Genomic DNA, 72,089 nt, shown 5'->3' with positions numbered 1-72,089 from the left:
TTAGGTATTCCAATAACACAGAGCCCAGAAAGCTGGAGAGTTAGGGATCACTCTGGTATTTATGTTTGTATCAGACATTTACCTTATGTCACTGACACCTCCTTCACACCTTCATTGTCCTATATCAGATGTGAGGTCAGCCCATTTCCCAGATGACACCAGGGGGTAAAAACTGGAGAAAAGCCAAAGGGCTTTGTGTTTGCTTGTATATCTAAATGCTAATCTACTTCACTGATAATCTTTTACCTTTCCTGGGTCTCAAAAAATAAAATAAAATAAGGCAGCAAGAGGAGCTCGTTCTGCCAATGGAATTATTCTTGATTTATTTCTTTGTCCCTTATCCTTTAGGAAATGCATCTTGCTGTAATTCTATCAAAAGCGACACTCTGATGTAGACCCTGATAAATAAATAGAAATCAAGGAAATAATTTATGCAGAGAACTTTGGTCAAGTTATGTAATTTCCATTTTCTTTTTTTGGTAAAACTAAGTAGTGTAGGGAACAAATTATCAATTTCAATCCTATTAATTGATATTAATAATATTACTTTAAAGATGTTTTCAATTTATTAGAATTTTTACCATTAAATATTGACTATTTTAAAAGTACATTTAAATGTGTTTACACTAATGGACAACATTTTTTCTAAGAAAATAAATGCTGATGATAGTTGACAACATCTGGAGGAACTTCTAGGGTAAAGTGAGTACCTTCCACCCTTGTTGCTTTTAGAAAGTGATGGGGGTAGAATGGGCAACATGATCCAAATCTGGGGACCCCTTCTTGTCTTTCTAGAACAATCTATCGACTCAGTTCTGCCCATCTAAGAAAGCATAATTGAAGCTATGTCGCAGGGGAACAACAATCTCAGGAATATGTAATTCAGCTTCCATGTGAAATTATACTTCTGAGGGATTTTTCCTTTTCCTTCCACATTATTCTAACTCTGTAAATTCTATTCTCAGGCAAAGCATGGGTAGTTCACATGCCACGAATATTTGATCTGTCAGATTTAGAAGAAAATGATCAACATTTTTTGTAGCCTACTGTCAACCCTATTTCTTTTTTTTTTTTTTGCTTTTTTTACTTTATTCCACATTTTATTTTAGAAAAATTAGATAGCAGTAGTCATTCCTTACTCCATTTCACCATAAAGAATTTACGATAATAATTATTAAAGTTTTTGCTCAATTTTTCCTATTGTTATACCATTAAGTAACATTCACTTATTTCTTTTTTACACTATTTTGAATATTGAGTTGGTAACCTGTCTTGCAGGGGGGTAAAGAGGCTTTGGAATAGCACAGTATAATAGCAGTCTGTCATTTTGATTTCCTCTTGTACATGAGTTTTTAGACAACATAGTTGTTTTTTTTAAAATAAATCACTCATTTCATGACTTAAAAAAAAAACAGTTATGGACACAGAGGCACAGAATTACCCCCTAGATAATACTAGGTAAACATAGAAAATTCAAAGAAGCAGAATTTTTAATAATCTTTTATGAAAAGTTATTACTTGATCATTTTAGAATCTACTAATTATTACTGTTTCTGAGGGGAAAATATTAAGGTAATTTTTCCTCCTAGATTCAGAGACCAAGAAATTATAAAAATAATAATGCTAGGCATAATAAGAAAAGAGAAAATATCCAGATTCATAGTAGTAGTTGCTCCTCTGTAGTTGCTAAAACTAAATTTCTAGAATATAAAAGCAACTACAATTCTTATCACTCCTTGATTTCCTTTATAGAAAGTGGACTCAGGTATGAATGAATCTCCATTGGGAAGAACATAGCTCTCCTTTTAGTAACCATTATCATGAAAATGAAGCTTAGAACATCTAAACAATAAACAAGGCATATCTTTTACATGAGACATGAAGTTCTGAGCTATACTATCATTTTGGTATTAAACTAGAGGCAGATTCCAAACAGCAGCTCTTTATCATTTTGATAACTTCAAATGACAGGTAGATATAAGTAGGTACTGCTATTACTGTACCTAGGAAATCATGAGCATTGATGTGCAAGACCCCAGGATAATGAGTTTTTCAAAGAGATGTCCCCAGTCTGGATAGCACTGCTATTATTAACTAGCAAATTTCTCAAATACATTTTATAAAAGTTGATCACACTCCAGTATCTTTCTGAAGGTAGTCAGTAGTACCCCTTCTTTGTGCTTTAACCACAGGTGTTTTTATTCCTCTCCTTTTTTCAGGGGCCTAATATGAGTAAAACTATTGTGTTGAACCTCAAAATTTTCAAATCCTTTGACTCAGGTCTGTGAAACTAAACCCCAGCTTACTAAAGTTGCGGGTGGGTGGGCCTGTCAACATTTCCCAAAGTCTAGGAATTGAGAACAGTCAGTATTATAATTCTCCTAAGTAGCTCAATAGACAACCTGTGTCACTATGCATTTGCTTTCTATAGTCCACAAGATAAACCCTTCCAAGTCAAGGGCAACAATCATAGCAGATGGTAAATGAACACTTGAGAAACCAACTTTGGGATTTCATTTATCTTTTCAACTAAGAAACAGCAATAGTGTATGAGAAGGCCAAGAAAGTTGGGGAATCATATCTTATTTAGACTTTGAGGATGAATTTCTAAATAGGACCAAGCGACTCCCCTGATATTTGGGAAGCTTGGAACAATATGAGCTGTCTCTCATATTCTATACACCTTTATGTCCCTTACAATATGTATGGTGTACATGGTGGAAATACACTATCTGTTCATTTAAAAATAGACTTAAACAAAGCAGAATGGACAACTTGGAACCCCTTTCTTCCTACTGGTGACATTGTGATGAAGATGGTGATAAACCAGTTCCTCTAATTAGCTCACAGTAATAACAACTCACTGCACCTTCTAGTTACAAAGTATTTTCATAATCCCGAGCTCAACTGCCTGTGAGGTCATTGCCATTATTATCATTTCCATTTTTAAAATAATGAAACTGAGACACAACAAAGATTTTGAGAAACATCTTCCAAAGTCACAAAGGTAAGTAGGAAACATAATAGGAACTTAAAAATGAGTTTTCTGACTATACACTCAAGCTTCTGAGGAATCTAAATTCCTTAAAAATTCAAGGAGTATGTAAATAGAGAGTAGTGTCTTATTAATCCTGGTCAATGAATATACATTTCTTATTTGGAAACTGGCAGAGAATTATGACTCTTATTTACCACAATTGCTTTGAAGCATTCACAGAAATTTAAACTGTTAATAATTGAGCTTGGTAATTGAGCTTGGTAGGCTGAAGCACTTGGAAAATGTGTCACGAGTGAGACAGAGAGCAGGCTGAAAAGCTCATTAATCATTGCTTTCCTTTCACTGATTACAGAAAAGTAAGAAGCTCAGTGCTGCTAAAATAAGGCTACAGAATTTCTTTCACAACAACACATGGTCCCTGAATTTCCAGACAGAACATCTTTGAGTCATGATTGAAGTCAAATATGATTCTTTCAAAGCGTTTTCTTGTAAGTAATTTTATTAGTAAAACAATGGTAAACAATATGTTAACAAAGAGATTGTACTCTGATTTTCACAAGTGATGTTTCTATGTATGCATCATTTTGGCTTAGATGAAAGCAAACAAATAAAAAGATGTATCACTTCCATCTCCCCACACCAAAAATTATTTTAAATAACATCATTTAAAATACCAGTCAATGCTTCTTTCATAAATCCATACACAAAACCAAAAAAAAAAGGAAGAATAATATATTGAAACAATTTTTGCATTTGTGTTCATGTAGAGTGGTAAAAATCTTATACTATAGGTATGATAATAGTGTAATAAGGTTATGTGACTGTCTTTTTAAAAATATCAGAACTTGTATTTCCAAATAAGTGTTAGACTTACTCAAACCTTTTGGAAATAAAGTGGAATATAAATACACAAATGAAAAGTGAATGATGTTGTCAGCTCACCATACATAATATTATAACACTTCCATTGCTCAAGTTGCTTCTATTCCCCTTTTAGAATAACTTTCAAAGTCTGTGGCACCTCATTTAAATGAATGTAATGACAATGAACGCTCATCCTTTTGGCAGTCTTTTATTTTTGGAATAATATAAAAGTCATTTGTTTCCAATTCTGGTAAGTTTGGGGAGTCTATGGAGTTGTATTTAGAAGTCTATTTCTCACAATCAAAGAAATATTAACTTGAGCATTAACAAAAGAAAGACTTAAACAGAATGCCAGTCCAGACCCGACAGGTATGGGTTTTCAACTTTCAAGGGTTTTTATTGTTGTTGTTGTTGTTTCTCTCTCTCTCTCTTTTTTGGTCAGGAGAGAGTGGTGTAATGTAGAGGAGTGGGTGTATTTTCAGTATAATTTTTCCATGGTCTTCTGTCCAAAGAGCAAAAGCTATTCAAACATATATCATATTTGGATTTCTATTGTCAGGAATGAAGGTTAAAACACAAGTATCATTCCCATTCACAGTAATAAACTGAAAGAGAAGCACTAGGTGGATTTTCTAGGACCATTCAAGGAGCTTCTCAATTAACATTTCCTAAATTCTTGCACCTAAAAACAATACCACAATTTTCTGGTGAATCTTCCTAAGACAAGACCTGTAATATTTTTGAGTAATTATGAAGAATGGGAGAGTCTAAGCTAAGAAGAAATAACTTCTCTGTTTAAAATTTAATTTCATTTGTAATTAAATCACCTATTCATTAAAATTGTAGTATTTAGATTATACTGGATATTAGGTCCATAATACAATATACACACTGTCCATGTGAAATAGCCCTAATGAACATAGCCTTTTCTTTTTTCTAAAAAGTAATATTACTTTCTATCTACATGGAAAGTTCTGGGACCCAATATTAGATTCTTTGTTAATGTGAAGAATCTTTATCTCTTTAAAACAGTAGATTGTACCACTGACTCTCAACCCAGAGTACACATGCTCAACCTCCCTGTGATGGGTCATGATACAATAGCTCTAGAAAAGGTTCTTTTCATTCCACAGCATCAACCAATGGACCAGAAGTTTGAATAATTTGAGATATGATTTCACAGAAAGTTGAGAAAAAGAAAAATTGCAATGACAATTGATAAAAATGAATGAAATATATGAAAAAAACAAGATTTTAATATAATAATTTCTCTGCTTTTGATATACTTCCCCCTGCTGAACAAATTCTTCCTGCTTGATATTGCTCTAATTGAATTGCTTTGGTACACCTAGATTGAATATTTAGTTCATCCAGGAGTCCTCGTGGAACACAGAGGGGAAAAATATCACCAAATTGTTATCTGTGTCAACAAAATGACTACTCATTACTACAGATTCTGCAGGGGAAAAATTCGGGCATACTGATTATTTGCCATTATGTCAAAACAATGTTATTTTGTGATAGTGCTTTCTCTAGCCACCACAACTAACAGTACTAACAACCACATTTTTTCACTATGTGCCAGGCTCATCCCCTGAGGAAGGGACCACTGTTATTCTCATTTTACAGGTGAAGAAACTGAGGTCCATAGTGGTTAAATTATATTATCAAAAAACAGAAATTTTCATAAGAAAAACAGTCTGTCAAGAACAAAAAGAGGGATTAGGAACCAAGATGGCAGAGAAGAAGGACATGCTCTCACTACCTCTTGTGAGAACACCAGAATCACAACTAGCTGCTGGACAATCATCGACAAGAAGACACTGGAATTCACCATAACAAGTACCCCACATCCAAAGACAAAGGAGAAGCCACAATGAGAAGGTAAGAGGGGTACAATCACAGTAAAATCAAATCCCATAACTGCTGGGTGGGTGACTCACAGACTGGAGAACACTTATCCCACATTAGTCAAACGACTGGAGTGAAAGTTCTGAGCCCCACATCAGGTTCCCAACCTGGGGGTGTGGCAATGGGAGGAGGAATTTTTAGAGAAAGAGACTTTGAAGCCTAGTGGGATTTGACTGCAGGAATTTGACAGGACTGGGGAAACAGACACTCCACTCTTGGAGGACACACACAAAGTAGTGTGCACACTGGGACACAGGGGAAGGAGCAGTGACACCAGGGGACACTGAACCAGACCTACCTGCTAGTGTTGGAGCATCTTCTGAAGAGGTGGGCAGTGACTGTGGCTCAGCGTGGGGACAAGGACACTGGCAGCAGAAGTACTGGGAAGTACTCCTTGATGTGAGCCCTCCCAGAGTCTGCCATTAGCCCCACCAATGAGTCAAGGTAGGCTCCATTGTTGGGTTGCATCAGGCGAAACAACCAACAGGGAGGGAACCCAGCCCCACTCATCAGCAGTCAAGTGGATTAAAGTTTTACTGAGCTCTGCCCACCAGGGCAACAGTCAGCTCTACCCACCACCAGTCCCTCCCATCAGGAAACTTGAACAAGCCTCTTAGATAGCCTCATCCACCAGAGGACAGACAGCAGAAGCAAGAAGAACTACAATACTGCAGCCTGTGGAACAAAAACCACATTCACAGAAAGACAGACAAGATGAAAAGGCAGAGAGCTATGTACCAGATGAAGGAAAAAGATAAAACCCCAGAAAAACAACCAAATGAAGTGGAGCTAGGCAACCTTCCAGAAAAAGAATTCAGAATAATGATGGTGAAGATGAGCCAGGACCTTGGAAAAAAATGAAGGCAAAGATCGAGAAGATACAAGAAATGTTTAACAAAGACTAGAAAAATTAAAGAACAAACAAACAGAGATGAACAATACAATAACTGAAATGAAAACTACACTAGAAGGAATCAATAGCAGAATAACTGAGGCAGAAGAACAGATAAGTGACCTGGTAAACAGAATAGTAGAATTCACTGCTGCGGAACAGAATAAAGAAAAAAGAATGAAAAGAAATGAAGACAGCATAAGAGACCTCTGGGACAACATTAAATGCAACAACATTTGCATTATAAGGGTCCCAGAAAGAGAAGAGAGAGAGAAAGGACGTGAGAAAATATTTGAAGAGATTAGAGTCGTAAACTTCCCTAACATGGGAAAGGAAATGGCCACCCAAGTCCAGGAGGTGCAGAAAGTCCCATACAGGATAAACCCAAGGAGAAACACACCGAGACACATATTAATCAAATTGGCAAAAATTAAAGACAATAAAAAATTATTGAAAGCAGCAAGGGAAAAATGACAAATAACATACTAGGGAACTCCTATAAGGTTAACAGCTGATTTCTCAGCAGAAACTTTACAAACCAGAAGGGAGTGGCATGATATACTTAAACTGATGAAAGGGAAGAACCTACAACCAAGATTACTCTACAGGGCAAGGATGTCATTCAGATTCAATGGAGAAATCAAAAGTTTTACAGCAAGCAAAAGCTAAGAGAATTCAGCACCACAAAACCAGCTCTACAACAAATGCTAAAGGAACTTCTCTAAGTGGGAAACAAAAGAGAAGAAAAGGACCAAGAAAAACAAACCCAAAAAAATTTAAGAAAATGGTCGCAGGAACATACATATTGATAATTACCTTAAATGTAAATGGATTAAATGCTCCAACCAAAAGACACAGTCTCACTGAATGGATACAAAAACAAGACGCATCTATATGCTGTCTACAAGAGACCCACTTCAGACCTAGGGACACATACAGACTGAAAGTGAGGAGATGGAAAATGATATTCCATGCAAATGGAAATCAAAAGAAAGCTGGAGTAGCAATACTCATATCAGATAAAATAGACTATAAAATAAAGAATGTTACAAGAGACAAGGAAGGACACTACATAATGATCAAGGGATCAATCCAAGAAGAAGATATAACAATTATAAATATATATGCACCCAACATAGGAGCACCTCAATACATAAGGCAACTACTAACAGCTATAAAAGAGGAAATTGACAGTAACACAATAGTGGGGGACTTTAACACCTCACTTACACCAATGGACAGATCATCCAAAATGAAAATAAATGAGGAAACAGAAGCTTTAAATGACACAATAGGCCAGATAGATTTAAGTGATACATAGGACATTCCATCCAAAAACAGCTGATTACACTTTCTTCTCAAGTGTGCACAGAACATTCTCCCGGATAGGTCACATCTTGGGTCACAAATCAAGCCTCAGTAAATTTAAGAAAACTGAAATCATATCAAGCATATTTTCTGACCACAACGTTATGAGATTAGAAGTGAATTACAGGGAAAAAAACGTAAAAAACACAAACACATGGAGGCTAAACAATACGTTACTAAATAACCCAGAGATCACTGAAGAAATCAAAAAATACCTAGAGACAAATTACAATGTAAACACGATGATCCAAAAACTATGGGATGCAGCAAAAGCAGTTCTAAAAGGGAAGTTTATGGCAATACAAGCCTACCTCAAGAAACAAGAAAAATCTCAAATAAACAATCTAACCATATACCTAAAGGAACAAGAGAAAGAAGAACAAACAAAACCCATGGTTAGCAGAGGGAAAGAAATCATAATGATCAGAGCAGAAATAAATGAAATAGAAACAAAGAAAACAATAGCAAAGATCAATAAATGTAAAAGCTGGTTCTTTGAGAAGATAAACAAAACTGATAAACCATTAACCAGACTCATCAAGAAAAAGAGGGAGAGGACTCAAATCAATAAAATTAGAAGTGAAAAAGGAGAAGTTACAACAGGCACCGCAGAAATACAAAGTATCCTAAGAGACTACTACAAGCAACTCTATGCCAATAAAATGGACAACCTGGAAGAAATGGGCAAATTCTTAGAAAGGTATAACCTCCCAAGACTGAACCAGGAAGAAATAGAAAATATGAACAGACCAATCACAAGTAATGAAATTGAAACTGTGATTAAAAATCTTCCAAAAAACAGAAGTCCAGGACCAGATGGCTTCACAGGTAAATTCTAATCAAACATTTAGAGAAGAGCAAATGCCCACCCTTCTCAAACTCTTCCACAAAATTGTGGAGGAAGGAACACTTCCAAACTCATTCTATGAGGCCACCATCACCCTAATACTAAAACCAGACAAAGATACTTCAAAAAAAGAAAATTACAGACCAATATCACTGATGAATATAGATGCAAAAATCCTCAACAAAACACTAGCAAACAGAATCCAACAACACATTAAAAGGATCATACGCCATAATCAAGTGGGATTTATCCCACGGATGCAAGGATTCTTCAATATATGTAAATCAATCAATGTGATGAACCATATTAACAAATTGAAGAAGAAAAACCATATGATCATCTCAATAGATGCAGAAAAAGCTTTTGACAAAATTCAACACCCATTTATGAAAAAAACTCTCCAGAAAGTGGGCATAGAGGGGACCTGCCTCAACATAATAAAGGCCATATATGACAAAATTACAGCAAACATCATTCTCAATGGTGAAAAACTGAGATTTCCTCAGTTCCTCTAAGATGAGGAACAAGACAAGGATGTCCACTCTCACCACTAAGATCAGGAACAAGACAAGGATGTCCACTCTCACCACTAAGATCAGGAACAAGACAAGGATGTCCACTCTCACCACTATTATTCAACATAGTTTTGGAAGTCCTAGCCAAGGCAATCAGAGAAGAAAAAGAAATAAAAGGAATACAAATTGGAAAAGAAGAAGTAAAACTGTCACTGCTTGCAGGTGACATGATACTATACATAGAGAATCCTAAAGATGCCACCAGAAAACGACTAGAGCTCATCAATGAATTTGGTAAAATAGCAAGATACAAAATTAATGCACAGAAATCTCTTGCATTCCTATACACTAATGATGAAAAATCTGAAAGAGAAATTAAGGAAACACTCCCATTTACCATTGCAACAAAAAGAGTAAAATACTTAGGAATAAACCTACCTAAGGAGCAAAAGACCTTTTCAGAAAACTATAAGACACTGATGAAAGAAATCAAAGGTGACACAGACAGATGGAGAGATATACCATGTTCTTGGATTGGAAGAATGAATATTGTCAAAATGACTATACTACCCAAAGCAATCTACAGATCCAATGCAATCCCTATCAAATTACCAATGGCATTTTTTACAGAACTAGAGCAAAGAACCTTAAAGTTTGTATGGAGACAGAAACGACTCCAAATAGCAAAAGCAGTCTTGAGGGGAAAAAACGGAGCTGGAGGATTCAGACTCCCAGACTTCAGACTATACTGCAAAGCTACAGTAATCATGACAATATGGTACTGGCACAAAAACAGAAATATAGATCAATGGAACAAGATAGAAAGCCCAGAGATAAACCTACACACCTACAGTCAACTAATCTATGACAAAGGAGGCAAGGATATACAGTGGAGAAAAGACAGTCTCTTCAATAAGTGGTGCTGGGAAAACTGGATAGCTACATGTAAAAGAATGAAATTAGAACACTCCCTAACACCATACGCAAAAATAAACTCAAAATGGATTAGAGACCTAAATGTAAGACCAGACACTATAAAACTCTTAGAGGAAAACATAGGAAGAACACACTTTGACATAAATCACAGCAAGATCTTTTTTGGTCCACCTCTTAGAGTAATGGAAATAAAAACAAAAATAAACAAATGAGACCTAATGAAACTTCAAAGCTTTTGCACAGCAAAGGAAATCCTAAACAAGACAAAAGACAACCCTCAGAATGGGAGAAAATATTTGCAAATGAATCAACGGACAAAGGATTAATCTCCAAAATATATAAACAGCTCATGCAGCTCAGTATTTAAAAAACGAACAACCCAATCCAAAAATGGGCAGAAGACCTATATAAACATTTCTCCAAAGAAGACATACAGATGGCCAAGAAACACATGAAAAGCTGCTCAAAATCACTAATTATTAGAGAAATGAAAATCAAAACTACAATGAGGTATCACCTCACACCAGTTAGAAGGGGCATCATCAGATAATCTACAAACAACAAATGCTGGAGAGGGTTTGGAGAAAAGGGAACACTCTTGCATTGTTGGTGGGAATATAAACTGATACAGCCACTATGGAGAACAGTATAGAGGTTCCCTAAAAAACTAAAAATAGAATTACCATATGATCCAGCAATCCCACTACTGGGCATATACCCAGAGAAAACCACAATTCAAAAAGACACATGCAGCCCAATGTTCATTGCAGCACTATTTACAATAGCCAGGTCATGGAAGCAACCTAAATGCCCATCAAAAGACGAATGGATAAAGAAGATGTTGTACATATATACAATGGAATATTATTCAGCCATAAAAAGGAACGAAATTGGGACATTTGTATAGACGTGGATGGATCTAGATACTGTCATACAGAGTGAAGTAAGTCAGAAAGAGAAAAACAAATATCGTATATTAACACATATATGTGGAATCTAGAAATATGGTACAGATGAACCAGTTTGCAGGGCAGAAATTGAGTCACAGATGTAGAGAACAAATGTATGGACACCAAGGGGGGAAAGCGGTGGGTGTTGGGGTTGGTGGTGTGAAGAATTGGGGGATTAGGTTTGACATGTATACACTGATGTGTATAAAATTGATGACTAATAAGGACCTGCTGTATAAAAAAAATAAATTTAATTTAATTTAAAATTTTTTTTAAAAATCCACATTTATCTTTAGTGGATGTGTGGTTATAAGTCCAGTGTGAAAAATAAAAATACCTTGAAAATAAACCAAAAAATTATTTCATAAAAAAGAACAAAAATGAACTATGTATGTACAAATAAAACTGAGATACTCGAGATAAACATTCCTCCAGATTAAGTGGGCTACAAGCCTTATGCTCATCTGAAATCTTGTCATAAACAAAAATAATATATTATTTCCGATCAAACAAACTTCAGCTTACACTGAGAGACTATATAATCATACATTGCACTGAATAAAAATTTGAATGTACAAATATGCATTAAGGAAGTTTATTGTTTAGAAGTTAAAAAAGATGACTCAAATGGAATTTTAATGAGAATATTGGGGAAAGATTAATTTTTACTAGCAGGAATTGAATAAATATATTTGTTGAAATCAGTGAAGGGGTCACTGTCTGCCTTTTATTTAATTTACAACTCAAAAACAAATTCTTCTGGGCCTTGATGATGCTCACTTGTTGGAAGAATTGTTAAATGGTTCTAAGTGATTTCATGTAACTCATTACTCTATAACATTCAACAATTACTGAATTCTTAATATTAAGAATTATCTACCTATTATGGTTAAAGTTGGGTTATGTGATTAAAGCTGCATTAATCAAGAACTAAAAACTATTCCAAGTTATTGGCAATATTAAATGATAGGTTGTATTGTAAAATTACTGAAGAGTATTATGCTAAGTTTTATAGTTTTCTTAAAATGAATGTTTAGTTTTTCTTCAGAAATAGTAATATTGAGGTTATGTATAAATAATACATGTAATAAACAAAAAGCAATTAATAATTTTAAATGGTAGATTATTAACTGCGGCCTTTTTGACAAAGTTTTATCTTTCAATAAGAAAGAGGAAGACCACCCAAAGCTGAAATGCTTAGGAAAGGATTCCTAGAAGACAGGGAAGTGAGATGAATATACTGGGCAGTCATTAAATAAGCTTTGGATAAAAGAGAGGAAGCCAGTCACAAAATCATAGCAGAAAAACATGAACGTAGTTTCTATATGTAGATGCAGCTTTAAAATATTGATGTTTTTATGACTAAACATTATCTGTAATCTAAAATTAGTTCAAAATTTTGCTTTCAAACTTCACTGATAGGGAGGAGCAATTGCGTTGTATTAGTAATTGAGTTTTACATTATACTTAGTCTGAGTAGAGCATGCTTATTATTTCTATTATATGATTTGTGGTTACTATGTTTTACACTAAAGTCTCCAATTCTTTTTTTTAATTAGATAATTTTAGAGATTTGTGCAACAAAATTCAAATATGTATTGCTTTTTGAGGAGAAACAAGGGAAAAAATTTTAATATTCTTGTCATTTCTAGATTATTTATGAAACTAAACATATAATCTTTAATTAAGTAGGTATAATTAGTTTTTTATCTTGATTTGGTAGGGAAAATATCTTTGAATACAGAAGATAATTTTGCAAAAACAGAGGAGTGGGGAGAGAATGATTTGCAAAGTAAAATTTAGTATTGTTTTTTACCATTTAGAGAAAGTAGTTTCAAGTGAAACAGTTTCTTTTTCCCCCTTTAAATCCATTAATCATAGGGAAAGAAGCATAGGAGCAGAACAAGTAAAGGTGTTATAGATTAATTTCTGTATCACAAGAAGCTACAGGGAAAATCAAAGTAAGTGTGATATCACAACATAAGGCCCTTTTACACATGCTTTACTTTCAAAAATTTCTTTGGAAGATTGGAAACTACATTGTCATTGATTAATTGAATTTCAGAATTAAAGGGGCTATGTTTTATAGATTTTCTTTTATATATAATTTAAACCACAGTTCCATTCAGCACATCTTCACAAATACAAACAGCAAATAATTAAAAATCTGCTTCACTTTCTTCCAAATCTCATTGTTGCCCTTGTTCTCTAAGCCAGTGTTTGACTTTTTCCAATTTCTATACATGCTCCTTAAGCAAAGGGCCAGTCAGTGTGATTCCAGCTGGTGCATGAACTAGAACGGGCTTCTTATATCACCAGACAGAAAGCCTACAGGTGAAGGCACAGGTGCCATGGCAAGGAGAGTCAAGGTAGCACAGTGATAGAGAATGTACAGAATGAAATCAGAACTGGGAAGAAAGAAGCCTGCTGCCCAGGGGTGTTCCCAGTGCTAATTTGTTAGATTAATTTAACCGTGTAGCATATCAACAAAAGTAAAGCAAAGGTGCCTACTCATTCAATAAGGTGCTGTGTGTGTATCTTCTTAATATATACACACATATAACAGTATAAATATATATATCTTCTTGAGTTATATAATACATATACATATGTACATATATAACAGTGTGTATATATATGCAGATATATATATATTTACATATACCGTAGCCCTCCCTTATTTGTGGTTTCACTTTCCACGGTTTCAGTTACCTGTGATTAATGGTTGTCTGAAAACATTAAATGGAAAATTTCAGAAATAAGATATTCATATGTTTTAAATTGCACACCATTATGAGTAGCATGATGAAATCTCACACCATTCCACTTGGCCCAGCCCAGGATGTGAATCATCCCTTTGTCCAGTGTGTCCCATCCATTAGCCACTTGTAGCCATCTCAGTTTTATTAGATCTACTGTCACAGTAGCACAGTGTTTGTTTAATTTATAAATTAAAGTTCATCATATGTATATATGTATAGGAAAAAACAGTATATGTAGGGTTCGGTACCATCTACAGTTTCAGGCATCCACTTGGAATGTATCCTGTGTGGATAAGAGGAGACTATTGTAAATATATATATATAGTAAATATATATATATCATAAATAAATAAATGTATATATATACTTTTTTATTATTCCTAAAGTAGAACATGAACTTGTTAAAACTACAGAGTTTTTCTCCTTGGATAACTTTTTGAGATAAACTTAAGAACTATATTTGAGACACCAATTTGTCCAAAAAAAACAATAATCAAAGAAAAATACTAATAGTAGAGTTTTTAAAAATAACTTTCCTATAGAATTATCTCCTATAGAAATAAAGAATTTTGTTAATGTTTGGGAGAACTTACCATGTGAAACCCATCTAGAATTCTAAATATTGAACGCATCACAGTAGCATGGCAGTAACCTAATCTATTGTTTTTTTTTCAAAAATGTAAAATATTTGTTTCCTGCTATTAGATACTTTGGATAGTAAAAAATGCAACATCTGAATTTTTTTCAAAATGGAGTGATGCATGCAAATATTTAACAATATTTACCTAAAATATTTCTTTTTTCCCCACATTAAACTTTGTTTAAATGTTCTCAAAATTTTGAGAAATTAGCTCTCAATTAGAGATGCATTTGATGTGTATGCTTTAAAATATTCTAGAAAATAAAAACAAGGGAATAAATAAATGAAACAAGAATGGCAAAATGTTGATAATTATTGAATCTTGGTGATGAGTATATAGAGGTTTTATATGTGATTCTCTCTGATTTTGTGTGTTTGAAAATCTTCAAAGCAATTTTTAAAAATTTGCTACAGCTTTTTACTAAGTTGTTTCCATTTAGAAATACAGATTTCAGAAACTAACAACAACCACAAAACAAATGATACACAAACATTTTTCCTTCTAATTTGTACAATATACTGTTATCATCCATCTGTTTTGTACCATTAAACTTGGTCATTTGAGAGAAACATTTCTGAGGTCATTCTTCTGATTTAGATTGAATTGGCTGGAGATCTAGGAAGGTTGTCTCTTGCAGTCTCCTGCAGCCTTCCTGGCAGTGTCTTGAAGACACACACAACAATACAAACGTATATTTACGTGATAATGTCTCAACATCAGGACCATTATCTGCTTTCAAGAACTTGAGTCCTTCTTCCAGCTTCTTACCAGGATGGCCATCTTCCCATTAAGCCAAATAAACTTTTAAGCAATGTGAGGAATACAAAACCAAACATGAATACAGAGCTAGCTCTGCTCTGGCCTGGATGGTTCAGGATGATGACTTATGCAGTGAAGAAAGCTGTTGCTGTTGGTGGGCATTCTTGCTGTCACTAGCCACTTTGCAGACTCAGTCTCAGTGGTAAAGCTCATATTGTCTCCTGGTGAACTAACTATGCTTACCTGTCATGATGTTATTTAGCAGACTTCACTTCAGTTGACCTTTTGACTGGACCAAAGGTAAGCACTATGCTTCATCTTAGAACACTAGTCTCCATAAAGCCCATGGGAATGACTTATTCCAAGTTTAAAGATATTCTGGAGGAATATATAGTAGATTTTGTAAGTTAAGTTGGTGATGTGATGTAATCCAAAACTTATCTCATGAGTGAAATCATGTCAGAACTTACCTCCAGCATTTGTCACAATTTGAAAAGAAAATTGACATAAATGTTACCTGTATGCATTGTAGTTAGCTTTTTAAAAGTAATTGCTGACTCTTTTGACAATTTCCTCATATCTTGTGAGGCTCTAGGGTGGCTGGGTAGAATATATTTGCTAACAGCAACTATCATTGTTTTAAAATGTGTAAACTAGAGTAATATTCCTTGAAGTACCAGCCATAAATGCAATAAAAATGAAGTATCTGTAATCAGACTTAATAATAATTCTCTATGTCCGAGGGCTCACATAGTGTTTGCAGGTCTCCAATTTCCACAAAGAGATGTTAATGGTGATGCTATACTCATAGCCATTTTCCCAAGACTAAAGTAGGTACATGAGGAAGACCTTCTCCATCTCAGCAGCCTCCTTCTCAAATTTCTTGACAATTTACTTCTTGATTCTATTAATCTCTTTTTCCAGTTCCCAAATACATAATATGTCTATTTTAATATCCAGAGTTTTTATTAGTCCTCTGAATGTTTGCATAAAATCATCATATTCAGTCTTTGTCCGTATTATTCACATAAAACATGGTGTATGGATCAAGGAAGACAACAATACTATTTCATTTTGCAGTTTACTAACAGTTCTTTGAGCACTGTCTTTGGTTTGGAGCCACAGACTTAAGGATGAACATTTTTTAAACGAAGGATATACTGTTAAAACCCATCAGAATGACAAAATAACCCAGAATCAAGTTATATAAGAAAGAATTGAGGAAATCAGGGCCAGAAAAAAATGAAGATTTGGGTTGTCATTTGGATAAGGAAAGAAATGGGATAGAAATTACAGATATAGGTTTAGACTCGATTGAAAGAAAGAATTAGCAGGAGCTCTTAAAATGAAATGTGGTGCCCCAGGAGGCAGAGAATATTCTATCACTGGAGGTGTTTAAGGGAAAATGAGATGAGCATCTGTATGGAAAACTTTGAGCTATTTGTCTAGATAACTTCTAAGGTCTCCTTCAGTTGCAAAGTCTCTGATTCTTTCATCAATTCTGAAATTAGTAAACAGAGCACTGTCTTGCAAACAAAACCGACCACAGGCTTCTTTTACAACAGCAGTGGGGAAAAAACAATGTTCTCCAAACTCTAATGTTATCCAAACATAAAAACTCATTCTTTTCGAATTATGGTTTTCTCTGGGTATATGCCTAGGAGTGGGATCACTGGGTCATCTGGTAGTCCTATTTTTAGTTATTTTTAGGAACCTCCATACTGTTCTCCATAGTGGCTGTACCAATTTACATTCCCACCAAGAGTGCAAGAGGGTTCCCTTTTCTCCACACCCTCTCCAGCATTTATTTTTTGTAGATTTTTTGATGATGGCCATTCTGACCTGTGTGAGGTGATACCTCATTGTGGTTTTGATTTGCATTTCTCTAATGATTAGTGATGTTGAGGATGTTTTCAAGTGCTTTTTGGCTATGGGTATGTGTTCCTTGGACAACTGTCTATTTAAATATTCTGCACATTTTTTGATTGGGTGCTATGTTTTTTTGATATTGAGCTGCATAAGCTGTTTGTGTATTTTGGAGATTAATCCTTTGTCAGTTGCTTCATTTGAAAATATTTTCTCCCATTCAGAGGGTTGTCTTTTCTTTTTGTTTATGGTTTCCTTTGCTGTGCAAAAGCTTTTAAGTTTAATTAGGTCCCATTTGTTTATTTTTGTTTTTATTTTCATTACTCTAGGAGGTGGATCAAAAAAGATCTTGCTGCAGTTTAGGTCAGAGTGTTCTGCCTATGTTTCCCTCTAAGAGCTTTATAGTGGCTGGCCAACATTTAGGTCTTTAATCCATTTTGAGTTTACCTTTGTGTGTGGTGTGAAAGAACGTTCTAATTTCATTCTTTTACATGTAGATGTCCAGTTCTCCCAGCACCACTTATTGAAGAGGTTGTCTTTTCTCCATTGTATATTCTTGCCTGCTTTGTCATAGATTAGGTGACCATAGGTGCATAGGTTATCTCTGGACTTTCTATCCTGTTCCATTTCTGGTTTTGTGTCAGTAGCATACTGTCTTGGTGACTGTAGCTTTGTAGTGTAGTCTGAAGTCAGGGAGCCAGATTCCTCCAGCTCCATTTTTCTTACTCAAGATTGCCTTCAGGGCCTTTTGTGTTTCCATACGAACTGTAAAATTTTTTGTTCTAGTTCTGTGAAAAATGCCATTGGTAATTTGATAGGGATTGCATTGGATCTGTAGATTGCTTTGGGTAGTATAGTCATTTTGACAATATTCATTCTTCCAATCCAAGAACATGGTATATCTCTCCATCTGTCTGTGTCACCTTTGATTTCTTTCATCAGTGTCTTATAGTTTTCTGAAAAGGTCTTTTGCTCCTTAGGTAGGTTTATTCCTAAGTATTTTACTCTTTTTGTTGCAATGGTAAATGGGAGTGTTTCCTTAATTTCTCTTTCAGATTTTTCATCATTAGTGTATAGGAATGCAAGAGATTTCTGTGCATTAATTTTGTACCCTGCAACTTTACCAAATTCATTGATGAGCTCTAGTAGTTTTCTGGTGGCAACTTTAGGATTCTCTATGTATAGTATCATGTCATCTGCAAACAGTGACAGTTTTACTTCTTCTTTTCCAATTTGTATTCCTTTTATTTCTTTTTCTTCTCTGATTGCTGTGGCTAGAGCTTCCAAAATGAGGAATGGATAAAGATGTGGTACATATATACAATGGAATATTACTCAGCCATAAAAAGAATAAAATGATGCCATTTTCAACAACACAGACAATTATCATATGATATCACATATGTGGAATCTAAAAAAAGTACAAATGAACTTATTTACAAAACAGAAGTAGAGTCACAGATGTAGAAAACAAATGTATGTAGGGGATGGGGGGCATAAATTGGGAGATTGGGATTGACATATACACACTACTATATATGAAATAAATAACTAATAAACACCTACTATATAGCACAGGGAACTCTACTCAGTACTCAGTAATGGACTATTTTGGAATAGAGTCTAAAAAAGAGTGGATATATACATATGTATAACTGATTCACTTTGCTATACATCTGAAACTAACACAACATTGTAAATCAACTATACTCCAATAAAAATTTTAAGAAAAACAGTTATATGTACCAAAAAAATGAACAAAAAAAGTAAAAATAGATTAAAAGTTAAGAGAAATTTTAAAATAAATAAAAACTGTTTCTGTAACATCTTTAAATGTAGGTTTTGCTTAATTGTTCATTAAAATCTCAAAACATTAATTCAAACTAATGCTTTCACAGAACTAGAACAAAAAATTTCACAATTTGTATGGAATCACAAAAGACCCCGAATTGCCAAAGCAATCTTGAGAACGAAAAATGGACCTGAAGGAATCAGGCTCCCTGACTTCAGACTATACTACAAAGCTACAGTAATCAAGACAGTATGGTACTGGCACAAAAACAGAAATATAGATCAATGGAACAGTATAGAAAGCCAAGAGATAAACCCACACACATATGGTCACCTTATCTTTGATAAAGGAGGCAAGAATATACAGTGGAGAAAAGACAGCCTCTTCAATAAGTGGTGCTGGGAAAACTGGACAGGTACATGTAAAAGTATGAAATTGGAACACTCCTTAACACCATACAGAAAAATAAACTCAAAATGGATTAAAGACCTAAATGTAAGGCCAGACACTATCAAACTCTTAGAGGAAAACATAGGCAAAACACTATATGACATAAATCACAGCAAGATCCTTTTTGACCCACCTCTTACAGAAATGGAAATAAAAAACAAAAATAAATAAATGAGACCTAATGAAACTTAAAAGCTTTTGCACAGCAAAGGAAACCATAAACAAGACCAAAAGACAACCCTCTGAATGGGAGAAAATATTTGCAAATAAAGCAACTGACAAAGGATTAACCTCCAAAATTTACAAGCAGCTCATTCAGCTCAATATCAAAAACACAAACAACCCAATCCAAACATGGGCAGAAGACCTAAATAGACATTTCTTCAAAGAAGATATACAGATTGCCAACAAACACATGAAAGAATGCTCAACATCATTAATCATTAGAGAAATGCAAATCAAAACTACAATGAGATATCATCTCACACCAGTCAGAATGGCCATCATCAAAAAATCTAGAAACAATAAATGCTGGAGAGGGTGTGGAGAAAAGCGAACACTCTTGCACTGTTGGTGAGGATGTAATTGATAAAGCCACTATGGAGAACAGTATGGAGGTTCCTTAAAAAACTAAAAATAAAACTACCATACGACCCAGCAATCCCACTGCTGGGCATATACCCTGAGAAAACCATAATTCGAAAAGAGTCATGTACCAAAATGTTCATTGCAGCTCTATATACAATAGCCAGGAGATGGAAGTAACCAAAGTGTCCATCAACAGATGAATGGATAAAGAAGATGTGGCACATATACACAATGGAATATTACTCAGCCATAAAAAGAAACGAAATTGAGTTATTTGTAGTGAGATGGATGGGCCTAGAGTCTGTCATACAGAGTGACGTAAGTCAGAAAGAGAAAAACAAATACCATATGCTAACACATATATATATGTAATTTAAAAAAAAAAAAAGGTCATGAAGAACCTAGGGGCAAGATGGGAATAAAGATGCAGACCTACTAGAGAATGGACTTGAGGATATGGGGAGGGGGAAAGGTAAGCTGCGACAAGGTGAGAGAGTGGCACGGACATATATACACTATCAAACGTAAAATAAATAGCTAGTGGGAAGCAGCCACATAGCACAGGGAGATCAGCTCGGTGCTTTGTGACCACCTAGAGGGGTGGGATAGGGAGAGTGGGAGGGAGGGAGATGCAAGAGGGAAGAGGTATGGTAACATATTTATATGTATAACTGATTCACTTTGTTATAAAGCAGAAACTAGCACACCATTGTAAAGCATTTATACTCCAATAAAGATGTTGGGAAAAAAAAAAACAAAAAAAACAAAGTAATGCTTTGAATGCTGGGACTTCCCTGGTGGTCCAGTGGTAAAGAATCCACCTTCCAATGCAGGGGACGCAGGTTCAATCGCTGGTCAGGGTACTAAGATCCCACATGCTGCGGGGCAACTACTGAGCCTGTGAGTCACAACTAGAGAGCCCACATGCCACAAACTACAGAGCCCACATACTCTGGAGCCCATGCACCACAACTAGAGAGAGAAAACCTGCATGCCAGAACTAGAGAGAAACCCCTTCCCCACAACTAGAGAGAAACCTGTGTGCTGCAACAAAGATCCCCTGTGCTGCAACAGGCTCAATACAGCCAAAATAAATAAATTAAATAAATAAATTAAATAAATAAATTAAATAAATATTTTTAAAAAGCAAAGTAGTTGAATGCTTATTATTTTCACATATTAATGAGCTCTTCAATAAAATATGTTTCTAACACATCATATATAGCCCTAACGTATTTCACATGTATAAACTCCCGGGTGTATATTTAATCCCAAGAATAGAAAGGGTTATTTTAGAATATGCCAGTGTTCCTTTAGGCTACTATTAACAGCTTTGATGGTTAAGAACACCATCTTTGACTCTGAGTAGAAATGGGTTCTTGTTCAGGTTGTGCCACTGACTTAGCTATGTGAACTTCTGCCACCCAACCTTCCTAACTGAACCAGTTTCTTCACCTGTAAAACATAGATAATATCACCATTTATCTTGTATTATTATCGTAAGTTAAATACAATAATGCACAAAAAGTACCTAAAATACTCTCGATGATAGCAATTATTCAATAAATATTTTTTGCTATTATTGCTGCTGCTGTCATTGTTAAAGTTTAACCCAAGAACATGAAGTAAGTTTTTACATTTTACAAATCTTCAAAAGTGTAATCTAGGAGTTCCTTGATATTCCAGTACTCACCTGCATAGCAGTTCTCACATATTAGAACATTTTCATTTTTACTTCATTCTTATTTTCAATTCTATGACAAATATTTGGTCAATGTAATAAAGAAGCAAATTTTCAATGGGAAATTTTTCAAAATTGGTATCATAGATTTATGCTTCATATCATCCTAATAAACTTGAAGTAGCATATTATGCTTAGTCCCCAGGTGTGACCTGAAAGTTGTGCTTGACCTCATCATACACACAGTAATTCGAAGTATTTATCGAAGTATAATTGATAATAATAATAATAATATAATAATAATCAATATCAATTATATTAACAAATATTAATAAGGTTATGTTTTATTCAAAGAAAAATTATTTTATTAAGCTAAAATCATTTGCCCAAATTTTCTGCATACGACTTCTGAATAGAAGTAAGATTAATCAGTTTCTTAAAAAAGTTTTCATAGCCACAGGCTTTCATGAATGAATACATGTTCAATGGTAGAATAGAAAAAAGTTCAAAACAGATATATTTTCTCTGATTTTAGCAGAAATTATTTCCAAAGAATTGTGAAAATTTTTAGGAATTAACAATTTGTCATCAAACACATTAAAATTCTCTATTGATATGATTCATCACATTTATATATATATATATATAACATAAAATTTTACATGTTATATATGTACATATCTTCCATTACCACACCAATTTTTCCCATAACCCAAAGGCAACCTATATTAATAGTTTATTATCTACTATTTCAACCCTCTCTTTTTCCCTCTGCCATCTTGGTACAGTGTATAAAGAATTTACTTCAGCTTGATTCACTTAATCTCTCGAAGGGCTCATTTTAAGAACATACATGTAGCAACTTTATCCCCCAAATTCAACATATTTTAAGAACTAAAGCTGCTTTCTAAAAAGGTAGGATAGAGGAAACAGAGAGGGTATGTTTCACTCCATTAAGTGATAACATCCAGTTCCTACAAATTAATTAATTAATTTGCCAATCTTCATAATATTATTGTAAATAGGTAGAGTATAAAGTCATGACTAGGGATTGCATTGAATCTGTAGATTACTTTGGATAGTATAGACATTTTACAATATTAATTCTTCCAATCCATGCACATCAGCAATATATGGAATCTAAAAAAATGAACTCACAGGAAAACAGAACAGAATGGTGGCTGCCAGAGGCAAGGGGTGTGGGGTGAGCAAAATAGGTAAAGTGTGACAAAAAGTACAAACTTCTAGTATAAGATAAATAAGTTCTGGGCATATAATGTACAGCATGGTGATAGTTAATAACAGTGTATTGTATATTTGAAAGTTGCTAAGAAAGTAGATCTTAAAAATTCTCTTCACAAGAAAAAATAATTTGTAACTATATGAGTTGAGGAATGTTAACTAAACTTATTGTGGCAATCATTTTGTAATATATATGTATAAAAATCATTATGTTGTATATCTTAAATTAATACAATGTTATATCAACTATATCTCAATAAAACTGGAATAAAATAACATCACGGCAAATATTCAGACATTGAAGTGAAAGCAATAAAGAGGAGAGGTAAGAAGAGGATAAGTATGAGTAAAAGCAGAAGAAGAAAATTTTTCCTAACCCCACTTAGTAAATCAAAAGGAAAATTCAGATGATAACCCAAGGCTAATGATTTCTGAATTCACATTTTATGTAATATCCTATTCACTCTTCTTGTAATATGAATATTTTTTTACAGAAGTAGCTTAAAATTTCTAAGCTTTTGATTGAAATCAAAAAAAGATCTAAATTTACTCATTAAGTTCTATGCCATTAGTATTATTTTTCAATGTATTTTCCTGTTCAGTGAGTCGTGGACCAACATATAAGAAATATTCATGGAAGACAAAGTACTCAGGCCAAAAACACAGCGGATAAAAGCTCAAACAAAATCTTTGTAAAAACCTTAAAATTAATTTTGGTTCTAAAACCTCTTTCAGATTGTTCAGAGAGTGAGAAAGAGAGAAACTAAGGGAACACTATCGTTATTTTCAAGCACAAATTTAAGTATTACAAAAATTCTTTTTAAATTATTCTTGCGAGTCTCAGGAATATAGACTTGTGTTCAATAAATCTGTGAAGAAATACAGGAGGCTTCATGGCCCTTGAGGTGACAGCAGAGCATAGAGGTTAAGAACCTGGACCAAATTCAAGCTCCACTACTTTCTAGCTTCATGAAATCAGGCAAGTCCTCAACATCTCTGATTCTTAGATTCCTTTTCTATAAAATGAGGATAACGATAGTACCTGCCTCATGGGGTTGTGATAATGCATGATAATGCTTAACAGAGTGCCTGCCCATAGCAATTATTATTAACTAATAAGGTTATCAAAATTAAGATCTCTTACGCAAAATAGATGACCATTTTACTTGCTTATTCGTGGATAAGCAACAAACAATTGCTGCTTCAAAAGAGCTTGACTCTAGGGATTCCAAAAAAAGCTCCATGATTTGACAGTCCATCAAGCAAAGCAGAGGGAAAGGAAACCTCTAGAGAAAAATCGCCTCTAGCACAAAAATGCCCAGCTCCAGCTCTGCATTTTATTAACACATTGGGAAAATTTTAAAGTAATCTGGTAACATAGTTCTTAAAATGGGATTTTTCTCACATCTTTTCAACAGTACCTTTCAACACTCAAGTAAACATATTCATTTAGAACCTAGTCTACCACAAAAAGCAAATCAGGAAAGAAAATAGTTTTTCTGTGTTTTCAATCCAAGTCATCACACGAGAATACGTCAGTAATTCTCAAAAAGTGCCATGAATATAAAAATTACCATTTTAGAGACAGTTGTTTGAATAGTTTCATGTTGTTTGTCAGAATCAGAAATTAAGTGATTCTTCCAGAAAACTAGAGAATAAAATAGATGAGCTCCCTTCACATTTGATGATGTGGAATGGGGGAAGAGAAGTGCAGTTTGTTCATCAGGTGTATTGAAATGTTGAAACTTTGCAAAATACCTTATAAATAAATGTCTCAGAGGCATGAAGTGATTGTTATTAAAAAGTCATTCTATAGGCCAAGTATTTGACCTTTTAGTTCTATCTTTTGAATTCTATCAAAACTCTAACCTTGGCTGGAGAATGTCACCAACCTCCGGCCAGTGGGCGAGGACTTCCGGTGGTACCTGAAGATGAAATGTGGCAACTGTGGTGAGATTCCAGAGAAGTGGCAGTACATTCGGCTGATGGACAACGTGGCACTGAAGGGAGGCCGTGGCAGTGACTCCATGGTCCAGAAGTGCAAGCTGTGTTCAAGGGAAAACTCCATTGAGATTTTGAGCAGCACCATCAAACCTTACAATGCCGAAGACAACGAGAAGTTCAAGACGATAGTGGAGTTTGAGTGCCGAGGACTTGAACCAGTCGATTTCCAGCCCCAGGCCGGGTTTGCTGCTGAGGGTGTGGAATCCGGGACAGTCTTCAGTGACATTAATCTGCAGGAAAAGGACTGGACTGACTATGACGAAAAGGCTCAGTAGTCTGTGGGAATCTACGAGGTCACCCACCAGTTTGTGAAGTCCTGAACCCTCTTCCTGCACACTTACCTCTAAGAACTGAAAAGGGACAATGTGCCCCAAGCAGCACAGTGCAGAGGCTGGTCCCCTCATGTCTCGTCTCCTGGCAGCTGTTCAGGCCCTCACAGCCTGCGTGCTGGGCTGTCACAGCTTCCCGAGCCCCACCAATAAAGCCCCTGTTTGTGCTAAAAAAAATAAAATAAAATAAAAATTAAAAATTAAAAAAAAATTAAAAAAAAAAAACTCTAACCTTACAAGTTCTAGCCCACAGTAAGTACATTTCATCAAATAAACAACAATCTTATATGCAAAAATTACAATTTGTATTGTAGTCATGGTAAAAAGCACACAAAACTAATTGACTCATTCAGAGCCATGCAGACTTAACAGTGTAGGAGAAAGAGTTAGCCAAACTGGGCTTGAACACTGATGACACTTTCCATTACCTCTCAACTCTGACATCTTAATCTCTTTGAAATTCAATTTCTTCTTTGTCAAATGTGCATAACAATATCTACTTTCAAAGTTACTGTGAGAAATATGCAAGATGCACGTGAAGAGCCTGGCACTTCATAGGCTATCCACAATCAGATGTAAAAAGAAATCCCACATTTTCAACAATAATTGGCTGCTTAGAATAAGCTTTGAAATTTATTGATTGTAGAGTGCCACAGGTGTCTTCCCAGTAACCTGGTAAAGGGAATTTCCTGCTTCCAAACACATGCAGATGAACATAACTGAATTTTTAATAGCATGGACTGTCCCTGTCAGGAAACTGACTGCCCATGCAAGACTCCAGATCAGTTAGGATCCTGCAGATGCTCACTGGGTAGGTGGTACTGTGAATGAGAGCTGAAACCAAAAGGCAAGACGTAGAGTAGGCAATGTGTCAGGTCTTCAGAAAGGTCTCATGTCCACTGGTTCAGAAATAATATTAGAAAAAAATAGGCAAGGGCTTATTATGGGAGGATGGAGGAAGAGAAGTTGTTCCACCTTTATCTGAAGCAGTCCTGAAACCTTTTATTCTAAAGATCCTAGACAGATTCATGGAGATCCACATCATCTCTAGAACAGCCTTTTGTTAGCCAATAAACGTAATGCCACAAAATCTTTGTCTCTTCATCGGATGGAAGAATTCTTGCAGTACTATTGCATCTCTAACTGATTGTTTACTTGACTAAAAGTCCTAAAAGAGAACTTTGATCTTCTTTTCCAGCTACAGTTTATGTTTTTGTTATACTCTCTCTTACAGCTCAGGGTCAATTACCCAGTCACCCCTCTATCTAGAGGATATATATTACTCTTTCTTACTTTCTAAACATTCATTTCTCCATCCTACCATCTAGTAGCTACTTTCCTTTTCCTGCAGCTGGTTATAATTAATAAATTATAAATTAGACACATCTCAGCTGTTTTCTCTTAGCAACATGTTAGCAATGACTCTTTGTGGGAGTTTGGCAAAAAAGGTTTCTTCAGAAATGTTTCCAACTAAAAATTTAGTAGTTACCAAGTAATAGAATCCAAATCTTCAAACTTGTCATTTGTGGATGAAAGCTGAAGCTGTGACAATGTGTGTCTAGAGACTCCTCTCAGTTTAAAGAGCCAACACCCGGAACCAGTGTCTAGGTCTTCTGATTCTTGGTTAGTTTTTGCATTGCTTCTCCTCTTAAAAGTTCAGTATAATTTAACAAAACTCAGAACACTTTTAATAGAATTGCATAGAAATTTGGAAGATAATCGATTCCATCAGATAGGCTTAAATGAGACAAACAAAGACAGCTAGACACAAGAATCATAAAAATCAGTGAAGAGTGGGAAGAGGATGGATGATTTGAGTCAATTCATTATATCATGAGCTGCATCCTTGATATAGTCCCTCAAGAGGACACTTATAAATGTCACCTAACATCTCCAATCATCAGACCACAAATCGCTATGTTATCAGGGGAAACTATGATCCCCACACCTACCTGCAAATACTAATTTCACAATAATGACGTTTACATAATGATTCAATGAGACAATGAAACCAAAACTGTCAGTAAAGAATGGGATTAGGCAGGTGCACAGTCCTCACAGTGATAGTTTTACTCTCCTCATGGCAAACTTGTTCACACACTGTCAAAGAATAGTCATCAGGACTTTACTGAGCTGAGTTCTACACAGTGGGAGTTATGGGAGATAAAAGATTAACATTATGAGACATGGGGCTTACATACCTATTGGGGCTACAAAATTTAACATAGAATAAGAACAGCAAAAGAACTCTCTAAATTATAAAGTATGGGTTCAGCTATCAAGTACTCACATAATCTGATAATGGAAATGAAGTTATTCCATGTACAGATTTCTGTATTTTTGTTATTACTACTTCATATATATATGGGTGGGAGAGAGAGAGTTTTACAAAATGCCTCATGCAGTTGTGGAGCTGGCAAGTCTAAAATTCATAGCAGGCAGGAAATTCAAGTAAGAGTTGATATTATAGTCTTAGGTTCAAATTCAGCTTAGGAGTTTTTGCTGTCTTTGATCTTAAGACCTTCAACTGATTGGATGAGGCTCACCACATTATGAAGGGTAATCTGCTTATTAAAGTCTACTTATTTAAATGTTAACTGTATCTAAAAAGCACATTCACTGCAACATCTAGACTGGTGTTTAAACAAATGACTGGACACCATAAGTTAGCCAAGTTGACACATATATTTTACCATTACAGTTGTAGACACTTTTATAATAATCAAGGAAATACATACTTGAAGGAAAATCACACTCATCACAGTGCTTTCCACAACATGTGGCATTTTAAAAACGTAGCCCTGGAATTCTTTGACATTCCCCCTCACTGAGAGGTTGCAGGGAAGCCTCTCTCTCTCTCTGTGTACCTTGAGCTTCTCACAGCATGATGGCTTCATTCAAAGAGGTCATGTCCCAAGAGGGAGCTTCTAAGAAGCATTTCAAACTGCATCCCAGGAGGAATCTATGTGACATTTTATGACCTATGTTCAGAGGTTGTATGCTAGCACTTCTCCATATTCTATTGGTCACAAACAGTCAGTCACAAACTGTGAAGCAGTCACAAACATTCCCTAATCCAGGAGAAGAGGACATAAACCCCAACCCTCTCTGAGAGGACTGTCAAAGAATTCAGACTCCTGTTTAAAAACTGCCACAATTATTTAACATTAACTGAGCTGCTACTATGTCCCAGGCTCTGTGCTGGACTTTCATGTTTCATTTAAACCTCCAAACTTCTTGAAATGTGGTCATCACATATAAGTAAACTGAGGGCAAGATATATTAAAACACTTCCCAAATGCACACAGCTAGCACATGGTGGAGCCAAGATTCCCACCTAAGGCATTCTGCCTCTAAATACCTACATATTTTGTATAACAACACCATCCTGCCTCCAATTCAAAAATAGAGATGGAGAATTTTTTAAAAAACTAAAATCAAATTTAATGATAATTTTTTAAACTGCCATTGGAAGTAGACAGTTTTGTTTAGGTCCACCCAGTGTTAATTCATTCCTCTGATAATAAGCCAAGCTGCTACTAACTCATACAATGCCCTGAGGCAAACTAGAAAAAGTTTCTCATCTAATCAGATGCAGCTCCAATGTATCATACCTTGGCAAATGGAGCCCAGGCTAGATATCAGTTCCTAGTCACCACTGAGGTGGTGACTAGTACCCCCCTGAAATGAAAAGCTGTACATGAAAAACTATATACATTGACCTTGTCCCAAACCAACCTTGTTCCTCAGAGAGGTGAATGGAGCCCACTCCTCTCTTTGCTCCAGCTAGAACATGACTCAGGTCTGCTTAATGAGACTCAATTCCAGAGTTTTTGTTGAAACTATTAGAAAAGGAAATTAATTTCTTTGCAGACTCTTCTAGCAGTAAAGATAGCATAAAGTAAGAGTGGTTGGGGGTCACTCTTTACTGCAAAACCTGAAATAAAGCCACCAAGAGAAAAGCAGAATAAAGAGATAAAGAAGAGACTGGACCCCTGGTTCCAGCCTTGCCTGAAGCTAGATCTATCCCTGTTTCTTCAGATGCTTGAACTAATAACTCCCCTCCTTTCTTTTTAATTTTAAAAACCAACTTGTGTTTAATTTATGACACCATCAAAAGTGTTCCAATTAATACATTTCCTTGGTCATGACTTCATTGTCCTTAACTGTAAAAAAACTAAATAAACTTGAAAATCCTTTCTATCTCTATCTTCCTATCAATCTCCCTGAGACACAATTTCCTCATCTTTACAAGTAGAATGTAGGACTGAAGGAGGTTCATTTTCCTTCCAAAGCTATGATTCTGTGATTTTTATATAGTTCAGGGGAGAAAATGTCTCAGTAAATTATTTCTATCTCAATAGCCTCAGAGAATGTGTCAAGTTGGGCACAGTTCTGTAGCACTGCCACCTGGTGACTTTTTGCTTCATCTATACTTTTTTCTTTAAAATCAACAAATTCAAAGGAAATCAAGATGGTGGAGTAGGAGGACATGGAGCTCACCTACTCCCATGAACACATCAAAAGTACATCTACATGTGGAGCAATTTTCACAGAAAGCAAACTGGAGACTAGAGGAAAGACACTTATACAACCAAGGCTGTAAAGAAAGATCCACAAGAAGCTGGGTAGGAATGGAAGAGACGCAGTCAGATCAGAGCCACACTCCTAGGAAGGGACACAGGAAGCGTATATCATGGGCTCAGAGATCCTCCCTAGGAATTGAGTAGCTCAAACCACATTGGGTTCCCCAGCCCTGGGATCCAACACCCGGAAGATGAATTCCCTTGACTGGTTTGAAAACCAGTGAGACTAACAGCAGGACTGTAAGAAACACAGACTCCACTCATGAAAAACATGAGCATGCCCACTACTCCTTACTCCTAAAACAATGCAGAGGAAGCAGATTGAAACTGCCCAGGGCTCTTGCCAGTTTCCTAGACCACCCCTGCACATGCCCCAGCCCATGCCAGGTGCCCATTCCAGCCCCTCTTCCTCTGCAGCGCAGCTTCCCATTAGGGCAAAGGCTGCCTTTGCCAAGGAGAGTGCACAGCTGTGGGGAATGAAGCTGACTTGGACCTGGGATGACATCTGAACTGTGTGAGGGCAGCCATTACTGGAGTTCATGGAGGTGGTAGATCAGGAGTGGTCTAGAACTCTGACTGGTATACCAGGATTGCCCCAGTGTGTACCCTGATCCACACCTTGTGCCACCTCCAGCTCCCCTTGCTCCAGCACTACACCCCTCTGGGGCAAAGATGCCAGTGCTGGGAGAAGGGAGAGCTCAACATTAAAGAGAAGAGAACCAGCTCGGATCTGACCCTCAGGGTTTCTGCTCCAGCAACTTGGGAACTGACCCTGCCCCCATTAAGGTGCTGTTGCCACTGAGCAGAGAAGAAACTCTAGACACACCTGCCTCTGACTATATCCCCTCCATCTCCAGCCTCATTGCCAACCAAGGTGTTAGCTACCACCACACCCTGGGGGAAGACATGACTCATGCTCATGTCAGATCCAGCTTTCCCACCAAAGCTACTGGGCACATGCAGAATGTATAAAGATGCTCATAAACAAGGACACCCCTTCAAGACTGGACTAGGTAACCATTTCACCAAATTTCATCTAATATCTCAAAGAAAGTTAAGCAAAAGAGAAGATATCAGAAATTGTTTCAAATGAAAGAGCAAGAAAAAAAATCCCTGAAAAAACAATTAATGAAACACTGATAAATAATATACTAGATAAAGTGTTCAAAGCAATAGTAATAAGAATATGAAGTGAAATAGGAAAAGAATAGGTTAACACAGTAAGAATGTTAACAAAGAACTAGAAAACTAGAAACAGAACTGAAGAATATAATAACTGAAATGAAAAACACAGTATGAGGAATTTACCACAGACTAGATGATACAGAAGAACACAAAAGTGATGTGGAAGAGGGAATAATGGAAGTCACTAAATCAGAGCATCAAAAAGAAAAACAAATTTAAAAATGAAAATAGTTTAAGGGACAACAGGGAGAAATTCAAGCATACTACATTCACATTAAAGGAGTCCTAGAAGGAGAAGAGAGAGAGAAAAGGGTTGAAAATATATTTGATAAAATTATGACTGAAAACTTCCCCAAGCTGAAGAAAGAAACAGGTTTCCAGGTACAGGAAGCACAGGGAGTCCCAAACAAGATGAACACAAAGACACCCACACCAAGACATATCATAATTAAAATGACAAAAGTTAAATATAAAGAGAGAATTCTAAAGGCGGCAAGAGAAAAACAGAGTTGCATACAAGGGAGACCTCATAAGGTTATTGACTGATTTTCTTTTTGCAGAAACTTTGCAGGCCAGAAGAAAGTTGCATGATATTTTTAAAGTGCTTAAAGGGAAAAGCCTAAAACCTAGGTCACTCTACTGAACAGGATTACAATTGATACACAAAAAGTAGAGAGAAATGAACCCAGCATAGCACTTCATCAAATCACAAGGGAAGAAATCATCAAACCACAAGGGAAGAAATTAAAAGAATATGAAAAGAACAGAGAAGAACTACAAAAACAACCATAAAACAAGTAACAAAGTGGCAACAGTAACATACCTATCAATAATCATTTTAAATATCATTGGACTAAATGCTCCAATCAAAAGACATAGGGTGGCTGATTGAATAAAAAATAAGACCCATCAATATGCTGCTTACAAGAGACTCACTCAGAGCTAAAGACACACACAGACTGAAAATGAGAGGATGGAAAAAGATATTTCATGAAAATGGAAATGACAAAAATCTGAGTTAGCAACACTCAGAAAAGAGTCTTTTAAAAAAGTCTATAATAAAAAGTAAAGGAGGGCATTATATAGTGATAAAAGGATCAATACAAGAAGAGGATTAAACATTGATTAATAAATATGCAACTAATATAGGAGCACCTAAATATATAAAGCAAATATTAACAGACATAAAGAAAGTAATTGACAATAACACAATAATAGTAGGGGACGTTAACACCCCACTTACATCAATGGAAACATCATCCAGATGGAAAACCAATAAGGAAACAGTGCTCTTAAATGACATGTTAGACCAGTTGGACTTGATAATTACAGTGCATTCCATTCAAAAACAGCAGAATACACATTCTTTTCAAGAGCACATGGAATTTTCTCCAGTATAGATCACGTGCTAGGCCACAAAACAAGTCTCAACAAATTTAAGAGCATAGAAATTATATCAAGCATGTTTTTTCTGACCACAGCAGTATGCAGCTAGAAATCATTTACAGGAAGAAAATGGGAAAAATACAAACACATGGAGACTAAACAACATGTCATTAAAAAAACAACGTGAACCAACAAGGACCTATTGTATAGCACAGGGAACTCAGCTCAATATTCTATAATAACCTAAATGGGAAAATAATTTGAAAAAGAATAGATATATGTATATGTATAACTGGTTCACCTGAAACTAACACAACATTGTAAATCAACCATACTCCAAAAAAAATTTTTTTTTATATAAGAAAAAAAGAGAGCCCAATTAAGCAAAGTAAGGAATGAAAGAGGAGAAATTATAACCAATATCACAGAGATACAAAAAAAATAAATCATAAGAGAATACTACAATGAACATTTTGGTACATGACTCTTTTTGAATTAGGTTTTCTCAGGGTATATGCCTAGTAGTGGGATTGCTGGGTGGTATGGTAGTTCTATTTTTAGTTTTTTAAGGAACCTCCATACTGTTCTCCATAGTGGCTGTATCAATTTACATTCCCACCAACAGTGCAAGAGGGTTCCCTTTTCTCCACACCCTCTCCAGCATTTATTGTTTGTAGATTTTTTGATGATGGCCATTCTGACTGGTGTGAGATGGTATCTCATTGTAGCTTTGATTTGCATTTCTCTAATGATTAATGATGTTGCTCTATTTACAATAGCCAGGACATGGAAGCAACCAAAGTGTCCATCAACAGATGAATGGATAAAGAAGATGTGGCACATATATACAATGGAATATTACTCAGCCATAAAAAAGAATGAAACTGAGTTATTTGTAGTGAGGTGGATGGACCTAGAGACTGTCATACAGAGTGAAGTCAGAAAGAGAAAAACAAATACCTTATGCTAACACATATATATGGAATCAAAAAACAAAAAAAGAAAGAAAGAAAAAAATATGGTCAGAAGAATCTAGGGGCAAGATGGGAATAAAGATGCAGACCTACTAGAGAGTGGACTTGAGGATATGGGGAGGGGGAAGGGTAAGCTCGGACAAAGTGAGAGAGTGGTAGGGACATATTTACACTACCAAACGTAAAATAAATAGCTAGTGGGAAGCAGCTGCATAACACAGGGTGATCAGCTCAGTGCTTTGTGACCACTTAGAGGGGTGGGATAGGGAGGGTGGGAAGGAGGGAGATGAAAGAGGGAAGAGATATGGGGACTTATGTATACATATAACTGATTCACTTTGTTATAAAGCAGAAACTAACACACCATTGTAAAGCAATTATACTCCAGTAAAGATGTTTTAAAAAAGAGAATACTACAAACAGTTATATGCCAAAATATTGGACAATCTAAAAGAAATAGATAAATTTCTAGAAACATACAATCTTCTAAGACTGAATCAGGAAGAAATAGATAATCTGAACAGATGAATCACTATTTGTGAAACTGAATTAGTATTGAAAAAACTCCTAGCAAACAAAATTTCAGAAACAGATGGCTTCACAGGGAAATTCTACCAAACATATAAAGAAGATTTAATACCTATTCCTTTCAAACTATTCCAAAAGATTGAAGAGGAGAGAACACTTCCAAACTACAAGGCCACAATTATCTGATACCAAAACCAGACAAAGACACTACAAAAAAAAAAAAGAAAATTAAAGGCCAATATCTCTGATGAATATAGAAGCAAAAATACTTTTAAAAAGTTAAAAATACTCAAAAAATTAGCAAACTGAATTCAACAATATATGAAAAGACTCATACACCATGATCAAGTGAGATTTATTCTAGGGATACAAAGATGGTTCAATACCTGCAAATTAATCAATGTGATACACCCCATTAACAAAAAGAAGGATTAAAATCCATGATCATGTCAATAGAGGCAAAAAAAAAGCATTTGACAAAATTTAGCATTCTTTCATGATAAAAACACTTAGTAAAGTTGGTATAAGAGGGCACATATCTCCACATAATAAAGGCCATTTATGACAAACGCACAGTTAACATGCTGAATAGTGAAAAGCTGACATTTTTTCATCTAAAGTCAGGAACATGACAAGGAAGCTCACTCACGCCACTCCTATTTAACATAGTATTAGAAGCCCTAGCCACAGCATCAGACAAGAAAAAAAAATAGAAAGGCATATAAATTGCAAGGGAAGAAGGAAAACTGTCACTATTTGCAGATGACATGATACTTTATATAGAAAACCCTAAAGTCTCCAAGAAAAAACTCTTAGAACTAATAAACAAATTCAGTAAAATTATAGGAAGCAAGAATAATATACAGAAACCTGTTGCTTTTCATACACTGTAGTGAACTATCAGAAAGAGAAAGCAAGAAAACAATTCCATTTAAAATCACATTTAAAAAAATACCTAGGAATAAACTTAACCAAGGAGGTTAAACACCTATGCTCTGAAAACTATAAGACACTGATGAAGAAAATTGAAGATGGTACATGTAAATGAAAATATATCCTATGTTCATCGATTGGAATAATTAATATTGCTAAAATGTCTATACTACCCAAAGAAATCTACAGATTTAATGCAATTCCTATCAAAATACTCATGACATTTTTCATAGAACTAGAATAAATAATCCTAAAATTTATATGGAACCACAAAAGACCCTGAATAGCCAAAGCAATCTTGAGAAAGAAGAAAGCTGGAGGTACCATGCTCTCTGACTTCAGGCTATACTACAAAGCTACAGTAATCAAAACAGTATGGTTCTTGCACAAAAACAGACACATAGATCAATGGAAGAGAATGGAGAACCCAGAAATAAACCCACACACTTATGGTCAATTATTCTATGGCAAAGGGTGCAAGACTATACAGTGGAGAAAAGACAGTCTCCAGTAAGTGGTGCTGGGAAATTTTGACAGCTATATGTAATAGAATGAAATTAGAACATTTTCTCACACCATATAAAAAAATAAACTTAAAATGGATTAAAGACCTAAATGTAAGACCAGAAACCATAATACTCCTAGAAAAAAAATAGACGGAAGACTCTTTGACATAAATCGTAGCAATATTTTTTGGCACTGTCACCTAAGGCAAAGGAAACAAAAGCAAATATAAACAAATGGGACCTAATTAAACTTAAAAGCTTTTGCACAGCAAAGGAAATCACCAACGAAACGAAGACAATCTACTGAATGGGAAAAAATATTCACAAATTTTATGTCCAATAAGGGGTTAATATCCAAAATATATAAACAGCTCATACAGCTCAATATCAAAAAACCTAAACAACCTGATTTAAAAAATGGGCAGAAGACCTGAATAGACATTTTTCCAAAAAATATATACAGATGATCAACAGGCACATGAAAAGATGCTCAAACTCTCTAATCATCAGGGAAATGCAAATCAAAACCACAATGAGATATCACCTCACACCTGTACAGAATGGCTATAGTCAAAAAAAAAAAACAGAAATAACAAATGTTGGCAAGGATACGGAGAAAAGGGAACCCTTGTACACTGTTGGAGAGAATGTAAATTGGTGTAGCCACTATGGAAAACAGTATGAAGTCTCCTCAGAAAACTAAAGATAGAACTATCGTATGATCCAGCAATTTTACTCCTGGATATATATGCAAAGAAAACGAAACACTAATTGGAAAATATTCATGCACCCCAGTGTTCATTGCAGCATTATTTACTATAGTCAAGATATGGAAGCAAACTAAGAGTCCATCAACAGATGAATAGATAAAAATGATGTCGTATATAAACAATGGAATATTACTCACCCATAAAAGAATAAAATTTTGCCATTTGAACAGCATGGATACCCTAGAGGGTATTATGCTTAGCGAAATAAGTCAGAGAGACAAATACTGTATGTTATCACTTGTATGTGGAATCTAAAAAATAAAACAAATGAATGAATATAACAAAACAGAAAGAAGGTCACAGATATAGAGAACAAACTAGTGGTTACCACTGGGGAGAGGACAGGTGGCAGAGGTAACAGGGGTAGGTGATTAAGAGGTACAAACTACAATGTATAAAATAAATAAGCTACAAGGATATATTTATTGCACAGCACAAGGAATATTATATTTTATAATACTTTTAAATAGAATATAATCTATAAAACTATTGAATCACTGTGCTGTCCACCTGAAAATAATATTGTAAATCAACTACACTTCAGTTAAAAATATTTTATTTCACATTACATAAGCTTCTGAAATAATGTTTCAGGCCTGGAACATATGAAATTAAAATAAATAAATACATTGTAACAAACATTGAGGATCAGCTGGGCATAAGTCACTGTAAAGAGCATATGAAAGTATCTTAAACAGTCTCTGCCATCTCAGAATTTTAATTGCATGAGGACATTGTATGGCTTGTACCATGAAGATAACAAAATAAAGTAATAGAAGTAAGTGAGAAGACCACAGATAATGAAGAATTTAAAAGTATTAGTGGAAAAATTATCAACATGAATTTTAAAAGTCCAATGGGATAGTGTCATGCTAGATGGAGAGAACAGCATGGGCAAAGGGAAATGCACTGATTTATCAAAGGAGATATTGAGGAATAGCTAGCTTTTCTCCAAGTGGTCTTCTAGTTTCATATCTACAGATGTGTTCAGGGGACTATTAGGAGTAAGGGTTTTAAAAAGTAGTTGTAGATCATATTTTAGAGGAACTTGAAAGTTAGTCTAAGCAAGCAGAGTGCAGAATGGATTGGTGGTGGAAGAGCAGAGATGGGAATACTATCTGGGATGTGAGACCAATATGATGTCCTAAGGACCTAACCTAAAGTGGTGGTTGCAGGAGGAGTGGAATTAAAAAAATATCAAGAGGGGAGGGGCAGTATAGTTGTAGGGGCTTAAGAGGTACAAACTATTAGGGATAAATAAGCTACAAGGATATATTGTACAACATGGGGAATACAGCCAATATATTATAAGAACTATAAATGAAGTAAAACCTTTAAAATTTATGAACCACTATATTGTACATCTGTAACTTATATAATATTGTGCATCAACTATACCTCAATTTAAAAAAAACCAAAACCCAGATACAAAAGATTCCATGAAGTTTGACAATTGATTAAATCCTTAAGCTGGAGAAATGTAATCTTGAGTTTTTAAGCACAGATATCCATAAAAACAAGTGTATAGTTTAAAAAAAAAAAAAAAAAACAGGACTCAGGAAGATGAATTTTCTTCTGTGAGGGGTAGGAGGGATGGTGGAAAAAATATCCTAAACTCAGGTTTAGTTCATGCTAAGGTTAGAGTTCAGAAGGATTTCTAGTTAAAGACATCCAAGGTATATCTAGGAATAAAAGTTTCAGTCTCAAAGTCTGGGTATAAAAATGCAGGATTTGGAACCACTTTTGAAATAATTGTTAAATTCATAAAAATTGATCAAGTGGACAACTAGTAGAATATATAGAGAAAAGGTTACATGCAAAACACTGAAAAACACTAACTTTTAGACGATGGGAAGAGAAAAAGAAGTCAGTAGAGGAAACAGAAAAAAAGACTCAAAGACCTGAAAGGAGCATCAGGATGGGGCAGTGTAAAGAAGCTAAGGCAGAAAAGCATTTCAAGAAGAAAAATCAACAAGGAAAAATGCATCAGAGACTCCAAAGGAGTGAAAGGATAAAATTAACAAAGAACACTGGTTGAACCACTTGGCAGTTGTTACCTATCTTAAGAGAACTGTTTTGGTGAAATGCTGAAGACAGAAGCAAGAGAAGGGATAATGAAAGAGTTCAGTCAGAGTTCTTAACGTACTCTCAAGAAATCTGTTGTACAAGGGAAAGAGATAGAATGATAGCTTAAGAGGAAAAAGGTCAAGAGCAGTTGTGTGTTTATAGGAGAGAAGAGCCTTGGTGAAAGTGAAACATTTAAAATGACATAAAGGAGATATCGACTGACAAGGCAAGATTCCAAAGAAAAGGACCAATGTCGGGACACAGCTGTAGGCACCATATTTGGAAAGAAGGTAAAATAGTTTTTCCCCAAGTAGGAATAAATTATCAGTAGATTGGTGAAACAAAGATTAATTTTATGGCAGAGAGAAGATTGAAGTCCCGTAAGCTGTCACTTAGGTTCTTGATAAAGAAGACAAGAGTACACAGGATGACCAAATTGTCCCAGTTTACTAAGAATTTTTTCCGATTAACACTGAAAGTCCCACTTCCGGGAAAACCCCTCAGTCCGGGGCAAACAAGGATGGTTGGTAACCATAATTGTGTATCAGTTGAGTGCTGCTGGTATCAGATGGGTGTGGGTTAGTATTTTGTTAAGATTAAGGAAGAAATTTTAGAATAATTTTATGGGGAAACTTGATAGGAGTTCATTAAAGAAGGATAAATAGAAGCCTGAGTAGCAGTGATGGGCTGTCTTATGTCTCATTAGAGGACAGGAATCTGTAATGTTATTCAGTAGGCGCTCATCTGCACAGGTTTGGGCTCAGCAGCAAAAGAACACAAACTGAGAAAGCAAAAGAATGCAGTGCAGTGCAGTTTAGGGAATTTGTTTAGGCTTATTGTAGGAAATGCTCATAAATTCTTATGACTGTTTTCAAATGTAAGAAAATGTCATTTTTTTAATATATGAGCTGAAAGATTTTGAAGAATTTTTATCAGCTGATTTCTGGCTCTGACAATTTCTCACTTTTTCCTCCTCACCACCTTCCTTCCTCTGGTGTTGAGCACCAAAGGACACATTCACAGCACAGCGTGACTCTTGGCCTTATATCTTCATGACTTGATGTTCAGTGAACTAGTGCAGTAGATTGTAGCATTTCTGGAAGTCATTCAGAGATAGTTAGCAAAAGCTTAACTGTACACAGAAGTGACTGTGAACCACGTAATAAGTTTGTGGTTCAAGGAACAGCAAAGAAGCCAGTGCTGTTGGAAAAAATGAGAGAAGAGAAGAGGCAGAGAGATGACCAGGAGGGTCCTGTAGACAGTGCAAAGACCCTGACTCTTACTCTGAGTGAGCTGGGGAGCCATGAAGAGTTGTGAGCAGAAGACTGACATGAACTGACTCACAATTTTACAGTATCACACTGTTGAGAATAAACTGTGGCTATGAGAACAAGAATTATAGCTTATTTATCTCTGAGTTAAGGGTGGTGAGGGAATATTATTTTTAAAGCTGGCAACAGATTTCCTCATAAGGAGAATATGTTTGTTTAGAAAAATAAAGCCTTCAGGACAAAGGCCACAGTTGACTAAGACAAAGATACAGAGAACTGAATTGTTCTGCATAATAGACCTGGAGAAACATTGAACTCTGAGGTATGTGTGAGAAGGAGATTAATGGATAGGGAGCATTTGGAGAGAGGAGGGCAGCCCAAGGCAAGAGGACCGGAGATTCAAGAACAAAGTCATCTTCCTATAGTGGGAAGAGGGACACTTAGGAAGGAAAATATGAAATATTCAATTTTGGATCATCCAAAACATGATCCCAGGAAATAGGAAATCCTTCAGAAAATAAAAAGTCTAACACACACAAATGCCTTCTGTGACTAGTATCTTGAGGAAATAAAGTATTTTGAGGACAGTGACCATTTGGGGTTGACATGAGTGAAGAGAAAATGTCGTGAATAGAGGACAAGATGTGAATATAGTCAATAACTCAAGAAGTATATGTAGAGGCAAGAGAGGATCATAGAAAAAATTTCCTGGGAGAGATGCTGGGTAGTTCATCGTTGCAAGAAGGATTCAAAACATTACTATCTAAATAGTAAAGGAAGAATAACTCCAACGCTGAATGGATAGAGGCAGGTAATAACCAATATAACCACTGGGGTTACATTAGTTTTCACAGTGTGCTGTGCAAAATAATAAAATGTGGGGGTGAATTAATCAATCAATGTCAAGGAATAAAATTCATTTACGAAATGAATTTTGAAATAGCTAACCATGATTTTTTGCTGGGTAGTACTAATATTATATCTAATATATATATATATATATATATATATATATATATATATATATATATATGAGCTTTATAGTTCCATTAAATTTTTTTACCTCTCAAGTACCATTTATTTGAGCTTACTGTGTTCCAAATCCTATGCTAAGTGCTCTATAAGACCTCTATAACCTAGGTATCATTACTACCGCACTTTAAATACCAGACCACCAAGTCTCAGATAAAGAAACTTGCTCAAGGATGTACAACCACTAGAGAGAGGAGGGCAGGGCAGAGCCAAAATTTGAACTCAGGCTGCAGATTCCAGAGTCCATACTCTTAATGACATCCTTGTATACTTCCATTTCACATGTCACACATCCATCATCATGTTTTAACTCACACACATGTCATTAATTCAAAACATGAAAGAACAGAGTCTGTTTGGGAAAATGTCTGTAATAGATACTAAAATGTACTATTTGAGGATATTCAAATCCTGTGGAAAAAATTAACAAGTGTTTATATTAGAGGAACTCTAAATATTGTACTACAAAAGAGAAATGGCCAAAGTGAACTATTCCATGGAAATAAAAACAAGAAAAGGAAAAAAACATGTGGAATCATTACAGCTTTGAAGATGAACATTTTCTAAACTTCTTTTTGGAGCTCCATGTCTTTAATATAGCTGCTCTACCAGTCTGATCCAGTCACTGACGCTGTAGTTATGGTAGTCTGGAAACAAGGGAACTGGGGATTGTATAATTCATGGTACAAATAAGAGGAATTTTAACCAACATTTTTTGGCCAAGGTTTTTTTCTTTTTCTTCTTATAGCTGCTTCCAAGATAAATTCAAATTGATGACTCGGCCATCCTGGTCTTGTGGAAAACTCACAATCGCAATGTAACATGATTAGATAATAAGGGAAAGGACAAACTGTCAGGAAGAGATTAAGAAAGGAGAGCCCTGAGATGCTGATAAGACTTAAACCTATATTGGCATTTTTTTTATTGTAACTGGAAAATGCCACCGCTTTTAAAGTACGTTTGAAGAAGTAAGACATTTTTTGCCCTTGAAATACTTTTTTTTGATGAAAAAAGATGAAATTTAAGTAGTACAAGTTTTATGATATAATTGACTCTATAAGGAAGGAATAAAAATGATTAGAAATTAATGACTGCTCAGTATCTTAGGTATTTCTGTGACTCTTGCTCACAGGGTTGGCAGCTTTCTTCCAAAAGCAGGACTGTTTGGGCATCCTTTTCTTTCATTACAAGCTCATGCAATATGACTACAATCACTGAGCACATGAGCCTATGAAACACTAAGGACACATTGAAAATTTATCTAACAAATATAGATTGGGCACCTACTCTGAGGTAAGCATTAGGACTTGGGGTCCAAAATAAACAAGACACAGTTCTTAACCTTGACTCACTCACAGTCTAGAGGAGAGTCAGACATTCAAGCAATCAGAACTGATACTTGGCTAGCGTGAACCAGATGACCTTTCTACCTGCTTACAACTCTGTTGCTTATATTATGTTAGTGCTTACGCTAAAGTGGTTATTAAATACTTTTAATATCACCCTTGTAAGCAACTACAATGTAGTGGGGTTATTGCCTCTATTAAAAGCACGTATTTGATGCCAAAGAAACAGAGAAATTACATTCATCACATCCTAAATTGAAATGGAAATGATGAAGAGTTTCACATGCTCTGTAACACTCTCTCCAAATGTACCATCCCACAACACTATTTATGAAGACTTTTAAGGTTGGGAAGGACCTTAGAAACTAGCTAGACCAACCTCTTCACTCTACAGAGAAGGAGATGGAATGACAAAATGCTTCAGTGACTTCCCACAATCACCCACCTAGTTAAGATCAGATATGGAAAGAGAAGGCAAGTTTTTCATTTCTAGTCCCCAAACTCTCTGAACTGCTTTCCCACACTAGTCAATAACTGTGTGTTCTTAAATGATCCCTGGTTGTTTTATGCTCACTGCACTGCCTTCGATGCCTTCCACAGTTCTTACCTAATGGCTAATAACTTCTACACTGGAATGGCAGCAAAGACTAGAACAAAACACTTGGGCTTACAGGCATGAGGTCAGATCCCTGTTCTGCCACAGCAGGGGAGGCAGCGCACACAACTCTGGTCTCCCGGACACAGCAGATCCCACAGTCTGTGGGCAACAGAAGCAGACTGTGACCCTGTCCCTCCAGCCACAGAGACACCCATGAATCCAGCCCCTGATGGCTGCAGCAGAGACACCTACAAAACCAACAACCTTACATGCAGAAGAGACAGCTTCAACCTCAGCTTATTCTCCCACACTCTCCCTCCTCTCAGCCAAGGCGGTGGAGGGCATGACCCAGGCAACCTTGAATGCAGCATAGACCCCCACCATCCCAGTACCCCAGGAGGTGACACCAGTGAGAGCAAAGCAACAGGAAGTCACCAATGACCACAGAGGCACAAGCAGGGACAAGGACACCAGGCAGCACCACTGGCAGAGGCAGTGGGAAGTGAAAATATATAGCCCATATATAGCCAGAAGCAACTCAGGTAAGAGAAACCAAAGCTTGTGTTATGTGATGCCATCTACTGAAAAACAAAAGAAAGACTTCAATTACTAACCTGTTGAATTGTTAAAGTCAAGTGAAAAAATTGTTTTTCCTAAAGAAGAAAGGTATTTGCTACTTCAGATGTACTGACAGTGGAACAACTCATCAATCTCCATGAAAAAAACACCTTTTTTCCCCCTAGAAACCATACTTAATGTCATGGAATATTGTGGTCTAACTGATAAAGGATTCAAAATAGCTGTCATGAAGAAATTCAGGAGCTACAAGAAAACTCAGAAAGGAAGCTCAATGAGCTCAGGAATAAAATTAATGAATAAAAGTAATACTTTACCAAAGACATTAAAGCTCAAAAAAGGAACCAAACAGAAATTCTGGAGCTGAAGAACTCAATAATCAAGATAAATAATGCATTAGAAAGAACTGGAAATAGAGCAGAATATATGGAAGAGAGAATTAGAAAAAGAGAAGATAGAAATCTAGAAATAATACAGGTAGCAGAGGAGAGAGAATTAAGAGATTTAGAAAGTAAAGAAATTCTACAAGAAATATTTAACTCAGTTAGGAAGGGCAACATAGGACAATGGGTATCCCAGAAGGAGAAGAGAAAGAGAAGGGAGCAGAGAGATTCTGTAAAGAAATAATAGCTGAGAATTTCCCAAGCCTGGGGAAGGAACTGAATGTACAAGTCCGTGAAGCTAAAAGAACACAATTATCTCAACATAAAAAGATCTTCTGCAAGACCCATTATATTAAAACTGTCAAAAGTCAATGAAAAAGGGCTTCCCTGGTGGCGCAGTGGTTGAGAGTCCGCCTGCCACTGCAGGGGACGTGGGTTCGGGCCCTGGTCCAGGAGGATCCCACATGTGGCAGAGCAACAGAGCCCGTGTGCCATGGCTGCAGGGCCTGCACTCTGGAACCCACGAGCCACAATGAAGAGTAGCCCCCACTCACTGCAACTAGAGAAAAGACTGCATGCAGCAACTAAGACCCAATGCAGCCAAAAATAAATTTTTTAAAAAAAGTCATTGAAATACATTTAAAAGTAACCAGGAAAAATGTACAGTAACCTAAAAAGGAACCTCCATTAGGCTAAAAGCAGAGTTCTCAGGAGACTCTACAGGCCAGGAGAGAGTGGAATGGCATTCTCAAAATATTGAGAGATAAAAACTGTCAGCCAAGAATACTGTACTCAGCAGAGTTATCATTCAGATATGAAGGGAAAATAAAGGCTTTCCCAGACAAAAGCTGAAGGAGTTCATACCACTCGATCTGCCTTACAAGAAATGTTGAAAGGAGTTTTTCTACCTGAAACAAAAAGGCAACAGTGCACAAAGTTTTGAGAATGGTGACAAATAGACAGGCGAAATCATAAAATTGCAACTCGATATCAGAATTTGTTGTTAAGCAATTACAGCATAAATGTTGAAGGGAAAAAGGCAGTAACAATAACTATAGATATTTCAATTTAGTAATGAATTAATAATATCAAAAGGGATAATTTCAGACAACAAAAACATAAAAGGGGAAGAGGAAGATGTTGGAACCCATATAGCCAAGTTAAGATAAGATGCTTTCAGCAGAAAAAGTACTATTTTGTCTATGAGATGTTTGATACAAACTTCATGGTAAAAACAAAATATAAATCTAGAACAGACACAAAAATTTTAAAAAAGGAAACAGAAAAACTTCATAGAAAACTACCAAACTAAAATGGCAGACAGAAACAAGGGAAAAAAGAAACAATTGAGATATAGAGCAACCAGAAAACAAAACATAAAATGACAATACTGAGTTCTCATTTGTCAATAATCACCCTAAGTGTAAATGGATTAAATTTATCAATCAAAAGACACAGAGTGGCTGGATGGATTAAAATATAAGGACCAACTACATGCTGCCTACAAGAGACTCATCTCAGCTCTAAAGGTAAAAATAAGCTAAAAGTGAAGGGATGGAAGATAATACTCCAAGTAAATGGCATCCAAAGAAAGCTGGTATAGCCATACTTATATCAGACAATATAGACAACAAGCAAAAAAGTTACAAGAGACAAAGATAAACAGTATTAATGATAAAAGGGACAATTCATCGAAGACGTAACAGCTATTAATATAAATGAACCCAACATTGGAGCACCAAAACATATTAAGCAGTTATCAGCAGACCTAAAGGGAGAAATTGACAGCAACATTAGAATAATAGAAGACTTTAACATCTCACTTCCATCAGTGGATAAATCATCCAGACAGAAAGTCAACAAGATAACAGCAGCCTTAAAGGAAACATTATACCGATGGACTTAAGAAATTTATACTGAAAAATCAATCAAAATGCAGCAGAATAGACATTCTTCTCAAGCACACATGAAACATTCTCAAGGACAGACTGTGTGCTGGGACACAAAAAAAGTCTCAGGAAGTTTAAGAAGATTGAAATTATATCAATAATCTTTTCTGACCATGATGGTATGAAATTAGAAATCAACTACAAAATGAAAGTTGGAAATATCACAGACAAGTAAGACTAAACAACATGGTACTGAACAACTATTGGGTTAATGAATAAATCAAAGGAGAAACCAAAAAATATCTGAAGACAAATATAAATGAAAATATGACGTACCAAAACCTATGGGATGCAGCAAAAGTAGTACTAAAAGGGAAGTTAATAGCAAATACAACCTATAAGAAACAAGAAAAATCTCAAATAAACAATTTAACCTTATGCCTAAAGGAACTAGGAAAAGAAGAACAAATGAAGCCCAAAGTCAGTAGGAGGAAGGAAATAATAAACATCAGAGCAGAAATAACAGAAATAGAGACTAGAACAACAGTACAAAATATCAATGAAACTAAGAACAGATCTCTGAAAAGGTAATCAAAACTGATAAACCCAAACTTTTAGCTAGACTCCCTAAGTATAAGAGAGATAAGGCTCAGATAAATACACAGAAACACAAAGGATTAAAAGAGAATACTATGAAAAGCTATATGCCCACAAATTGGACAACCTAGGAGGAAATGTATAAAACATAGAATCATACAACCTTCCAAGACTGAATCATGAAGAAATAGAAAGCCTAAATACACCAATCACTCATGAGGAGATTAAAGCATCAATCAAAATCTCCCCCCCCCCAAAAAAAAAGAAGAGAGAAAGGGAGTGTTCAGACCATCGACACTGAATATGTGACTGAAACCCAGTTAAAGCCTCTACATAAATTTTTAAGATTCTGGCGGGAAGGTGGAGAGAACAACTTGTCTTAAAAGCTGCAGGAGACAAGTCTCTTCTGTTCACAGGCAAGGAACATGCAAGAATCAAGAGCAAATGTATTTCCACCCATGTGGCTGACAGGGTTTTTGTGCTCTGGCCTGGTGCCAGGCCTGAGCCTCTGAGGTGGGAGAGATAAGTTCAGGACATTGGACCACCAGAGACCCCTCAGCCCCATGTAATATCAATTGGCGAGAAGTCCCCCAGAGATCTCCGTCTCAATGCTAAGACCCAGCTCCACCCAACGGCCAGCAGACTCAAGCACTGGACACTCCATGCCAAAAAACTAGCAAGACAGGAACATAACCACACCCATTAGAAGGGAGGCTGCCAAAAATCATCCTAAATTCACAGACACCCAAAACACACTACTGGATGCGGCCCTGCCTAGCAGAAAGACAAGATCCAGCCCCACCCACCAGAACACAGGCACTAGTCCCCTCCACCAGGAAGCCTACAGAAGGCACTGAACCAACCTCACCCACTGGGGACAGACACCAAAAACAATGGGAACTATGAACCTGCAGCTTGAAAAAAGGAGACCCCAAACACAGTAAGTTAAACAAAATGAGAAGACAGAGAAATATGCAACAGATGAAGGAGCAAGGTAAAAACCCACCAGACCAAACAAATAAAGAGGAAATAGGCAGTCTGCCTAAAAAAGAATTCAGAGTAATCAGAGTAAAGATAATCCAAAATCTTGGAAATAGAATGGAGAAAATACAAGAAACGTTTAACAAGGACCTAAAAGAACTAAAGAGCAAGCAAACCATGATGAACAACACAATAAATGAAATTTAAAATTCTCTAGAAGGGATCAATAGCAGAATAACTGAGGCAGAAGAACGGATAAGTGACCTGGAAGATAAAATAGGGGAAATAACTACTGCAGAGCAGAATAAAGAAAAAAGAATGAAAAAAATTGAGGACAGTCTCAGAGACGTCTGAGACAACATTAAACGTACCAACATTAGAATTATCGGGGTCCCAGAAGAAGAAGAGAAAAAAAAGGGGGGGACTGAGAAAATATTTGAAGAGATTATAGTTGAAAACTTACCTAATGTGAGAAAGGAAATAGTCAATCAAGTCCAGGAAGCTCAGAGAGTCCCAAAGAGGAAAAATCCAAGGAGAACACACCAAGATACATATTAATCAAACTATTAAAAACTAAATACAAAGAAAAAATATAAAAAACAGCAAGGGACAAGCAACAAATAACATAAAAATAACAACAAATAACATAGGGAATCCCCAGAAGGTTAACAGCTGACCTTTCAGCAGAAATTCTGCAAGCCAGAAGGGAGTGGCAGGACATATTTAAAGTGATGAAAGGGGAAAACCTACAACAAAGATTACTCTAGCCAGCAAGTATCTCATTCAGATTCGATGGAGAAATTAAAACTTTTACACACAAGCAAAAGTTAAGAGAATTCAGCACCACCAAACAAGCTTTACAACAAATGTTAAAGGAAATTCTCTAGGCAGGAAACACAAGGGAACAGAAAGACCTACAAAAACAAACCTAAAACGATTAAGAAACTGGTACTAGGAACATACATATCAATAATTACCTTAAATGTAAATAGATAAAATGCTCCAACCAAAAGACATAGACTGGCTAAATGGATACAAAAACAAGACTTATATATATACTGTCTACAAGAGACCCACTTCAAACCTAGGGAAACATAAAGACTTAAAGTGAAGGGAGGGAAAAAGATATTTCATGCAAATGGAAATCAAAAGAAAGCTGGAGTAGCAATTCTCATATCAGATAAAATAGACTTTAAAATAAAGACTATGAAAAGAGACAAGGCAGGACACTATATAATGATCAAAGGATGAATCCAAGAAGAAGATATAACAATTGTAAATATATATGCACCCAAAATAGGAGCACCTCAATATGTAAGGCAAATGCTAACAGCCATAAAATGGGAAATCAACTGTAACACAATCATAGTAGGGGACTTTAACACCCCACTTTCACCAATGGACAGTTCATCCGAAATGAAAATAAATAAGGCAACACAAGCTTTAAATGACATATTAAACTAGATGGACTTAATTGATATTTATAGGACATTCCATCCAAAAACAACACAATATACTTTCTTCTCAAGTGCTCATGGAACATTCTCCAAGATAAATTATATCTTGGGTCACAAATCAAGCCTTGGTAAATTTAAGAAAATTGAAATTGTATCAAGTATCATTTCTGACCACAATGCTATGAGACTAGATATCAATTACAGGAAAATATCTGTAAAAAATACAAAAATGTTGAGGTTAAACATTATACTACTAAATAACCGAGACATCACTGAAGAAATCAAAGACGAAACCAAAAAATACCTAGAAACAAATGACAATGAAGACATGATGACCCAAAACCTATGGGATGCAGGAAAATAAGTTCTAAGAGGGAAGTTTATAGCAATACAATCCTACCTCAAGAAACAAGAAGTTTCTCAAATAAACAACCTAACATTATACCTAAACCAATTAGAGAAAAAGAACAAAAAAACACCAAAGTTAACAGAAGGAAAGAAATCATAAAGATCAGATCAGAAATAAATGAAAAAGAAATGGAGGAAACAATAGCAAAGATCAATACAACTAAAAGCTGTTTCTTTGAGAAGATAAACAAAATTGATAAACCATTAGCCAGACTCTTTAAGAAAAAAAGGGAGAAGACTCAAATCAGCAGAATTAGAAATGTAAAAGGAGAAGTAACAACTGACACTGCAGAAATACTGAGGTTCATGAGAGATTACTACAAGCAACTCTATGCCAATAAAATGGAAAACCTGGAAGAAATGCACAAATTCTTAAAAAGTGCAACCTTCTTAGACTGAACCAGGAAGAAATAGAAAATATAAACAGACCAATCACAAGTACTGTAATTGAAACTGTGATTAAAAATCTTCTAACAAACAAAAGCCCAGGACCAGATGGCTTCACAGGCAAATTCTATCAAACATTTAGAGAAGAACTAATACCTATCCTTCTCAAACTCTTCTAAAATATTGCAGAGGGAGGAACACTCACAAACTCCTTCTAGGAAGCCACCGGTACCCTGATACCAAAAGCAGACAGAGAGGTCACAAAGAAAGAAAACTGCAGGCCAATATCAGTGATGAACAAAGATGCAAACATCCTCAACAAAATACTAGCAAACAGAATCCAACAGCACAGTAAAAGGATCATACACTGTGATCAAGTGGGGTTGCTCCCAGGAATGCAAGCATTCTTCAATATATGTAAATCAGTCAATGTGATACACCATATTAAAAAATTGAAGGATAAAATCCGTATGATAACCTCAGTATATGCAGAAAAAACTTTTGACACAATTCAACACCCATTTATGATAAAAACTCTCCAGAAAGTGGGCATAGAGGGAACCTACCTCAACCTAATAAAGGCCATATATGACAAACCCACAATAAACATCATTCTCAATGGTGAAAAACTGAAAACATTTCCTCTAAGATCAGGAAAACAAGGATGTCCACTCTCACAGCTATTATTCAACATAGTTTTGGAATTCCAGCAACAGCAATCAGAGAAGGAAAAGAAATAAAAAGAATACAAATTGGAAAAGAAGAAATAAAACTGTCACTGTTTGCAGATGACATGATACTATACATAGAGAATCCTAAAAACGCCACCAGAAAACTACTAGAGCTAATCAATGAATTTGGTAAAGTAGCAGGATACAAAATTAATGCACAGAAATCTCTTGCACTCCTATACACTAATGATGAAAAATCTGAAAGAAAAATTAAGGAAACACTCCCATTTACCACTGCAACAAAAAGAATAAAATACCTAGGAATAAACCTACCTAGGGAGACAAAAGACCTGTATGCAGAAAACTATAAGACACTGATGAAAGAAATTAAAGATGATACAGACAGATGGAGTGATATACCACGTTCTTGGATTGGAAGAATCAACATTGTGAAAATTACTATACTACCTAAAGCAATCTACAGATTCAATGCAATCTCTCTCAAGCTACCAATGGCATTTTTCACAGAACTAGAACAAGAAAATTCACAATTTGTATGGAAACACAAAAGACCCCGAATAGCCAAAGCAATCTTGAGAAAGAAAAATGGAGCTGGAGGAATCAGGCTCCTTGACTTCAGACTATACTACAGAGCTACAGTAATCAAGAGAGTATGATACTGACACAAAAATAGAAATATAGATAAGTGGAACAGGATAGAAAGTCCAGAGATAAACTCACTCCCTTATGGTCACCTTATCTTTGATAAAGGAGGTAAGAATATACAATGGAGAAAAGAAAGCTTCTTCAATAAGTGGTGCTAAGGGAACTGGACAGCTACCTGTAAAAGAATGAAATTAGAAACTCCCTAACACCTTATACAAAAATAAGCTCAAAATGGATTAAAGAAATAAATGTAAAGCCAGACACTATAAAACTCTTAGAGGAAAACATAGGCAGAATATTTTTGACCTAAATCACAGCAAGATCCTTTTTGACCCACCTCCTAGAGACATGGAAATAAAAAACCAAATTAAACAAATGGAACCTAATGAAACTTAAAAGTTTTTGCACAGTAAAGGAAACTATAAACAAGATGAAAAGACAACCCTCAGATTGGGAGACAATATTTGCAAACAAAGCAAAGGACAAAGGATTAATCTACAAAATATACAAGCTACTCATGCAGCTCAATATCAAAAAAACAAAAACCCAATCCAAAAATGGGCAAAAGACCTAAATAGACATTTCTCCAAAGAAGATATACAGATTGCCAACAAACACATGAAAGGATGCTTAACATCACTAATCATTAGAGAAATGTAAATCAAAACTACAATGAGGTATCACCTCACACTGGTCAGAATGTCCATCATCAAAAAATCTACAAACAATAAATGCTGGAGAGGGTGTGGGGAAAAGGGAACCCTCTTACACTGTTGGTGGGAATGTAAATTGATAAAGCCACTATGGGGCACAGCATGGAAGTTCCTTAAAAAACTAAAAATATAACTACCATATGAGCCAACAATCTCACTACTGGGCATATACCCTCAGGAAAGCATAATTCAAAAAGCATCATGTGCCACAATGTTCAGTGCAGCACTATTTACAATAGCCAGCACATGGAAGCAGCCTAAGTGTCCATCGACACATGAATGGATAAAGAAGTTATGGCATATATATACAATGCAATATTACTCAGGCATAAAAAGAAACAAAATTGAACTATTTGTAGTGAAGTGGATGGACATAGAATCTGTCATACAGAGTGAAGTAAGTCAGAAAGAGAAAAACAAATACCGTATGCTAACACATATATATGGAATCAAAAATAAAAAAGTTTTTGACGAACCTAGTGGCAGGACAGGAATAAAGACACAGACCTAGAGAATGGTTTTGAGGAAACGGAGAGGGGGCAGGGTAAGCTGGGACAAAGTGAGAGAGTAGTATTGACATATATACACTACCAAATGTAAAATAGATAGCTAGTGGGAAGCAGCTGCATTGCACAGGGAGATCAGATAGGTGCTGTGTGACCATCTGGAGGGGTGGGAAAGGGAGGATGGGAAGGAGAGGCAAGAGGGTGGGGATATGGTGATATATGTATACATACAACTGATTCACTTTGTTATACAGCAGAAACTAAAACACAATTGTAAAGCAATTATACTCCAAAAAAGATGTGAAAAAATAAAACAAACCTGAAAAGCTAAAGTCCAGGACCAGTCTAACAAACATTCAAAGAATATTTAATACCTATCTTTCCCAAATTCTTCAAATAAAAAAAAAAAATTGAAGAGGAGGGAACACTTTCTGACTCATTTCATGAGGCCAACATTAATCTGATACCAAAACCAGAGAAGGACAACAGAAAAAAATGAAAATTACAAGACAATATATCTGATGAACATAGATGCAAAAACCCTCAACAAAATATTAGCAAACCAAATACAATAATACATTAAAAGGATCATGTGGGCTTCCCTGGTGGCGCAGTGGTTGAGAGTCTGCCTGCCAATGCAGGGGACACGGGTTCGAGCCCTGGTCTGGGAAGATCCCACATGCCACGGAGCAACTGGGCCCGTGAGCCACAGCTACTGAGCCTGCGCGTCTGGAGCCTGTGCTCCGCAACAAGAGAGGCCACGATGGTGAGAGGCCTGCGCACCGCGATGAAGAGTGGTCCCCACTTGCCGCAACTAGAGAAAGCCCTCGCACAGAAACGAAGACTCAACACAGTCATAAATAAATAAATAAATAAATAAAAAGAACGTGAATTTCTTAAAAAAAAAAAAATCCTGCTCCCCCACTGCAGACCAGTTGAAATCAGATCACTGGGGTAGGGCCCAGGCATCAGGGATTTAAAAAAAAAAAAAAAAAGGATCATGCACCATGATTAAGTGGAATTTATTCAAGGTATGCAAGGATGGTACAACATTCATAAATCAATCAATGTGATACACCACATTAACAAAACAAAGGATACAAATCATATGATCATCTCAATAGATGTAGAAAAACCATTCAACAAAATTCAACACCAATTTATGATAAAGACTCTCAATAAAATGGGTGTAGATGGAACCTACCTCAACATAATAAACAACATATGTAATAAACCCACAGCTAACATCTCACTCAATGTTGAAAAACTGAAAGCTATCCCCCTGAGATCAGGAACAAGACAAGAATGCCCACTTTTACCACGCTTATTCAACACAGTATTGGACGTCCTAGCCAGAGCAATTAGGCAATAAAAAGAAATAAAATGCATTCCAATTGGAAACAGAGAAGTAAAAGTGTCATTTGCTGATGACATGATTTTTATATATATAAAACCCTAAAGACTCCACCAAAAACTATTAGAAATAATAAATGAATACAGTAAAGTTTCAGGATACAAAATCAATATACAAAATGCTGTTTCATTTCTATGTACTAATAATGAACTAGCTGCAAGAGAAATTAAGAAAATAATCCCATTTATAATCTCAACAAAAAGAAAAAAATACCTAGGAATAAATTTAACCAAGGGGTTGAAAGACCTGTACACTGAAAACTATAAGACATTGTTGAAAGAAACTGAAGATGGCACAAAGATATGGAAAAATATTCTGAGCTCATGGATTGGAAGAAATAACATTGTTAAAATGTCCCTATTACCTAAAGCAATCTGCAGATTCAAAGCAATCCTTATCAAAATCCCAAGAACCATTTTCACAGAGGTAAAAATTTTCCAAAATTTATATGGAACCACAAAAGATCCCAAATAGCCGAAGTAATTCTGAGGAAAAAGAACAAAGCTGAAGGTATCATACTCCCTGATTTCAAATTATACTGCAAAGCTATATTAATCAAGACAACATGGTATTGTTAGATAAACAGATGCACAGATCAATGGAATGAGATTGATATCCCTGAAACAAACCCACATATCCATGGATAATTAATTTATGACAAAGTAGTAAAGAACCTACAATGGAGAAAAGATAATCTCTTCAATAAATGATGTTGGGGAAACTGGACAGCCACATGCAAAAAAAAAGAAAAGAAAACAAAAGAAACTATACCACTATCTTACACCATACACAAAAAACAACTCAGAATAGGTTGAACACTTGAATGTAAGGTGTGAAACCATAAAACCTCTAGAAGAAAACAAAGGCAATAGTCTCATTGACATCAGTCTTAGCAATATCTTTCTGAATCTGTCTCCTCAGGTAAGGGAAACAAAGGCAAAAATAAACATATGGCACTGCATCTAACTAAAAAGTTCCTGCACATCAAAGGAAACCATGAACAAAACAAAAAGTAGAAATGGTAGAAAATATTTGCATATCATATCCCTAAAGGGGTTAATATCCAAAATACATAAAGAACTCATACAACTCAATGAAAAAAAAAAACAAAAACCTGATCAAAAAATGGGCAGAAGTTCTGAATAGACATTTTTCCAAAGAAGACAAACAAATGCCCAACAGACACATCAAAAAATGTTCAACATCACTAATTATTAGGGAAATGAAAATCAAAATCATAATGAGATATCACCTCACAACCATTAGAATGGCTATTATCAAAAAGGCAAGAAATAACAAGTGCTGAAGAAGACGATATAAAAGGGAAGTCTTGTGCACTGTTGGTGGGAAGATAAACTGGTGTAACCACTATGGAAAACAATATGAAGGTTCCTCAAAAACTTAAAAATATAATTACCATGTGATCCAGCTATTCCACTTTTGGATATTTATCTGAAGAACATGAAAACACTAATTCAGATATGTATATGCACCTGATGTTCACTGAAGCATTATTTACAATAGCCAAGACATGGAAACAACCTAAGTGCCTATCAATGGATGAATGGATAAAGAAGGTGTGTTTATATATATACATATATATATAAAGATATACCACTCAAACATAAAAAATGATGAAACCCTGTCATTTGCAACAACATCGATGGACCTTGAGGGAATTATGCTAAGTGAAATAAGTCAGATGGGGAATGGCAAATGCCATATGACTTTCCTCATATGTGGAATATAAAAACAAACAAAGAAACCAAAGTAAAAGAAACATATAGATACAGAAAACAGAGGAGCAGTTACCAGAGGGGAAAGTCTACATGGGTAAAAGGGGATAACTCTATGGCGACAAGTGGAAACTAAACTTTTGATGGTAAGCCCAATGTAGTATATACAGAAGTCAAAATACAATGCTGTACACATGAAACTTATATAATGTTATAAACCAATTTTACCTTGAAAAAAATTTTTAAGGAAAGGAAAATAACAAGATTTGCACATTCGTGAGATTTAAAATAAACTATGCAGATAAAATTCCCTGAGACTCCTGGCCTTCAGATCCTCCCTACTATAGACTATTCCCAAAATGATCTTTCTAATACAGATCAAATCAAGTTATTACTCTGCCTAAGAGAGAGAAAGCTAAACATCTAAACAGAGTATACAAAGCTCTTTACAACCTTGACTCAACCTTCTTTGTAATCTCCAATCACTCCCCACAATATTCTATGTCCCAGGGACATCAAACTAACTCATATTCCCCAAATATCCCATGCTGTCTACATCTCTGTTTTGCATGTATGTTTCCACTCCCTGGCATGTCTTCCTCCCTCTAGACCCATCTCATATTCATGGATTTGTTTACTCCCCCAATTCTTCTTTAAAGACCTTGCTTCAATGTTTGACATTTTTACAACTAGAATGTATCTACATACTACTTTTGTAATTAAAAGATTAAATATTCTATTCCAGAGAAAAAATTATGACCATATTTAAATATCAAGTTTTCTGTTATAATTTCCTGACACCCTTGCTTATTTAATTGTGTTTCTGTGTAGTTTGTACCTTCCTCAATTATTAATATCATAATAGGTTTATGTGTCTGCCTCCACACTGAGTCACTGAAGTAAGCAACATGTCTTATATCTCCCTCATCACCAAGTTCGAGAACGAGGCCCATAAAATGTGCACCAAATGTGCCCATGAAAGACTAAACAACATGGAATCACAGTTGCATCAGTTACTCTTGGGAAACCCGGATCAAAGCACATGTTAGAGCTTTTCTCTTCCAGAGCAGGAAACAGAGACAAATGTCAGAGGGCCCACTTTAGATTTCATACAGTATCTTAACAGTAATCTTCCTGTTCTGAAAACAGTCATGCACCTTGTTGTCCAATATAGTGGAGAAAATCACTAGACTAACCTTGCCCCCCAGAAACTGTTTACTCAATTCCTAAAACTTGTAACACTCAATATGCTTTTAAAAGGCAAGCTCTAGCATGGTTGATTAATTTCAACTATACTCTCTGGGTACACGATACCTGTGGAAGGCAATATTAGAAGAACTGATGGCATTTGTTTTTCTCTTTCTGACTTAACTTCACTCTGTATGACAGACTCTAGGTCCCTCCACCTCACTACAAATAACTCAATTTTGTTTCTTTTTATGAACCTAGTGGCAGGGCAGGAATAAAGACTCAGACATTGTCTTACAACAACATGATCTTTAACGTAGAACAGTGTCTCCAAAATCATTTTTTCATAAGATTTAATCAGGGGGTGCTTCTTAACATTCACATATCCAGGTCCTTCCCTGGAAATTCTCATTCAGTAAGTATGGAAAGGGACCTAGATATAATACTTTTTAATAAGCACCACATATGGTTTTTATGATCAGACAAGTTGGGATGTGTTTAATTAAATCAAGGCTGAAAATAATACAATGGCTAAATATAATTTTGAGTATCCTTAAATTAATTAAACAATCTTTAATTAAACTTTTATTTAATCCATGAGGATTATCAAGTCTTTTTTTGACAAGAGTGTCTAAATTCATGACCATTTATCATCTCCTAGATTAAGTATTTTACTGGAGTATAAACATTAATTGCATCTGAAGCACCTCCCTTTTAATTTTCAAAGTTCCTTACACTATCTCTATATTTTCCTCACCTTACATTGTATAATGTGATAACATCCTTTGAGGCATCAAAATTATAGCAAAGTGATCAACAAGCAATAAACTAAGATCAGTCACCAGGAATAGCAGAGAAAGGTGATCCACCAAAGCCTAAAATATTAATAGATGTGGGGGAGAAGCAAAGATTAGATCATAAGTCAGGGTAATATCTGAATCTGAAGAGTAAATCTAAGTTCAGATTTTGCATGAGTGCACAAACCACAAGAGAAGTTTAAGAAACAAATAATGGTAGATCCAGATAAATTTCTAGCACAGCGCTCCTCAAAGACAGACTCTTTAACCCCATAATAAGGGCTAAATCCCAGACAGCACACACCAGTATATTGAAATATTTTTATACTACTTGATAAATGGTCACTATTCTAAGTCTCCCATCCTTTCTAACCAAACCCCCCCCCACCCAGCAACCAAAGGGTTAATATCTGACACAGTAGAGGACCCCCCTAAACTCTGCTCCAGCCCTACTGCCAGCAATTATTCTGATTGCTTTAAGTCTACATCCTACAGGTGGTTAAATATTGTGATTATTACCCTGCTCACAGGATGCCTCCACTGATCTTTCAATGTACTCTTAAACACACACTTGAAACTACCAAAAAGAAATTTATTTTCTCCTAGAAAAAAATGAGTATTTGTCCTGTTATTCCAGCATCTGAATCTTTATGTCTTATTAACCTGAAAATGGCAGCCATGCCCTTTATTTGCATTGTGACTTTAAAATGAGACAGTGTATTTGTTGTACACCGGAAACTAACACAATATTGTTAATCAACTATATTTCAATTTTTAAAAATGTTAAACATAAAGCAAAAAAATGAGATAGTACATTAAATAGGTGCTTTATTTAGTTATTTTGCCAATTCTTAACTGAAAAATATTTTGCTATGTCTTTTCTACTACTACTGTGTAGCTTCCTTCTAAATTCTTCTAAAAAGAGCCAGAAAATAAATTAGTAGACATCTATTTAGCTCTAAGGGACGATGGTGAATGTTATTATATTTAAACATAGACCTAAACAAAGCAGTACAATTTAAATAGGAAAATTATTTTATCACACACTGGTACAATGTTTTTTTTTTTTTTTCTTTCATGGGCTCATTATGTAACTCAATTCCAGTTTTTTTTTTTTTTGAGGAAGGAATTGATTTAATTTTGTTTAATTCAGTCTTTTTTTTTTTATTCAAACAGAAAGTCACAAAAATTATAATCATCCTCATCAGTTCACTCAGTCCCATGTAATTAATTTTTTTCATCTTTATGTTTTGTTAACACTTTTACGAACTCATCAGTTTTCCATTAGAGTTCTGAAAATGCTTATTCATTCAGTTCAGCAGTATAGTCAGTTACCAGAAACCTGTACTTGTCAGAGTCTTTTCTATGAATTTCTTAAAGATGAAACCCTTTTATAGGAACTTTTTTGCAAAACCATCAGAGTACACCCAGAACTGTCTGTAAATGACAAAAGACTTAAAAATGACCATGGTTAAAGATTTGATGAAAGTTCATAATAATGTAATTGACAAGGAAATTTAGTTATTTCTGAGATATACATTTTAAAGTAATAACTAGAATTATGACTTATAACATTATACCAGAACATATAAGATTTTTAGAAATTTCATGTAATGTCTGAAACATTTATATTAACATATTTCCATACAAATAACCTAAAGAAAGTTTAGTATTAGTTGTATTTTTTTGATTGTTTCTTTGTTTTTTTATACTGCAGGTTCTTATTAGTCATCAATTTTATACACATCAGTGTATACATGTCAATCCCAATCGCCCAATTCAGCACACCACCATCCCCACCCCACTGTGGTTTTCCTGCTTTGGTGTCCATACATTTGTTCTCTACATCTGTGTCTCAACTTCTGCCCTGCAAACCGGTTCATCTGTACCATTTTTCTAGGTTCCACATACATGCGTTTACATACGATATTTGTTTTTCTCTTTCTGATTTACTCCACTCTGTATGACAGTCTCTAGATCCATCCACGTCTCAACAAATGACTCAATTTCGTTCCTTTTTATGGCTGAGTAATATTCCATTGTATATATGTACCACAACTTCTTTATCCATTTGTCTGTCGATGGGCATTTAGGTTGCTTCCGTGACCTGGCTATTGTAAATAGTGTTGCAATGAACATTGGGGTGCATGTGTCTTTTTGCATTATGGTTTTCTCTGGGTATATGCCCAGTAGTGGGATTGCTGGATCATATGGTAATTCTATTTTTAGTTTTTTAAGGAACCTCCATACTGTTCTCCATAATAGCTGTATCAATTTAAATTCCCACCAACAGTGCAAGAGGGTTCCTTTTTCTCCACACCCTCTCCAGCATTTGTTGTTTGTAGATTTTCGGATGATGCCCATTCTAACTGGTGTGAGGTGATACCTCATTGTAGTTTTGATTTGCATTTCTCTAATAATTAGTGATGTTGAGCAGCTTTTCATGTGCTTCTTGGCCATCTGTATATCTTCTTTGGAGAAATGTCTATTTAGGTCTTCTGCCCATTTTTGGATTGGGTTGTTTGTTTCTTTAATATTGAGCTGCATGAGCTGTTTATATATTTTGGAGATTAATCCTTTGTCCGTTGATTCGTTTGCAAATATTTTCTCCCATTCTGAGAGCTGTCTTTTCATCTTGTTTATGGTTTCCTTTGCTGTGCAAAAGCTTTGAAATTTCATTAGGTCCCATTTGTTTATTTTTGTTTTTATTTCCATTACACTAGGAGGTGGACAAAAAGATGTTGCTGTAATTTATGTCAAAGAGTGTTCTTCCTATGTTTTCCTCTAAGACTTTTATAGAGGTTGGTCTTACATTTAGGTCTCAAATCCATTTTGAGTTTATTTTTGTGTATGGTGTTAGGGAATGTTCTAATTTCATTCTTTTCCATAGAGCTGTCCAGTTTTCCCAGCACCACTTATTGAAGAGACGGTCTTTGCTCCATTGTATATCTTTGCCTCCTTTGTCATAAATTAGTTGACCATAGGTGCGTGGGTTTATCTCTGGGCTTTCTATCTTGTTCCATTGATCTACGTTTCTGTTGTTGTGCCAGTACTATATTGTCTTGATTACTGTAGGTTTGTAGTATAGTCTGAAGTCAAGGAGACTAATTCCCCCAGCTCCGTTTTTTTCCCTCAAACCTGCTTTGGCTATTTGGGGTCTTTTGTGTCTCCATACAAATTTAAAATGATTTTTTCTAGTTCCGTAAAAAATGCCATTGGTAACTTGATAGGGATTGCATTGAATCTGTAGATTGCTTTGGGTAGTAGAGTCATTTTCACAATATTGATTCTTCCAATCCAAGAACATGGTATATCTCTCCATCTGTTGGCATCATCTTTAACTTCTTTCATCAATGTCTTATAGTTTTCTGCATACGGGTCTTTTGTCTCCCTAGGTAGGTTTATTCCTAGGTATTTTATTCTTTGGTTGCAATGGTAAATGGGAGTGTTTCCATAATTTCTCTTTCAGATTTTTCATCATTAGTGTATAGGAATGCAAGAGATTTCTGTGCATTAATTTTGTATCCTGCAACTTTACCAAGTTCATTGATTAGCTCTAGTAGTGTTCTGGTGGCATTTTTAGGATTCTCTATGTATAGTATCATGTCATCTGCAAACAGTGACAGTTTTAATTCTTATTTTCCAATTTGTATTACTTTAATTTCTTTTTCTTCTGTGATTGCTATGGCTAGGACTTCCAAAACTATGTTGAATAATAGTGGTGAGAGTGGACATCCTTGTCTCATTCCTGATCTTAGAGAAAATGATTTCAGTTTTTCACCATTGAGAATGATGTTTGCTGTGGGTTTGTCATATATGGCCTTTATTATGTTGAGGTAGGTTCCTTCTATGCCCACTTTCTATATTTTTATCATAAATGGCTGTTGAATTTTGTCAAAAGCTTTCTCTGCATCTATTGAGATGATCATATAGTTTTTCTCCTTCAATTTGTTAATATGGTGTATCATGTTGATTGATTTGCGTATATTGAAGAATCCTTGCATTCCTGGGATAAACCCCACTTGATCATGGTGTATGATCCTTTTAATGTGCTGCTGGATTCTGTTTGCTAGTATTTTGTTGAGGATTTTTGCATCTATGTTCATCAGTGATATTGACCTGTAGTTTTCTTTCTTTGTGACATCTTTGTCTGGCTTTGATATCAGGGTGATGGTGGCCTCGTAGAATGAGTTGGGGAGTGTTCCTCCCTCTGTAATATTTTGGAAGAGTTTGAGAAGGATAGTTGTTAGCTCTTCTCTAAATGTTTGATAGAATTCGCCTGTGAAGCCATCTGGTCCTGGGCTTTTGCTTATTGGAAGATTTTTAATCACATTTTCAATTTCAGTGCTTGTGATTGGTCTGTTCATATTTTCTATTTCTTCCTGGTTCAGTCTCAGAAGGTTGTGCATTTCTAAGAATGTGTCCATTTCTTCCAGGTTGTCCATTTTATTGGCATAGAGTTGCTTGTAGTAATCTCTCATAATCGTTTGTATTTCTGCAGTGTCAGTGGTTACTTCTCCTTTTTCATTTCTAATTCTATTGATTTGAGTCTTCTCCCTTTTCTTCTTGATGAGTCTGGCTAATGGTTTATCAATTTTGTTTATCTTCTCAAAGAACCAGCTTGTAGTTTTATTGATCTTTGTTATTGTTTCTTTCATTTCTTTTTGATTTATTTCTCATCTGATCTTTATGATTTCTTTCCTTCTGCTATCTTTGGGGTTTTTTTGTTCTTCTTTCTCTAATTGATTTAGGTGCAAGGTTAGGTTGTTTATTCGAGAAGTTTCCTGTTCCTTAAGGTAGGCCTGTATTGCTATAAACTTCCCTCTTAGAACTGCTTTTGCTGCATCCCATAGGTTTTGGGTCGTCGTGTCTCCATTGTTATTTATTTCTAGGCATTTTTTGATTTCCCCTTTGATTTCCTCAGTGATCACTTCGATATTAAGTAGTGTATTGGTTAACCTCCATGCATTTGTATTTTTTACAGATCTTTTCCTGTAATTGATATCTAGTCTCATAGCGTTGTGGTCGGAAAAGATACTTGATACGATTTCAATTTTCTTAAATTTACCAAGGCTTGATTTGTGACCCAAGATATGATCTATCCTGGAGAATGTTCCATGAGCACTTGAGAAAAATGTGTATTCTGTTGTTTTTGGGTGGAATGTCCTATAAATATCAATTAAGTCCATCTTGTTTAATGTATCATTTAAAGCTTGTGTTTCCTTATTTATTCTCATTTTGGATGATCTGTCCATTGGTGAAAGTGGGGTATTAAAGTCCCCTACTATGACTGTGTTACTGTCAATTTCCCCTTTTATGGCTGTTAGTATTTGCCTTATGTATTGAGGTGCTCCTATGTTGGGTGCATAAATATTTACAATTGTTATATCTTCTTCTTGGATCGATTCCTTGATCATTATGTAGTGTCCTTCTTTGTCTCTTGTAATAGTCTTTATTTTAAAGTCTGTTTTGTCTGATATGAGAATTGCTACTCCAGCTTTCTTTTGATTTCCATTTGCATGGAATATCTTTTTCCATCCCCTCACTTTCAGTCTGTATGTGTCCCTAGGTCTGAAGTGGGTCTCTTGTAGACAGCATATATATGGGTCTTGTTTTTGTATCCATTCAGCCAGTCTGTGTCTTTTGGTGGGAGCATGTAATCCATTTACATTTAAGGTAATTATTGATATGTATGTTCCTATTCCCATTTTCTTACATGTTTTGGGTTTGTTATTGTAGGTGTTTTCCTTCTCTTGTGTTTCCTGCCTAGAGAAGTTGATTTAGCCTTTGTTGTAAAGCTGGTTTGGTGGTGCTGAACTCTCTCAGCTTTTCCTTGTCTGTAAAGGTTTTAATTTCTCCATCAAATCTGAATGAGATTCTTGCTGGGTAGAGTAATCTTGGTTGTACGTTTTTCTCCTTCATCACCTTAAGTATATCCTGCTCCTCCCTTCTGGCTTGCAGAGTTTCTGCTGAAAGATCAGCTGTTAAACTTATGGGGATTCCCTTCTGTGTTATTTGTTGTTTTTCGCTTGCTGCTTTTAATATGTTTTCTTTATTTTTAATTTTTGATAGTTTGATTAATATGTGTCTTGGTGTGTTTCTCCTTGGATTTTTCCTGTATGGGACTCTCTGTGCTTCCAGGACTTGATTAAATATTTCCTTTCCAATATTAGGGAAGTTTTCAACTATAATCTCTTCAAGTATTTTCTCAGTCCCTTTCTTTTTCTCTTCTTTTTCTGGGACCCCTATAATTTGAATGTTGGTGCATTTAATGTTATCCCAGAAGTCTCTGAGACTGTCCTCAGTTCTTTTCATTCTTTTTTCTTTATTCTGCTCTGCAGTAGTTATTTCCACCTTTTTATCTTCCAGGTCACTTACCCGTTCTTCTGCCTCAGTTATTCTGCTATTGATCCCTTCTAAAGAATTTTTAATTTCATTTATTGTGTTTTTCATCATTGCTTGGTTCCTCTTTAGTTCTTCTACGTCCTTGTTAAATGTTTCTTGCATTTTGTCTATTCTATTTCCAAGATTTTGGATCATCTTTACTATCATTATTCTGAATTCTTTTTCAAGTAGACTGCCTATTTCCTCTTCATTTGTTAGGTCTGGTGTGTTTTTACCTTGCTCCTTCATCTGCTGTGTGTTTTTCTGTCTTCTCGGTTTGCTTATATTACTGTGTTTGGGGTCTCCTTTTCACAGGCTACAGGTTCATAATTCCTGTTGTTTTTGGTATCTGTCTCCAGTGGCTAAGGTTGGTTCAGTGGGTTGTGTAGGCTTCCTGGTGGAGGGGACTAGTGACTGTGTTCCGGTGGATGAGGCTGTATCTTTTCTTTCTGGTGGGCACGTCCACATCTGGTGGTGTTTTTTGGGGTGTCTGTGGCCTTATTATGATTTTTGGCAGCCTCTCTGCTAATGGATGGGGCTGTGTTCCTGTCTTGCCAGTTGTTTGGCATAGGGTGTCCAGCACTGTAGCTTGCTGGTCGTTGAGTGAAGCTGGGTCTTGGTGTTGAGATGGAGCTCTCTGAGAGATTTTTGCCTTTTGGTATTATGTGGAGCTGGGAGTTCTCTTGTAGACTAATGTCCTGAAGTTGGCTCTCCCACCTCAGAGGCACAGCCCTGATGCCTGGCTGAAGCACCAAGAGCCTTTCATCCACACAGCTCAGAATAAAAGTGAGAAAAAATAGAAAGAAAGAGGATAAAATAAAATAAAGATAAAATAAAGCTATTATAATAAAAAAAAGAAAAAATTATTGAAAACTTATTAAGAAAAAAATTTTTAATTTTTTAAAATAAATTTTTTAATTTTTTAAAATAAAAATTAAGGAAAAAATTATTAAGAAAAAATTTATTAAGAAAAAAATTTTTTTTTAATTTTTAAAATAAAAAATAAGAAACATTTATTAAGAAAAAAATTTTTTAAGTAAAAAAAAAAAAAAAAAAAAATGGACGGACAGAACCCTAGGACAAATGGTGAAAGCAAAGCTATACAGACAAAATCTCACACAGAAGCGTACACATATACATTCACAAAAAGAGGAAAAGGGGAAAAAAATATTTCCTGCTCCCAAAGTCCACCTCCTCAATTTGGGATGATTCGTTGTCTATTCAGGTATTCCACAGATGCAGGGTACATCAAGTTGTCTGTGGAGCTTTAATCCGCTGCTTCTGAGGCTGCTGGGAGAAATTTCTCTTTCTCTTCTTTGTTTGCACAGCTCCCAGGGTTCAGCTTTGGATTTGGACCCGCCTCTGCATGTAGGTCGCCTGAGGATGTCTTTTCTTCGCTCCCACAGGACGGGGTTAAAGTAGCAGCTGCTTTGGGGGCTCTGGCTCACTCAGGGCGGGGGGAGGAAGGGGTACGGATGTGGGGCGAGCCTGCGGCCGCAGAGGCCATCATGACCTTGCAGCAGCCTGAGGCGTGCCATGCGTTCTCCCGGGGACATTGTCCCTGGATCACGGGACCCTGGCAGTGGCGGGCTGCACAGGCTCCTGGGAGGGTCAGTGTGGTTAGTGACCTGTGCTCGCACACAGGCTTCTTGGTGGTGGCAGCAGCAGCCTTAGCGTCTCATGCCCGTCTCTGGGGTCCGCGCTGATAGCCGCAGTTTGCGCCCGTCTCTGGAGCTCATTTAGGCGGCACTCTGAATCCCCTCTCCTCGCACACCAGGAAACAAAGAGGCAAGAAAGTCTCCTGCCTGCTCGGCAGCTCTAGACCTTTTCCTTGACTCCCTCCCGGCTAGCTGTGGTGCGCTAACCCCTTCAGGCTGTTTTCATGCCACCAACCCCAGTCCTCTCCCTGCGATCTGACCAAAGCCTGAGCCTCAGCTCCCAGTCCCCTCCCGCCCCAGCGGGTGAGCAGACAAGCCTCTCGGGCTGGTGAGTACTGGTAGGCACTGATCCTCCATCCAGAAATCTCTCCACTTTGCCCTCCGCACCTCTGTGGCTGCGCTCTCCTCTGTGGCTCCGAAGCTTCCTTCAGTTTGTTTTTGTAGGTCCTTTTCTTCTCTTGTGTTTCCCACTTAGAGAAGTTCCTTTAGCATTTGTTGTAGAGCTGGTTTGGTGGTGCTGTATTCTCTTAGCTTTTGCTTGTCTGTAAAGCTTTTGATTTCTCCATCGAATCTGAATGAGATCCTTGCCCTGTAGAGTAATCTTGGTTGTAGGTTCTTCCCTTTCATCACTTTAATTATATCATGCCACTCCCTTCTGGCTTGTAGAGTTTCTGCTGAGAAATCAGCTGTTAACCTTATGGGAGTTCCCTTGTATGTTATTTGTCGTTTTTCCCTCGCTGCTTTCAATAATTTTTCTTTGTCTTTAATTTTTGCTAATTTGATTACTATGTGTCTCGGCGTGTTTCTCCTTGGGCTTATCCTGTATGGGACTCACTGCGCTTCCTGGACTTGGGTGGCTATTTCCTTTCCCATGTTAGGGAAGTTTTCGACTATAATCTCTTTAAATATTTTCTCGTGTCCTTTTTCTCTCTCTTCTCCTTCTGGGACCCCTATGATCCGAATGTTGTTGCGTTTAATCTTTTCCCAGAGGTCTCTTAGGCTGTCTTCATTTCTTTTCATTCTTTTTTCTTTATTCTGTTCTGCAGCAGTGAATTCCACCATTCTGTCTTCCAGGTCACTTATCCATTCTTCTGCCTCAGTTATTCTGCTATTGATTCCTTCTAGTGTAGTTTTCATTTCAGTTATTGTATTGTTCATCTCTGTTTGTTCTTTAATCCTTCTACGTCTTTGTTAAACATTTCTTGTATCTTTTCAATCTTTGCCTCCATTCTTTTTCTGAGGTCCTGGATCATCTTCACTATCATTATTTTGAAATCTTTTTCTGGAAGGTTGCCTATCTCCACTTCATTTAATTGTTTTTCTGGGGTTTTATCTTGTTCCTTCATCTGGTATATAGTCCTCTGCCTTTTCATCTTGTCTATCTTTCTGTGAATGTGGTTTTTTTCCCACAGGCTGCAGGATTGTAGTTCTTCTTGCTTTTGCTGTCTGCCCTCTCGTGGATGAGGCTATCTAACCAATTCCAGTTTTCTCTGGTAATTCTGTTTCTTATTGAAATGGCTGGGCTTTCTCATTAAAACAATTCACAGAAATTCATTTATGCACCAGCCTATCTGTGTGGTGAATGGAATTAGTGAGTTGCTTAGACTAGATGTCTAGGGGCAAGACGTTTATTTCTTTCATTAGGACCTGGAAAAAGGCTTTCACAACCATGTTCTCTGTGTCCTCCCATGAACATGCATATATGGGCAAAGTCAGAGTTTTTCCATCTTTGCAGAAGCATAAAACTCTTCACAGAAAATGTTGCACAAAAGCTCACCAGATAAGCAGTGTTTCTCCAGTTAAAGGGAAATTGGTGGTGTGGGGTGGAGGGGAGGAGGAAGTACTCACGATTCCACAAAGCACAGTGTGAAATCCACAAAAAATATGATCACTAATATCCTTTCCAACTCTAAAACTTCAATGAGAATTCTATAATGTGTTCCTACTGCTTGGGTTGTTCAATTAGACCTAATGGAGGCTCAAATGATAAAGACCAAACTAGTACAAACATACAGTGGAGGACACTAGTCTGTTACCCATAATATAAAAGAAATGACAAAAAGTGGACAAAGTTTTGCAGTTTTAACTCATTCTCAATCCCTTCATATCTCATTATGTAATCAAAACCAAATATCAATTGAAGATAAAGTAATATCGGATAAAATAAAATAATTGTAAGTCACATTGACTATGAGCATTTAGCTGTGGTGATACATATATATCATATATACAATATCTGTACATTTCATATTTATACATTCATACATTTTCATACCTCCAATATATATGCATAAATTTATACATATTCCTCTTCCAAAGTTTCCCTTGGTTATTTCATTTGGGGGACTTCTATGTCCCTAACCAGATTCTAAGTTAGACCCCCCAAAACCACTGCTCCTATATAATGATTGCAATTATTCTTGGATTACCATTATTAATCCAATGATTTGAAAAACTTAATAAAAGCTGGAAACTACAAAATCTAATCCATATTGCACAGGATAACAGGAGTTATCTGTTAAAAAAGTAAATTTGATTACATAATTACTGTGTTCAAAACACTCCATAGTTTCCCACCTCCCTTAGACTGAATATGAAATCCAAGACCTTTCATGATTTGGCCTATGTGGACCTCACCAGCCTCATCTTGTCCCACTACCTACCTGCCACTTCTGTTCCTGAGGTGGCAGTTTGGCTTTCTCTCAGTTCCATGTTCTCTCCCATGTCGTTGGGAACTTATTTATGCCATCCCTCAGCCTGTAAAACAAGTCTTTTCAGCCAGCTGCTTTAACAGTCTATTCATCTTGCAGACTTCAGCTTGGGCCTCACTTCTTCAGAGAAGCCTTCCTTGACCCAGTCTATGTTAGGTATCCTGATATGTATTCCAATAGCATCATATCTTTTCACAAAACTTTGCATATTTGAAACAGTTCAATTTGTCATTTTTAATTATTTGGTTCATTTCTGAAGTCTTGTTTCCAGTAAATTCCATATGGAAAGGACCACGTCTATCTTGCTTATCTGCATAACGCCAGCACCTCTCATAGTACCTGGCATTTGACAGTATTCAATAAATATTTATTGACAACAAAGTGCACTTGGAAAATTCACAAATTTCTGAATTCATTCTTTAATGGCTCTTAGTGGTTTTTAACTGACTTTCTTATAACTAAAAAAATTTTTTTACTTTTTAATTTTCTTTTGTTATAAAAGATTTTATGATGCCTTCAAATTCTTGAACTAAATGGAATACTCTGAATATATATGTTTTTATAGAGCCATCTAGTGTCCATTTTGTTTAGTGAAGCTAAAAATAAAATAAGGCCAAAAAATAATAACAGTATGCTTAACAATGAAGAATGCATAATCTCCATCTGGCAGTGGCAATTTAACACATCAATTGGCCACTTGAATAACTTTTTTTCCTGAACTTCCTCTGCCTTTCACCATGTAGACACTGTATTAGTCATTCTAGAATTCTGGTAACTAAAAATTTGATGAGAGATGTTTGGCTAATGTGGTATCTTGAACAAATGTGCTGCTACCTGCTCCCTCCTGAAACCTAAAACTTTAGGAATTGAATAAAATATGCATAAACATATAAGGATAAAGAAAAGAAGATAGGAAACAGCAGATAAGAGATATATTGAAATTTTGGAACCTAGGAAAAAGAAGAATGGATGGTAATTGATGTCACCATTAAAGCTAAAAGCTACAGAAGACAGTGGTGGAACCTGGTAAGAAGATGAACCTCAGAGTATCTCAGAAATTAAAGATATAGGTACACCCTTCTCAAGAAGGTCCTGTAGGATATATAGGATAAATGGTTTATACTCCAGTAGAGTATAAACTAAGAAAAAAAAAATAACATGGTATCCAGGACACAGAATATCCAAAAAAGGAAAGAGGTAAAGGGAATTTCCAGGATGGTCAAGTAGGGAACTCTCAGAACTCCAGCTACAAAGTAGCATAGAAAACAACCAATACAAATTAAAGCAGAAAGACGGGGTCTCTAAGAAATATTTAAAAAACAAAAAAACAAAACAATCTGCTGTTTGAATAAATGGAGAGGATATTACAGTTCTTCCAGAATATTTGGGAATGAATTAGACATAGATAGATGAAAATTTTTTGAAAGACAAGAAAAAATATAAAAACAATAAATTTCCCAGCTGAGAATCATATTTAAAAAGTAATAATAATGTAAAAATTAAATATTGATTTAATCAATTGTGATATAACTACATGGAGAAGATGGGAAGAGAGAAACTAGTGGGGGTGGTGGATGCATATAAAATAACTAAATTTCTTTAGCTAAATATTTTAATATCTGAACTAAAAAATTTTAATTAAAAATCAATTACATCATTTAGAATATGGAAGCAAACTCAGAAAAGAACAGGAAGTAGTTTGAGATGATCAAGATGGCAGAATAGGAGGACCTTGAGGTCACATCACCTTATGAATTCATCAAAAATACATCTACATGTGGAGAAACTCTCACTAAAAGACAACTGAAGACTGGCAGAAAGACTGTTCTACAACCAAGGCTGTAAAGAAAAATCCACCTGGAGAAACAATGAAGGCCAAACCCACGCCCCTACCAGGGAACACAGAAGAAGAAGAAGAGAATATCACGGGCTTGAGGATCTTCCCTGGGGCATAAGGAGTCAGCTGCATATTGGGCACCCCATCCCTGGAGTCTGACACCAGGAAGATGAGTCCCCTTAAGTGGTTTGAAAAGCAGTGGGACATAATAAAGGGCTGTGGGAAATCAAGACTCCACCAGTGAAGAGCACACACACAGCCTTGTTTCCTCCCAGGAATTGCACTGAGGAAGCAAATTGAAAACTGTCTGAGGCCCTGGCCGATTTTCTGAAACTGCCAGAGCACTCACCACAGCCCATACTGGCACCTGCCCCAGCTACTCTTGCTCCAGTGCTGCTCTCCACTAGAGAGAGGTGCCATTGCCAAGGAGAGTGTGCAAATTAGAGGAAACTGAACCAGCTTAGACCTGACCCTCAGGGTTTATGGTCCAGGACTCTGAGATCCATCCCCATCCCCAATAAAACAATGATGGCCATTGAACAGAGAAGCCCTAACTCACACCTGGCTCTGGCTAGAGCCCCTCCATCTCCAGCCCCACCTACCAGCAAGGTGGGAGCTGCCAGCACACCTCAGGGAAAAAGAAACACATGCCAACTTTAGATCCAGCTTTCCCATCAAAGCCACTGGGCACATACAGACTGCATAAGGATGCTCCCACACAAGGACAACCCTTCAAGACTGTTTCATCTAATCTCATAGAGACAGAGAAAGGTAAATAAAATGAAAAGACAGAAGAATACATTTCAAAAAAAGAACAAGAAGAAAACCCTGAAAAAAATCCTAAAGAGACAGAAATAAATAATTTACCAGATAAACAGTTCAAAACAATAGCGATAAGACTGCTAACAACTTGGGAAAGAGTAGATGAACACGGTGAGAATGTTAACAAGGAACTAGGATATATGAAAAAGAACCAGAGCTGAAAAATATAATAACTGAAATTTTAAAACACACTAGAAAGAATTAAAAACAGACTAGATGATACAGAAGAATGCATAAGCAACCTGGAAGATAAAATAATGGAAATCACCCAATCAGAACAGAAAAAAAAAAAATTTCATGAGAACAGTTTAAGCCTCTTATGGTGCAACATCAAGTGTACTAACATTTGCATGGTAGGAGTCCCAGAAGGAGAAGAGAGAGAGAAAAGGGTCAAAAATATATTTGATGAAATTATGACTGAAAACATCCCAAAGCTGAAGAAGGAAACAGATTCCCAGGTACAGGAACCAAAGAGAGTCCCAAACAAGACGAACTCATAGAAACCTACAAGAAGACACATCATAATTAAAATGTCAAAAGTTAAAGAGAGAATTTTAAAGGCTGCAAAAGAAAACAAAGGAACCCCATAAGGCTATCAGCTGATTTTTCTGCAGAAACGTTGCAGGTCAGAAGGGAGTGGCATGATATATTTGAAGTGCTGAAAGGAAAAAACCTAAAACCTAGGATACTCTACCCACAAGGTTATCATTCAGAATTGAAGGAGAGATAAAGAGAGCTTCTCAGACAAGCAAAAGCTAAAAGAGCTCATCAATACTACAACAACATTACAAGAAGTGTTAAAGGATCCTCTTTAAGTGGAAAAGAAAAGGCTACAAAAAGAGGTAAGAATTTATAGAAAAGGAAAAATCCCACTCATAAAGGCAAATATATAGTAAAGGATATGGGTCAACCACTAAAATAAGCTAGTACAAAGACTGAAAGACAGAAATTGTAATATCAACTATAACTACAATAAACAGTCAAGGGATAGACATGAAGATGTAAAATATAAAAACAGAAGTACAGAATGTGGGGGGACAGGGGAGTAAAAACGTAAATCCTTAGAATGTGTTTGAACTTAAATGACTACCAGTTTAAAACAAGTAGATATAGTTATAGGTCAAAATATATAAGCCCCATGGTAACCACATCACAAACCTATAATAGATACATAAAAACTAGAGAGAAAAGAACACAAGCATACCACTGAAGCAAATCATTAAACCACAAGGGAAGAAACTAAAAGAAGAAGAAAAGAACAGAGAAGAACTACAAAAACAATGATAAAACAAGTAACAAAATGGCAATAAGTACAAACCATCAATAATCACTTTAAGTGTCAATGGAGTAAATGCTCCAAGCAAAAATCATAGGGTGGCTGATTAGATAAAAAATAAGACCCATCTATATGCTGCCTACAAGACTCACTTCAACGCTAGACACACACAGATTGAAAGTGAGTGGATAGAAAAATATATACAATGCAAATGGAAACTAAAAGAAAGTTGGGGTAGCAATATCATATCAGACAAAGCAGACTTTAAAATGAAAACTACAACAGAAAACAAAGAAGGGCATTACATAATGACGAAGGGATCAATACAAGAAGAGGCTATACTATATGGGAAAATAATCTAAAAAGAGTGGATATATATATATAACAGATTCACTTTGCTGTACACCTGAAACAAACACAACATTATAAATCAAGTATACCCCAATAAAAAAAAG

General features: G+C 35.9%; 1 protein-coding gene across 1 annotated transcript; it reads left to right on the top strand.

Annotated features, from left to right (window-relative positions):
• The first annotated feature begins 24,942 nt into the window (after nt 1-24,942).
• LOC118883541 (CXXC motif containing zinc binding protein-like) lies at nt 24,943-25,557 on the top strand. The gene has a single exon (XM_036830488.1). The coding sequence runs from the start codon at nt 24,994-24,996 to the stop codon at nt 25,339-25,341; it is 348 nt and encodes a 115-aa protein (XP_036686383.1). The 5' UTR covers nt 24,943-24,993; the 3' UTR covers nt 25,342-25,557.
• Nucleotides 25,558-72,089: the final 46,532 nt, after the last annotated feature.

This window comes from Balaenoptera musculus, chromosome 17, assembly GCF_009873245.2.
Source record: "Balaenoptera musculus isolate JJ_BM4_2016_0621 chromosome 17, mBalMus1.pri.v3, whole genome shotgun sequence".
Lineage (NCBI taxonomy): Eukaryota > Metazoa > Chordata > Mammalia > Artiodactyla > Balaenopteridae > Balaenoptera > Balaenoptera musculus.
This window is presented reverse-complemented; position numbering and strand designations above follow the sequence as displayed.

Excerpts from the sequence above, each read along its gene's own strand:
- LOC118883541 (XM_036830488.1), top strand. The coding sequence starts at position 24,994 with ATGAAATGTGGCAACTGTGGTGAGATTCCAGAGAAGTGGCAGTACATT.